The sequence below is a fragment of the Phasianus colchicus genome, chromosome 15 (genome assembly GCF_987193195.1).
Source record: "Phasianus colchicus chromosome 15, bPhaCol1.hap1.1, whole genome shotgun sequence".
Taxonomy (NCBI): domain Eukaryota; kingdom Metazoa; phylum Chordata; class Aves; order Galliformes; family Phasianidae; genus Phasianus; species Phasianus colchicus.
Genome location: NC_143450.1, coordinates 16,241,344 through 16,311,198, shown reverse-complemented (window position 1 = coordinate 16,311,198; position 69,855 = coordinate 16,241,344). Strand labels below are relative to the sequence as shown.

The 69,855-nt window shown below is 51.5% G+C and overlaps 1 protein-coding gene across 3 annotated transcripts; it reads left to right on the top strand.

Moving 5' to 3' along the window:
• The first annotated feature begins 14,205 nt into the window (after positions 1-14,205).
• On the top strand, positions 14,206-68,504 carry JADE2 (jade family PHD finger 2). 3 transcript variants are annotated; one of them, XM_031598408.2, is made up of 12 exons: positions 14,206-14,582; positions 20,143-20,200; positions 21,930-22,015; positions 30,119-30,276; positions 41,907-42,076; positions 49,349-49,560; positions 52,180-52,347; positions 53,252-53,368; positions 58,591-59,052; positions 61,101-61,218; positions 64,793-64,921; positions 66,506-68,504. In XM_031598408.2, exons 2-12 carry the CDS (start codon positions 20,143-20,145, stop codon positions 67,348-67,350), a joined length of 2,523 nt encoding a protein of 840 aa, XP_031454268.2. In that variant the 5' UTR covers positions 14,206-14,582; the 3' UTR covers positions 67,351-68,504. The 3 variants fall into 3 exon arrangements, with proteins under 3 accessions (XP_031454268.2, XP_031454267.2, XP_031454269.2); XM_031598407.2 differs by lacking the exon at positions 14,206-14,582 and adding an exon at positions 14,729-14,873; XM_031598409.2 differs by lacking the exons at positions 14,206-14,582; positions 64,793-64,921 and adding an exon at positions 14,730-14,873.
• The last annotated feature ends 1,351 nt before the right edge of the window (positions 68,505-69,855 follow it).

Sequence of the window (69,855 nt, the reverse complement as noted above, 5' to 3'; positions counted from 1 at the left end):
CTGCTGAGAGCAGTTGGAAATAACGGATTAGTTCTTCTCTCCTGACTCAACGCCTTTATTCTTTCAGACATGATTTTTTATTGCCCGCGCTCCTGTAATGTGTTGTGGTGACTCAGTGAAAGGTCTGCAATAATGTTTCATTGCTGGGAAGTCACCAGATAGCCACAATTCATCGCCCAGGCTCACACGGTTACAAGTGCTTAGAATACAGCCAGAAACGGGCCGTAATCGATAGAGGAGGATAAAATAAGAGCTGGGAAAAGCATTGCAGAGCATGTATTGAGGAATTACACACTCAGAAAGCAATGTTCTGGACACGTTCTGGGAATGACATGAGTTATCTGATGCTGTACCTGATGGGACAGCTGTGTTGCTGCAGTGTACTTTCACCTTTCTGTTCCAGCAGACCACCCCAGGCCCTGCCTGCTCTGTATGACAGCAGGGCTGTCTGTGTGCTTCCTGTCGAGCCCCCCTTCCTGGGGAGCTGATTCAGTGTGCTGTGTCTGCAGGGCCATCTGAGAGCCACGAGTGAAGCTTGGCTTTGTAACAAACCTGTCGACTTAAGGCGTTTGGGGGCATAAATCCCATAGATCCGCGTTTTGTGTAACGTGCTGTCAGCCAAGTGCCTTTTGCTAAAAGGAATTATGTTCTAAAGCAAACACAAAACACAGCAAAACTGGGAGAATATAAAAATTGAGTGTTGGCTGTGCAGCATCGTACGGCCCTGTCCCGGTTTGGATCCATTTCTCAACTATTGTCTGCTTTCAGCCCAATAGTAAAGTCATATTTATTTACTTGGCTCCGCTGCGTTAATGAAAAAGCCACTTAACAAAACAAATAGAAGGAAGGACATTTGCAACCAATTATGGTACTGCTGATCAGTCAAATTGTGCTGGAAATTACATGTTGGAGTTCATTCGAGGCAGCTGATCAATTACCTGGTAGCTTGGCATCAGCGCGCGATATCAACTTAATAAATCAATTTAATTTCAGCCTCTGTGCCAGAATATATATATGTATATTCAATATGACATCAATATTATATAATGATGGTTAAAACTAATTGGCCGAGGGCTGCGCTTTCTTATCTGCTTTGCAGCCCCGCCGCAGCCCAGCGGCGTTCCAGCAGCCCAAAGCAGTGTGGAATTTGGCTAGCTATTCTTTAAATATACCCCTGGGCACCATTTAAAATGGTGTTTTTAAAGCCTTTCTTTTTTGTGTGACCACAAGGGAAGTTCTCACTCCAGCATGTAATTCAGGGCTGGCCCAACTGCCGGCGCGCTGCAATGGGAACGCATTGCTGCTTTCCTGCAGCAGCAGATGCACACCTTCGTGGCTCTGTGCACAGGTTCCTCCTCTAACTTAGCCGGGACATTTTGGCTGCCGTAACGCAGGCTTGGTTTAGAGGTGAAGGCTGAAAGGAGCAGTTTCTGCTGAAAACAAAGTTTGCTTGAAGTACAGGGAGAGATTTCTGAGATGCCAGGGCCCGGAGCTCAGTGGTGTGCAGGCATGAGAGGGTCTCTCTCAGAGCTGAGCTGCAGGTGCTCACCCAAAGCAGACAGGCCAGCCATGCAGTTTGCAGGCACTCGTACCCGTGGGGATGGGGATATAAAGGGATGGAGTCCAAGGACCTTCCTTGGGTTGTGGTGGGTAATGCTTTGCCAAGAGCAGAGAGAGAGAACAAGGAGAGCAGGAAGGAGAGGATCAGCCCATCCATTGCTCAAAGGAAGGGCAGTGCTGTGTAGCTTTGGGGGCACAGAAACCCCAAATGCTGCGGGCTCTCTGCAGACAGGGGTGGCTGGTCCATATCCCTGTGCTGCTCTTCCAAACAGCCCCAGAGCATCACTGGGCCCAGTGCTGGGAGACACTGCAACAGCAATGAGGGAAGGGTAGGAGCAGGGATTTGGGTTGCTCTGCTCTGTAGCTCTGGTGCAGTCTTTGGGGGATATTGGAGTATTTTTCCAATTTATATTTTGATTACTGTGTATTTACTTTGATGTCATTACCAATTGGCATCACAGAGCGTGGGTGGCACCCTGGCTTTTTGCTCTGCCAAATGCTTTATCATCTGACAGCAGCTTCGCACAGATGAGGCTTCTCCTGAGAGTTCCAGAACTTCCTAGCAGAAAAACACGATGAGAAAGTCTGGTCTTGTGGTGGTTTATCCTTTCTGACTCTGCCCATCACTCAAATCAGAAATGGCAGTGGTCTGTGGAAAAAAGAGTAATAATTAAAAAATAGATGCTTACTTGTATTTTTCCAAACCACCAAGCCAGTCTGCCCATTCCTGAGAAAAGACGCAATCAAATAACGTTGTCCTTAATGCCAGAACGCAGAATAATGCCTAGATGGGGTTTCCAAAGATTGTTATGCTTGTCCTGTCAAATGCAGATGATTATCAGCTGGCCTTTCCTCCGCCCCAAATCTAGAAATGTTAAGAACTCTCATCTGCATTCATTTCTTTGCGTGGTTTGAGAACATTTTCCTTTTATATCAATTTCTTTCACACGAGGGTTCAAAGATGCGATGTAAAAGCGTTGGATTCGGATGGGGGAGTTGGATCTGTGTACGCACACAGTTGGACTGGGAGAGCATCCCATCCCAGCGTGGTGGGATGTGCAGGAGGTGTGAGATCCTGAGTGCAGAGCAGCAGCACTTCCTTAAGGTTTCATTCGATGTGAGTAATAGAATAACTCAGATTCTTTCAGGAGCAAATGCAGACGTCTACAAAGCAGCTCCTTCTTTCTGATTCTCTTCAAATTGAAAGCCACCATCACAATGTCTTAACTCTCATCCGCCACAGTAGCAAACACCTTTCTCTCTGCAGAGAGCTCTTTATCACAGCTTTGGGTTTGGGTTGGTGTGTTTCCATGCAGGTGGGACAGACACTGAGGAGCGATGCACTTTCTCCTCCCACCTGGAGTGGGGAGCATTTGCCAGAAGTGCACGTGTTGCTCAGGTTTGGGACTCGGGGTCCCATAGGGTGCTCTGCTGTCATGGCTGTTAGCAGGGAGCAGTGGGTCTGTGCACTCACTGCATCTCCTCCTGACACTTCTCTCCCAGGCAGCACTGCAGGTATGCCTGGAGCTCTGCCAATTCTTACCTTGCAGCTGTGTACAGAATCACAGAATGGCCAGGGTTGGAAGGGACCTCAAGGATCACGAATCTCCAACCCCTCTGCCACATGCAGGGCCACCAACCTCCCCATTTAATACTAGACCAGGCTGCCCAGGGCCCCATCCAACCTGGCCTTGAACACCTCCAGGGACGGGGCATCCACAGCCTCTCTGGGCAGCTGTTCCAGCACCTCACCACTCTCTCTGTAAAGAACTTGTGTACGTGTGTGTGCTCCCACATGCTGTCACAGCTGCTGCCACTCAGCACACGGCTGAGGCTGAGGTGAGGATGATGAAGGTGAAGGGACTCGCTGAAGCACGCAGCTCCCGGTGCTCCAACAGGGCACATCTGCAGGACAGCGTCTGCCCAGACACAGCACCGGAGCCCCGAGGCAGCTCTTTGCAGCGGACTGCAGGTGCCACAGAGGGATGGGTATCTCCAGCAGCACCGCATTCATATGGCTCATCCCCCGATCCCACTGTGGGCACGTTTGCATAAGAAAGCAACTGGGTGAGTAATACCTGCTCTGCAGACGAGAGCTGGAAGGATTCTGCGGTAAACCTGTTGCTGGGAGGACGTGCTTTACTCAGAAAACCAACGATGAAAGCCTGTGTGGCAACATCTGTCCTTTGAAAGTGACGGAGCCCAATCTCCTGTACAAGCAACTGTGTGATTATCAGAATAACTGATCTCACCGGTGCCTGCACGAAGCGGAGCGGGCGCAGCCTGCAGCCTTACTGCCTCGTGCTTGTGCTGCTCCGACAGCACACTGCTGCTAATTGTGGTGTGTTTCTTATGTGGAGATAACCAGGCTGGTCCTGAAAAGTGTTATTAAAGAGCCGTGCCGTGCTGAAGGTGGTTGTTGTGCAGGCTGAGCAGCATGCAGGGCTGGCGGTGCGTGTGCTGAACTTCCCCGAGGAAGGTGTGCGACTGCACAAGGGAAAAACAAACTGCAGGAGGATTTTCTCATTTGTAAGCTGAGAAAATAAGTCATCTGCGAAACAGCCAACAGCTTTCAGTTACTGTGAAGATCGGAATCTCACTCCCAATTTCACATCATGATAAAATCCAGGCATTTCGTTAACTTAATGCTCCCGAGGTTTAATTACCGCCGCTCTGTAATCAGAATCAAATGCAATCCACAGCTCTGAGCTTCAAGGAGAAATGCAGCTCTGCACAAAGCAGTCAGTAAAAGGAAGGTGCATGCGTGGCACCTGCTCAGGTTTTGTGCTCCCTTCCACAGCTGGACCCACAGCTCTGCTATTGCTGAGCATCCCGCCAGGCCTTGAGGTCACTCCAGCAGTCACTGAGCTCCTGGTTACTACATTTTAACTTTGTCTGAAATTTCTATCTATGTGTCTCCTCCTCTGGAGACCTCAGGACTCCCACACCACACCTCAGTCCAGACTAGTCTCACCCTAGGTGCTGTCCTCCCTCTACAAGTTATCTCCTCTTTTGCAGTGCACTTTCTGAGCCCAGAGCTCTGCCTTCATCCTCTGGTGAGAGCTGTGATGCTCTGTGTTTTACTCATCATTTTGCACATGGGGTTTTAGTGAGCAAAGCCGTTATCCCCAGCACAGCCCTTCCCACAAGAAGCAGCACACTTTGCAGGCAGCCCCTCCCGGCTCGGGGAAGCAGGAGATGCCCTATTAACAGTCCTCACACAAACACAGTGCTAGCCTGGCCACTGCCAGCACTTTCCATCCAGGAGCAGTATTTGTTTTTCCATCCTCTTAATCTTATAAATTGAATGGAAGCTGATAAAAGGGACTTCCTGAATATTACGAAACGTTTGGTGTCTGTCGGGATGGAAGACAAACAAACCCGACCTTGAACTTGGAAGGTCTCCCCATGGCAGGTAGCACTTCCAAAAGTCCCTGTGAGCAGCAGCTTCTCTCAGGAGCAGCCTCAGCCCCCCCAGCCCCGTGCTGCAGCCGGAGCAGCACATCCCTGTACCAGGGGAGGAATCCTGTCCATATCTGGCATCATTTAGCCTCCGGGGATTAATTAAAGGCTTTTTCAGTTTTTCTTTCAACCCCCACAACATTCGTCTCTGCCTCACTGAATAGGGAAAAGGAGAGGCATTTTCTCTGGTGAATCACCAGGCTGTTTCAATTTTCGGTTTTACATTGCAGTAATATTTTGCTCCTAGGGGAATCCCACAGGAAGGCCCAGCTCCAGCCTCTCAGCATCAGTGTTATGTCACTAACCCAAGCTGCAGATCTGCAAAGGAAACATTCCCCGCACTTGGCAGTAGTGCCCTCCTTTCCTTCCTGCTCCTTTCCCCTCTCCTTGAGGTGGATTTGGGGCTGCAGATAGCCCCATGGGCTGGGGTCTGGAGCCCTGTGTGCAGTGATGTTGCAAAAGCAGGAGGGTTTCCTGCATCCCAGAGCTGCTGGGACTGAGCCCTGAGAGCAGCAGAGCTCTGGGGCAGAAGGATCCTGCCCAGCTCAGGCTGCTGCTGCTGGATGCAATAGGGAGAGAAGAAGCAACCCAGCCCTGGGGGCTCCCTGGCTTGGTGTGTGTTGTCTTCCACTCTGCCTTCTTCCTTTTAGGTCTTTCCAAGAGCAAGGCCCTGGGACATGTGGAGTCTTTCATGCAGGTTTCCAGTTGCCCAGTGCTGGAGGAGCAGGGTGCTGAGCTCCTGGCTCATGCTGTGCCCCTCCTGGTGCCCCACAGCTCCTCTGGCTGCACCACTTGTCTTCTGACCCCATTACCTATTCCAATGTGGATTTCAGCTGCTTAGACACGATTATTTTAAACCCCTTCTATCTGATTACCAGCAGCCCAGCCAGGGCAGGGATGCTGCTTCCTGTGGGATCCCCAGCAGCATTGCAGGAGGATTTGCCTCAGCTGTGGGGACTATGCGAGCCTCGGGGGGACCCCGCTGTGCTCCTCGTGCTGCATCCTCACAAGGCAAAGGGTTTCCTCCTCGTTGCCACGGATGACACTGCTTACCCCGGCGTGCATCAGCACAGGGATGCTTCTGGGAGCGGGATAATGGCCAAGCCGGGCTGCAGTGGGTCAGTAAGGAAGCGATGCAGCCCCCTGCAGCCTTCCCAGCTCTGCGCCTCACTCCTGCTTTTAGGTTCCCTATTGTCATCCTAAAGCTGTCCTCCTCCTCCTCCCCCTTCAGCGGGCTGCGAGAGCCTCCAGCTGGCCCGGGAGCTTATCAGCTCTGTCTGGCTGAGTGTTAACAGCTATTTGCATAAGTACCTGTCCTCATCATATGCTGCTCTGTTTCGTGGCTCGCTGCATTTGTTTATTTTTGCTTGGCAGTGAGGCACTGTGCACCCGAGGTGTGCCCAGCAGATGCCAACACCCCAAGGGCACACGCTGTCCCCCTGATCACCCTCTTCCATGCGCCCAGGGAATCTGCTTGAAAATGAAACATGAAACTTCTTGGGTGCTGGTTTTGCCTGGGCTGTCCCCCTCTTTCACACCTTGACAGCTGTCCCTGTCTGGATGCTGCTCCCACGAAGGTTTATTGCAGGAGGGGCATTGCACCTGGCAGGTGGCTGCGGGATGGGCTCCTGGCTGCCTTCTTTCCGAGATCCTTGTAGCCCTTTCTGCACTCAAGTGCACCCAGCCCTGCTCCCAGCACCAGCGGTGACCTCCCCAGGTAGGAGCAAAGTGCTCCTGTTTCTGCTCGTTAGCTCTGAAAGGTTTTTCCATCCATAATAAGAAAGTCATTAATGTTAAACTTCCATTGCCGGCTCCAACCGATTCAAAGATTATAACCACTGTAAAAAGGGAATGCATTGCACATGCAATTGTTGAAGTCCTGGCATGCAGTTGTTGCCTTGATGGTTGTCCATCATCCCTGGAGCTCACCAGAAAAGGGCTCAGCAGCCCAGCAGTGCTGGCTAGAGACTTATTTCCAAAGAGCAAAGGTAAATTTAAATCAATGGCTGCAAAGGGGCTGAAATCCTATCCTACAGGACAGCTGACTTAATGAGTTTTCGTCCTGTCCTCGCTGTGCTATTTTACAATCTGAAGTCCTCTATGCTTGCAGGACGGCAGTGCTCAGGATGAGATCCTTCCCAGCAGTACTGAGGGAGAAATTCTTTCCCCAGCAACGGTGAGGTGCTGGCATTGCTGCCCAGAGCTGTGCGTGCCCCATCCCTGGTGGTGTCTGAGGCCATGGATGGGGCTGTGGCCCAGTGGTCTGGTGGGGATATCCCTGCCCATGGGTTGGGACTGGATGGGCTATCAGGTCCATTCCAACTCAACCATTCCGTGATTCTACGATTCTGAATGCAGCCATGGAAGCAGTCCTGCCTGTTTGTTCAGCCACCCAGACGCTCCTTGTAGGTAGAAGTCGTTTATTTTAGACGCCGCACCTGCAGAACCGTGTGTTCCCAGTGTGGCTCACATTCGTCATCTAAAACGCTTTTGGCAAAAGCTCCCCTGAGCAGCACTTGGTGTGCATCGCTGCTCTGACAGCAGCAGCGGACAGAGAGAACTCTGAGGAGAAAAACGAATAATTCAGCTCAGCTCGGCACATCCAGCGTGAGGTTCTGACGTGCTGCCTGGGATGTGATGTGACAGGGGCAGGCTGCAGTGTGCTTTTCAATGCAGGGAGGTGAGTGGAGGAAATAAACAGCAATTTGCTGTGAATGCGGCTGCTGCAGAGGACCAGCGGGTTAGATTGTCCAAAAGAAAATGCAGTGAGCAGCAGAGGGAGAAAACAGAGAAGGGAGAGAAGTGAGCAGACAATGCACCACAGACCATAGCTGGAACAGGAGCAGAGCCTTGGAAGGATGCATTTATGAAGCCAGGAGAGCAAGACAGGAATCTCACTCCTTCTTTTGGAAGAGCAATGCCTGAGCTCAGCTCAGTGACAGCTCTGGGGTGGGCACAAGCTAAGCAGACAGGATCAGCAGTTTCATGTTTCAGAGGAGCCTGAGGTGGAGATCCCACATCTGAGACCTTACTGACCACCCCTTTCTGACAGCCCCTTGTACCCTGTCCTCATAAGCAACACTGCACATGCACACCTGAATCCAGGCCCTGCAGAGATCATTGGGCTTCAAGAGCCAGCTGGCAGGCACGTTATGCCAGCACATCCTACCACGTCCTGCCTATAGCCAGACCTGATCGGTTTTCTCCAAAATGAATATTGTATGAAGTTGTAAGTCCCAAGAACCATCTCGCTTCTCATCCCTTCCTTTCCTGCCCAGTACTGCCCCAGCATAATGCTGAACCATGCATGCACAACGTGCTCGCAGCCAGCCCCATGAGCAGCCCCTCAGCTTCTTATTTATGAACTTGGGATGAGATAATGGTTTTCCACTTTGAAAAGAAAGCTCTCTCCTTCAACATTTATTTTCTATAAGTGCCTTGGCATTTATATTGCAACAGGAGACTCTTCGGTGACATTACCTGATAAATATCACATTATGCAGCTGCAATTTACAATGCATATATTTTTTACGGCTCTTCTAAGCTAAATTAAATGCTGCTAAAATACAGTACTTATGGAAAACAAATGTTAGTTGGAACGGTTCTGTTTTTCAGGGTACACGATTTTTTTAAGAACCAGATACCATCTTTATCCTGTCAGGCAGTAAATTATGCACTTGCACTTTCATAAACTCCCCCCTTGGGAACTTAGTCAATGAAATGGAAATGTCTTTTTCACACCCTCCGAGTGCAGAGGCATACAGTCAAACAGCTAACTTGGTTAAAGCCGAGCGTCTGGAGGGAATCCGCAGCACGCGTGGATTAATTGTGGCCTCGCTGTGTGTATTGTTCAGCATGTGCTCACATGGTGCATTGAACCGTGAATCAGATCTTTCATCTTTTCTGGTTTGTTGTTGTTTGCTTTTGTTTTTAACTGGGGGGTAATTGTGGGGTGGTGGGACCTGCAGGTAGGGGCTGCTGCTGCACTCAGCGTGGGATGGGACAGGATAACCTGGGGGGGGTTGGGCAGTGCTGAGCAGTGTGGAGCAGGGGAAGGAAGGGCCAGGTGACAGGACGGGGGGCACAGCCTGGGATGTGAGGGGAGCTGCTGTGCTGTGAGGGTGGCAGAGCCCTGCCACAGCTGCCCATGCAGGCAGGGAATCTCCTTCCATGGAGACACTTCAAACCCTCCTGGGTGTCTTCCAGCATAGAGCAGCTGCTTTGGGTGCTCTGGAGGATCTCCAGAGGTCCCATCCAACCCAACTGTTCTGTGTTGCTGTGCTGTCTCTCCAAACATACTCTGCCCTCAAGGGCCCTCTGTAAGCCACGCTTCTCCCAGCCTGGGGTCTGTGGGAAGAGTGTGCCATACTTCTTGTGCTTCCAGACAGAACAGAACCCACAGAAAGCAGAGAAACCAACCAGAAGGGAATCCTGCTATCTGGCAGAAGTTCAGCACACAAGAACATGAGCATCCTTACACAAAACCACTTACGGAGGCATTCCTTAAAGACAGTCCCTCTGGGCAGAGGGAGCCTGCCATTTCCCTGGAAGATATTAAAGCAGCTGTTGCTAGAACATAGCGAATTTTGAGCTATCCATCAAGAGATGGACTTTGTAATGTTGTATCTGTTTGAGTTTTTTTGTTTGTTTGTTTACAGTTTATTTTGATGCCAGATTTCCAGCTAGTGGAGGTAATTGAGACTGCAAACCAAATCTCTCTATCCACTGATCTGCCAAATCCAATTCTCTTCTCCTGTAAGAACAGCATTTTTCCTTAGCTTCAGAGAGGAAAAGAATTATGCAGAATGACTGACAAAGCAAAAGGATTCGTTTGTGTAATGACCATAGCAGCCATCTCGCCCTTGATCTTTCTGTAGGAGTTCGTTCTCGAAGATGGGAGTGATAATTATTATAATTTAGAACAGAGCTTGCTCTTTTTCCTTCTACTGCATCTGCTTGCTATTCTCCAAATTAACACGTTTTAATCAAAACTAGATATCCCAATTACAGCTGGGGTATTGGAGAGCCCCACCTGCAGTATGGATGCAGTGAGATACGTGCATCTCTCTGCTCCCTCCAGAACAGCCACGTGCTGCCCTGCTCCTTGGCAGGAGCTGAAGTGGCCAAGGGGTCACTTTGCATTCTCCTGGCTACTGGGAGAGGATATCTAGGGGAGTAAGTGAGCAGCCATGTGCTTCTGAGGGTCTCAGTGAGCTCTTTGTCACCAGAGCTGGTCCTCCAGTGTGCCAGCTGGATGCAGCAGCTGAGGAGCAGAGCTTTCCCAGCACTTTCTTACTAACTAACATAGGGGTAAATGGATCGTTAGCAGAGGTCTCCAAAATAACACTGAGTTTTCATTGTATCTGGGGACCTCTCACACTCCCTTGGACCTGGCTGCCATAGCAGATACTGCAGAAACGCAGCGTGATGGCTGCAAGGCACTCCTCTTTTCAGAGCTCTCAAATCCTCTAGACAAGTTTTACCAAACACAAGTGTTCTGAGATGAACTCTTACATGAGATGCCCCATCCCTGGAGGTGCTCAAGACCATGGATGTGGAGCTGGGCAGCCTGAGCTTTGGGGGTACCCAGCTCAGGGCAGCACATTGGGGATCAGTAGGGTCTCTTTGTGCCAAGCCATTCTATGATTCCATGGCACGCTCATTCTTCAGAAGTTTGAGCAGCTCTGTAATCACAGCTGTATGGTGAGCCCACTCACCCATGAAATCAATGTATTTCCTGCAGGTTGTGCCACACTCTGCTCTCTCCACATCCCAGCAGCAGCCCCGAGGCGATGGAAGCATCGTGGTGCTTCGGGGGACTCTTGTAGGTACGGCACTGAGCCCTGCGGGCTCCCTCACTTAAACATCTCATCATTCAACATAGGTGCTCACTGTCGAAAGGCTGTCTATATTTTTCTCTTAGGTATGCAAAAATAAGCACCAGTGAGTGAAGATGAAAGGAAAAGGTTGCTGGCTCCTTCCCCAGAGATCGTATTTCTTACTTGTTGCATAACTGCTTATTTTAGCATCCATCAGCTGAGCCTTTGTTGTGTAGACAATTCTGTCCTTTTAGAGGATTTGTGCAGTATTATTTCTCCCCAAATGCTTTTTTTGTTGCTTTTATTATTAGATTTATCTCTTCTCTGACAACACCGTGTCAGAGCTCTCTGTAACGCATGCCGTACATGCTATGAAACAGAGCATCATATATATCATATGCTTGTGACCTTCCTGTAGTAAAACCACCCACCATGTATAAGCTCTGTGTATACTCTATGTATGTGTTACATATATGGGCTCATATACAAATTTGGGATCAATGGACATATATGGTAAGCAAAATCTGGTCGGTGATCAAATGCTCAAAAATGAGAAGCATGAGAATTCTTGGTGCCGGTGCAGCTCCATGGATGTTCATTCACTGAAGCAGAGAACTCTTTCACTGCAGGTTTCCTTCTGTGCCACTGGGTCATGCAGCGTGCAGGATGGGCATTGAGGGGCTCAGCACTTTGGGTGCATTGCAATTGCTCTGCATACAGTCCTAGGCCTTAGCTCAGCATGTTACAGCGCTCACAGCAACAGAAAATGCAGTTCTAGCATCTCAGTGGGCAGTTTTAGAGCCAAAACAAGGCACTCATCTTTTGGACAGAGAGGTGGCTTAGTGGGCATGGGGGTCAGCAGTTGGACGAGGTGATCTCAATGGTCTTTTCCAACCTTGATGATTCTGTGCTTCTGTGGTTTGCACTGAGGCTGTGTCTAGGGGCACGCCAGACCCAGGGTTCTCAACCAGTCTGCACTGCTTTGTAGCTCTGCATTTTGACATAATGGGACGTCCTTTAGTGGTTTTGCCCCAAAACGCTACAGAAATGGCCAGCAGGGGGGCTATGGGGCTATAGGTCTGCATGGGGAAGCCAGCAGGCTGCCCTGAAGATAGAATTATTAATTTTCCAATGGTGCTTTCCACTGCACTGCATCAGTGTTGCATCCTCCCCAGGCACCCACTATGGAGATGGGTAGGGATGACACGTGGATGGATTAAGGTCAGTTTTGACTAATTCAGGGCACTCCTGAGCAGCAGTGTCTGCATTCCCAGAGCGCTGAGCGTGCTCCAGCACTTCAGACATGCAAGCACAGCACCCACTGCTTCCAGCTGCACCACAGTGGGTGTCAGCAGTTCAGTTTCAAGCTACACAACCCTCAGCACTTCCACGTTTGTTTTAATGACTTTGTTAGCACTGCCCCTGTGGCAAGGGCAAGGAGAGTCCTGTTCTTTGGGACAGTCCCTGCAGCTCTTGTTGCTGGGGCAGCTTTTGGCTCAGCAGATAAGGTGGGACCTAGTGGCTATAGGTCTCCTTCCTGATTTACCTACAGAGCAGGTCCAGCATGTGCAGGCGTTGTACGGAAGAACATGACAATATAATTCAGAACTGCATTAGGATCATGAGAAGTAAATAAAACAACCAAAAAACTCTGTACAGAATGCCTGAGTTTGGGCATTCCCAGCGTTCTGGCTGTGTGGCACAGTGACTTCACACTTCCCAAGGGCAGCAGTGGGGTGCAGGGGGTGCTGGGAGCCTGCTGAGGTCCCACTGCTCCCTGCTGCTAGGAAAAGCTTTTCCTAACCAGTGCCTGATGGTCCCTATTCTTCTCTGGGGCCACATCCCAGCAAGCAGGCTCCCCAGAGAAGATGACAACATCTTATTTCCAAACCAGAAATAAGCAGAATGCTGCTCCATCTATGGGGAACTGGGAAACATCCCTTGTTCCCCCAATCTCCCCACATTGTGCCCTGTGGCCATCCCAGCACCTCCAGGCCCATCTGCTACCCACTGACCCCCAGCCTCCCCCCAGGCCTCATTCTCCCCCCCTTTTGCCATTCGCTCTCTCCTTTCCATCCACCCTCTGCTCCTCATCCCAATCCGGGGTGCCTGGGGCTGCAGGTGCCCCCAGAGCAGCTTTTAGGAGATCCCAGCAGCTAGGATCAGGCATGTTCATACCATGCATTGTGAGCTGCTTTTTTGAGAGACCTCCAAAACCACCAGTTCAGGCACCTTTATCTAAAAGCTCATATAAAGCTGCCTCATGGTTCAATTCAGAGCTGTATTTCCAGAGCTACAATCCTTAAAAGCTGATAATTAAACGCAGCAATCCCAGCTGTGACCGAAGCAGTGCTCTTCTCCTCCTCATTCTTCATCCTCAGAAGAGCCAATGGACTTTAAACCATCAGGAAATGCCCAGCGCAGGTTCCCGAGAGAGAAAACCGCAGCCCAATTCATGGAAGTTTGGGAAATTCGGGCACCGGGAGCAATGATGCTCGGCGCGGTGATCCCAGCAGGCGGCTCGGGGTTGCGCAGCTGCCCGCTAAAGGTGCCCGTGGATGGAGAGCCGAATTTTCACCTCCTGCTGGAGAGCATTGCCGGACCCCTCCCGCACTGTGCGCGCACAGCACGGACCGCTCCATCCCGACTCCCCGTTTCCATCTCTAAACAACCCCCCTCCCCGCACTACGGGGGCAGCCCAAACCCCCCGCGCTTCACCGCTCTGCACCTCTGGGGGCAAGGCGCAACGCAGCGCTGCTCCCCCCAGGGGGGCCGTGCCCCGCTCCGCACCCGCGGAACTCGGCCGCGCATTGCGAAGTGTTGCGTTGCGTTGTGTTGTGTTGGGGGGGGGGGGGGAGAACAGCTCCGCGCTGCCGCCCCCGCCCGCTCCGCGCCGGGCAAGAACCGTCTTTTTGACGCAGGAGAAATGGCAAATTTTAAGTACGTCATTAATATGGCGCCAAAAGGGTTTTTTTTTTTTTTTTTTTTAAGTATAAGCCTTTTTTTTTTTTTTTTTTTTTTTTTTTAAGGTTGCAGCAGCAGCCCCGTGTGTACGCCTGTGCGTAACCGGGAGAGGGGGAGTGGAGCGGGGAAGGAAGGGGGAGGAGGAGGAGGAGGAGGGGGGGGAAGAGGAGGTAAAGAGTGAGCGGGGGGTGTGTGCGGGGCGGCCGCGAACGGGACGCGGGGCGGTGCGGGGCGGTGCGGGCAGCGCGGGGCTCCGGCCGCAGCCATGGGGCCCCCGCGGCCCGGCGGGGGCTGAGCGGGGAGCGGAGACACCTGGCCCCGCGCGGAGCCCCGGAGAGCGGGGGGGGGGGAAGAAATTAAGGGGGAAGATTTGGGGCGGGAGGGAGGGGAGGGTGGGGGGTTGGGGGGGGGTAGGGGGGAGCGGCAGCACCATTATCCGGCCCCGCTCCGAAAGTGGCTTCTCCGCCTCCCTCCTCCCGGAGCCCGAGCGGCGGGGCGAGGAGATCCTGAGGAAGTGCGGGGTGAAAAAAAACCCAACAGAGAGCACCCGCGGCGGGCGGGCAGGGCTCGGCGGGCCGCGCTGCGAGCGGCCATCTCGGCTGGGAGCAGCCATGGAGTTCCCGGGCGGCCGCCCCTAAGCAGGGCCGGGACGGCGGCGATGACAGCGGCGTGAGGGGCTCTGCGCATCCCCATCCCGTCCCCATCCCACCCGCCCCGCCCCTCCCCACCGCCCCCCGCTGCCAGGCGCAACTCTCCGCGGACGCTGCTCCGGCAAAGGTGAGGCTGCGCGGGGGGAGGCGGATGGGAAGGGATGGGGAGGAGGGGGGGGGGGGGGAGAGGGTGGTATTGGGGGGGGCATTTCGCAGCGCTTTGCTTGCTTTTTTTTTTTTTTTTTTTAATTATTTATTTTGCTATCTCCTCTATTTATTTATTTATTTACTCGTCTCTCTCCTCCCGGCTGGGGGATGTGCGGCATTTCCAGGGGGCGGATTGCGCATGTTGGTCCCTTCCCCGGTTTTAAAGTGCGCGAGGCGAGAGCGGCGGGGATGTAAACACGAACTTTTCCAGGTTCGCCCCGCAGCTTTTTCTTCCCTTTTTTTTTTTTTTTTTTTCCTTCCCCCCTCCCCCGCCACCCCTCCCCTTGTATTCCCCCGAAATTAATGACTGCGGCAACGGCTGTGCGGACGGACCGCGCTCCGCGTTTCTAGGGGGCTCTGCGCGTTACCGGGGGCGGGGGGGGAGAAGCTCCGGGGGGGGGCCGCAGGGGCTGTGCCCGGCGGCGCGGGGATCGGGGGCGTGGCGGCCGCCTCCTGCCCCCCCCCCCCTCTCCTTCCCCCGCCCGCCCCAACTCTCCGCCACCCCCGGGGCCGCCCGGCCCCTTCCCCACCTGCCGCCATCGGGGGGGTGGGGAGGGAATAACCCTCATAGCTGTGAACCCCGAGCGAGGGCGAGGAAGGGGCTGAAGGCATCTGGAGGAAAAACCCTCAATTCGTGCCCCCCCCAACCCGGTTCCCCCCCGCCTCTCCCGCCCCGCGATGAGCGGTGTTGAGTTAGGGGCGCTGGGACGGTCGGGAGGGAGGGGTTTGCTTGGGAAAAATCAGCGAGCTCCGGCTTTCCCCCGGGGTGAGAGGAGATCGTAGGAACGGGGTTTGACCTTTAAGCGTTTATTGGCTACCGAGGTTAAAATAAGCTCGAGATAGGAGCAAAAATAGCTCGCAGAAAGGTTACATCAAAGGTTACGTTTGTTTTCCTTAGGAAAATTGAGGCTGATCTCTAAAAATGAAGCCTCGGAGCATAGAGTGGGAAGGGGACGTGCGAGATTTCTAAGCGGGGAGATGAAATTCATGTGGCTGCTGATGGGGTTTGGGCACCGAGTTCGGAAAGTCGGGCAGGTGGCCCCGCACAGAGGCAGGCACAGGGCCGGCGCGGGGCACTGAGTGCGGGGTTTGGTGCGGGGGGCTCCGGTGCGGCTCAGCCCCGTGCGGTGCGGAGAAGCGGGATGGGGATGGCCCCGGGATGGCCCGGCTGATTGCCGGTGCTGTGTCGGGACACGCTGCAGGCAGAATGGGTAATGAGAGGGTAACAAGTCAGGAAAGGAAAGTTAGAAATGTGAGTAATAAAGTTAGAAAAAAAGAAAATCCCCTGCTAGATTTGGGGCAAAAAATGGCAAAGCACAGGAAGTAAACGAGGGCTTGTTTTCATTTAAATTTAAATGAGATTAAATGGTGCCCCTAGGAACCGAGACAGCGGCGCAGCTGGAGCGAGGGGCGGCTCCACCTGGGCGCGGGGCTGTGCCGGCAGCCTTTAACCCGCACCCCTCCATCCGCCGCTGCCGGCTTCGGGCTGCCCGGGGCTGCGCTGCTTTGCGCTCCCCGGAGGGTTCGGGACGGATCAGCGCTGCTCCCCCCGCCCCAGGCGCGGGGCTGCGAGCCCACACGTCCTGCTGGGCTGTGGGCACGCTGCGGGGGCATCCCCGCTCGGAAAGTACGTCGTGCCGTCGGGGAAGTGGGGCCGTCCGGAGCTTCCCGGTCTGTGATGAGAAAAGGCAGCGCCGCCAGGACAGCGGTGTGGGGCTGGGAGCTTCCCACCGCGCCCCCCCACACTCCTCCGTGAGCAGCTTTCTAACAACGCGCTGCTTTCCTAGATAGAGCCGGGAAATGGTTAACACGGGGGGAGCGCCGGGGGCCGCCCCGTGGCTCTGTGCCCCAACCCCCCCCCCCCCCAACGCCGGGACACGCCGGGGCGCACCGGGATGCGCCGGGACGCGGCGGTCCGGAGCCGGGCGGGTGCGCGTGCCGCTGGGGGCACTATTTTCTGTTTGTGTTCCTATTTCTGTGCCGGAGGAACAAACAGGGAAGTGGTTTTCTGCAGTCTCATTGCAGCTCACAAACACAGCGCATATCTCAGCCGCTGTTGTTGCTCAACTGTCACCGAACGGAGGTCGCGGTGCGGGGAGTGCGGCGCATCCCGGAGCGCTGCCACGAGCCGATGGCCGAGCCCTGCTTTTCCTGCCGTTTCTGCGGATTTCTGTGCTGCGTTCCCTGTAGAAGCGGCAAACCTGCGCGAATATCTCTTGTCCCACTTCAGAACCGTTCCCTCGGTGACCCAAAGGGCCGCCGCACGCGGTGCCACCGGGAATCCCCGAACGCACGTGTGATGCACAGGGAGAGGAGCTCGCAGGGAGCTGGGAAACCTCCGCGGTTCCCCTGTGCGAAGGGGCTGGGAAGGAGCTGGCAGAGGGCGAGGAAACGGCCTGAGCCCTTTCCTGGTTACATGGGACCTGGGGAATGGCTGGACAGGAGCTCAGGGTTGGAGCAGGTGCTTCTGAGTCTTCCTCCACTTCTCTGCTCCTCTACTTCTTCCCGTGGGCCGGGCAAAACCGCATCCTCGGGAGCTCGCCCTCGTCCCATAGCGGCGATGGGGATGCTTCACACCTGGCTTCCTCCGGCAAGGATGCTCGATGCAGCGGCACGGGGTACGGCAGCCCCATCCCCATCCGCCGCCCACCCCCACTCCGCTGCCCATCCCGCGGCTGTTTCGCCCCAGGTCCTGGGATTTAAATTTGTTTAGGCTGATGGCTGGCCATCGCGTTCCTCGGTTTTGCATTTATTTGCCTTTTTCATCTGGAACAAAGGCGATGCTGAGCATGTGTTAGTTCGCAATCAGTCCGGTTTTCGGGTTTGCAGGCATTGGCGCAGTCCAGTCGAGTTGCAGACACTTCAGGGGGATGTTCATTTGTTTATAAAAGAAACCCACATCTGTTTCTATTTGAATCTTTTAAGCGAGCATACATAGAAACCTTTCTCCTGGTTTCTGGCTCTGTAAAAGCCAGAGTTTGGGCCAAGTTTGACCTAAGAGCGACCTTTTCAAAGTATTACAAATTTTTTTGGTATTTGTTTATGACTTTAATAATGATGCCATGTGGGGAACGGGTCAGTTAAAGGTGAAATTAGCTCCTAATGTAAACGGAGGATTAATTTTGAAGCAATGCACTGCGTTTTGTGGAGACTTTGAACGGCTCTGTAACACACCGGCTGGGCTGAGCCCAGAGTTGGAGGCTGGTGGGGGGAGGAATGGGCAGAGAGAGCTCCGGGGGTGCGAGGGCTGGGATGCGAGGATGCTGGGGTGCCGGGATGCGAGCAGCAGGGATGGAGGGATGCCAGCAGGGTGCTCAGCCACCATCAGACTTTATAGCCCTGAGCTCCAGGTGGGGAAATTGCCCAATTACCCTTTTTCTACAGTAAATTCCTCTGTTAAGTACCGCAGTTTACTACTGTTTGGTGGACTCTGGAAGATGAGTTCTTCAGGAAACTGCGTCCTGGAAGTTACTTTTCTGAAAGGTCTGCCCGAGCTTTGTGTTTCATCCCTTGTTTCTCTTCCTGCAGGCGGTTGGTGCTGCTGTGTGCTGTCCCCTGCCCGGGCTGGGGATGCCTTTTGGTGCCGCTGTGTTCAGAGAAGCCCATTCTTGGCTCAGTCAGGGGTTTCATTCAGAGCAACTGAAATGCAGTTTAGTTCAGAGGATGCTCTCTTGGTTCCTGTCACACTGGGGCAAAAATAATTTCTTGAAATAGAGCCGCAATTTAACCTGTGGTGTTGAGCCACTTCCGTGTGTGAATACAAACTCATCCCACAAATACCCCATAACCACAGGCAGCCCCAGCCCTGACCCCTGTGCTAGGCACTGAAGATGCACGGCAGGGCAGTGATGCCAATAGTGCTGTCTTGCTATAAAACCAAAGATGGGAGAAGTGGAAATGTCTTTGGGCCTCAGTAGCATTCCTGTGCTCCAGCTCAGGTGATTCTTTTCCTTGTTGGTGTTGGTTTGTGGGCTGTCAGTGTTGGGCAGCTCCATGGATCAGTGAGCACAGCTCCATCACTGTGCTCCAAGAGCCATCCAGTGGGAGCCAAGCACTCAGGTAGGATTTCCACTGAAGGAAAGCAAACTGCAGGTAAATCTGCCTTCAATACCATCTTTCCCAAGCAAAACCTAACGGCTGCTTGGAACACAGCTGGTTTAATAACAGCTGCTTCCCTGGGAATCGCTGGAGGAATGTATCAGCATTGCCATATTCTCAAGGAACGATTTTAATGGCATTTTTTGACAGGGCAATGCCTTACAACAGCCCCAGTAGTTAAAATGTTTATGGTGGTGCTTTGTGTGGTATTATCCCTTCTATTGGTATGGTGAAACACAGTGTGCAGATCGTTGGGTACAGGTGCTGGGAGGGCTTTGTTGTGTGAGCAGTGGGGAACTGTGCCCAAATGGAACTCCTGGTGTGTGTGCTGTGCTGCTGCTGAACCACACAGGACAGTTGTGTCCTTCCTCTGGAGCACAGAGTCTCTATGCCTCAGGTTCTTGCAGAATGTTCTTACAGAAGGCACCAGGGAGGATGTTGGTTGGTGCCTGCAGATGCTGGTGGCTGTCAGCAGGGTGGTCCTTGCGTAGTGCTCCATTAGAGCCCTGGAGGTGGGGCCATGCTGAACACCGCCTGCTGAACCCTGAGAAACCAAGCTCTTCACAAGTGAAAACCTTTGCTTTCATTTTCTTTTTCTCCTCCTTTTTTTTTTTTTTTCTTTTCCCTTTTTCCTTTTTTCCAAGCACCTGCTAACACAGGTGCTAACACAGGTGCTTCCCCTTCAGCTCTGCTTGCTCAGTTCCCAGGTAGAGGGAGTGCTGCTCGCAGGTACCCTTGCCTTGTTCTGAGCCCCCTGCAGCACTGCCCTGCACTTGATGCCTTGTGCCCATCTCATCCAGGAGGTGCAGTGGCAGCAGCTGGGGGCTGCTCGGCAGTGCTGGAGGAGGGCTGGGCTGCGGGAAACATGCTTCAGGCTGCAGATACATCACAGCTCTTAAAAGAAGTCAGTGCAGCCCGAGTGGGAAGATGACTCAGAGGGTAAAACCCCAGGCTCATTGCACACAGGGGTCCTCTTGAACTCAGTGCTGCATGGACTTCCCCAGCAGAAATACGAAGAATGCACAGAGTTTCCATTCCTGTAGCTGTGCACTTCCCACAAGCACAGCCCGGTAGTTCTGGGCACAGCCTCCAACCCTGCAGCCTCATGGGGCATCACACGGCGTGGAGCTGCACGGGGCCCTGGGGCTGTGTGTGCTGCAGAGCAGTGCTCTGAGCAGTCAGTGTGTGTTCACTGCACTGCCTGGGAGCAGGGAGAGCTGGGGAAGAAGCACAGCCACGTGCTGAAAAATAAAAACCCAGTGGGGATTTTGCATGTCGTTTTTGGAGCTCTGGGTGGGTGGGTGGCACCCAGGGAGGGCAGGCAGGGGTGCAGAGAGAAGGTCTGGGCATGGGCTGTAATGTGCTGTTCTTTTTTGTTGCAGATGGAAGAAAAACGACGGAAGTACTCGATCAGCAGTGATAACTCAGACACCACTGACAGTAAGACCTTTAATTTGAGACTTTGGGCGAGATAACTGAAGTAGTTCACCTCCAGGAGGGAAAGCGTTGGAATAATTACTTTGTAAAGAACTGAGGAAGCTGTGTTTGCTGCATTTGCTGGAGATTTGCTTCACAATGAATTGCACGTGGGTTTGGGTTTGTCAGAAATGCAGCACTGATGTACAGCAGAAGCTGATAGCAATGGAGATGTCAGGCTGCGGGCTCCTTGTTCTGCTGGAAGTTCCCCACTCGTGCGGGGAGCTGTGCCATGAGCCCCATCAGCCCCCAGCTGAGCTGTGCTGGGAAGCTTCTGCTGGGGTCAGGGTGAAGCCCAAGCCTTCCTGTTCCCTTCCTGTGAGCTGAGGAGGGATGTGGGAAAAGGGACAGGGCTCAAGCCAGCAAAGCTTGCAAGCCCACGCTCGCTGTCAAGCACATACCTCACTTCATCCTCATTCGGCGGAGCGCAGAAGCATGTGCTCAACAATAAACATGTGCAAATGTGCTGAATTTTGGCTATAAATAGAGTGCTTTCCTCTCCCACTTATTGCAGGGCTTTGCCCGCTGTAGCAGCACCGCTGAACCACGTTGGGGGTTGAGGCATCTTTAGTCGTGGCATAAAACATCGTGCCATTATCTCTGTTGGACTTTGATACTTGTGCTGCAGGTGATAGTGAAGCTGTTGACAAATGCTCTCCTGCAGGATAACTGTAAACAGAAGGATGACCTGTTTGCTGTGCCTTTGCCCAGGAGACGTGGTGGTAGTGGTGATCTAAACCTGCGTAATTGCAGTGCCACGTGGCACTGGTTTGGCATTGGCTTATAGGCACGGTGTGGTTTAGCCCTCCAGTGGTAAAAGCAGTGCTCAGTAGACCTATTGACAGCCAATTTGGTGTGCTCCCAAAATACTGGTATGCATCTGGAGGGATCCAGTTGTACAGAAGAGGCCACCAGCAATTAGTTTATCATTTACTATCACCAAATGCTTTTTTTCTTGATGCTGGCAATAGTAGTAATAGTAACACAGGTGAGCTGGAAATAGTAATTAATAACAGAGCTCCCATTGCTTCAGCAGCCATTGCCTCACGGAGGTGGTAGCAGCAGTGGTAGTGCTGCACGAGTCAGGACAATGAGAGTCCATTCATAATAATCCCAGAGTAAAGCAATCCCAAATCCCACAGCAAATACTCTCCTACTACTGATGTGTGCTGCTGTGTGCAGAGGGGGCTGCTGAGCTGCACGCAGTATGGAAGTTACTGATGCTGCTGCTGGCGAGGAGGTTTTATACTTGTGGTCCATATTTTTTTTGCCAGAGTCTGAAGTCCTTGAGTGGTTCAGGGCCTTCACTTGGAGCATCCATGCTGGAACAGTTCAATCTCACCTCCCTGAGTGGTGATTCCAGGAGATCCCTGATTTCAGGAGCGTTAATCCCTGGCTTATTCCCTGATGGAAGCCATTTGTTCTTATGGCTTTGGGCAGTTCTGATGTCTTCTCTTGAGAACGGTTTTATTAAGTTCAAGGGGCTCTGTTTCATCATCTGCAGCATCAGGAAAGCGATGCTGATCTGTTCTGGTGAAGCACCCTGAGATGTGCACAGCTGTAATGCAACACTGGGGTTTATCACCTCCTACCATTGTCTTGGCTTGGGACTGTAGGTGCAGCAGTGACACAGACAGTGACACAGACAGAACTTGGTCTCTTGTTGGGTAACATCTCTTCTGCCTTCTTGCAGGTCACACCACGTCCGCGTCCAGATGCTCCAAAATCCCCAACACCAAATCCAGCTGGTCCCGGCAGAAGGAGAAGAAGCCCTCTGAGGTATGTGGTGTGAGGTGCTGCCCAGGACCTGATCTCCTGGTTCTCAGAGGGGCCCTGTTCAAGCATATGGGGTTTGGAGGTGACCCTATGCTGACGTCCTAAACTCGGCGCCCACCAGGTGCCCTTTGGCTGTGCCTTGCTGCCCTTGCATGGCTCCCAGGTCCATTTCCAATAGACATAGAAACTATACTGAGCACGAGCTGTTGTTGTAGCAACTGCTCTGCTTAGTGGCAGTCATCTTAATTCCCAGAGCAGTGTGAGCAAAGCCAGAGTGACATTGCTCACACGTTTCCATCCAGACCAGTGTCCAAACAGAGCTAAGTTTAGCTGAAGGTGGAGCTGGCAGGGCCACAGTCTCCTTGAATGCAGGCTGTAAATCCTGCCCCAGGCTGCTGCACTGTGCTGCTCCTGGGGCTGTGCCCGGTGAGCACAGACCTTTGTAACATCCCCCCTTTGCTTTGAGCTGAGCAGAGATTTTGAGGTTTTCCTGTGGTCACTGCCTGAGTTACAGCTGCACTTAGTTTTTATCGCTGTGGCAGATTTACACTGATGTATCTAATGTGTTGGCAGTGGACGGGGGCTTAAAAAGCCCAGGTTGCTTGTGCCTTAAGGGCTGAGGAGCTGCTGTGACTGCTGAGGTACTTGGGAACTCTCCAGGGAACAAAGAGCCCATGTACAGGTGTCACTGCCTGCTGACAGCTGGGAATGTTGCTTTGTGGTTATCAACGTGTCTCTCAGAATGAGTGATGGGGGTTCTGTGAGCTGAGCCCCAGGTACAGAGACAACGTCTGGGGCATCTCCTCCTGCTGAGACACCATCACCCCTCCATGAGATGATATTAAGGATGGGGGTGAGTCAGTGTGCACCCTGGGGATGTTACTGGGCTGTGTCCAAGGCACCCAGCAGGGCATTAGGGCCTGTGAGGACCAGGTTTAGACCGTGCAGCCCTGGAGCAAGCAGAGAGGAGCAAAGCTTGGCAGTGCAAGTGTTCTGGGTTCATGTAACAGTTGGGACAGAGTGATCTGCAGCAGCACTTTAGCACTGGAACTGCAGGGACCTGGGGAAGGCAACACGCAGTGCCTCATGCTGGAGATGGGCCAGGGCACTCAAGCTGACAAACCAACTATAAAAGTTCAGTGGGAACCTGAGCAGATGTGAGCTGTCTGGATCTCAGCTGGAGTTCCCCATCTTGCATCTTCCCTGTGGTTGCTGGGTGCAGTGCCAGCTGGGTTCAGCTCTGGGTGGAAGCCAAGAGCTTGGCTGGGCATCATCGGCATGGCCCAGGGCACACAGCAGTGGTGTGGAGGTCTCTTCAGTGAGGTTTGTGGATTTCCCCTACAACAGCATCTTCCAAACCATCCCCAGCTGCCTCATCTCCTGCTGTGGCATCTTGGACATGCTCTGCCTGGTGCTGAGTTGCAGCAGTGCCCGCATCTGTCCATTGGAAGTGCTGCAGGGCCTCGTGCAGGAAGATTTTTGGGCACAGAGCCGGGTGGGCATCCTGTCCTGGGATGGCACATGTGGAGAAGAGCAAAACCCTCAACATGCTGCTGTCAAGCCTGCTTCACATGAAATAGCCAGGTGCCTTGATCATCTTATTGAGGATGGAGAAGGTAACAAGGAAAGCACAGTGAAGCTATTGGACATCACACCCTGCCATACAGCCTGCCTCAGTCATTTTGGGGTGGTGCAGCTGTTTCAAACACCAGTCTAGACTCAGATTTGCACGTGGTTTCTGGCTTTGCAAGGATCCAAGCAGCACTCTGTGCACTGCCAGCTCTCCTGCACAGGCAGCTCAGGCACAGCTTGGGATGCAGTGACAGTGGTGTTGGGGGACAGCCTGGGGACCACCCCCAACTTCTGCTGTCCCTCCCAAAGTTGTGTCCCAATTTCCCTGCAAGAGGGCTGGAGGCTGAGCTGCCATTTGCATTCCCCTGGCAACGTGCACAGGAGATAAAAAATCAGAAGCATTAGTGTTACATAGTTATTAGCTGGGTCAGGGGGTGATGTTTATTATGAAAGACTCTGTGAGAAGGGATTAACTATGCACATTAAAAACCACCCGATACGAGGCATGTGGAAAAACAAGCTTCTTAACATGGAAAAGTACTGAGCTGTTTGTAAACATCCGCGATGGTGGCCATTGCCAGGGAGGGTGATTATATTTATCTGTGCATGTCACAGGGCTCTGCCTGGGCTCTCTCACGATGTGTCCCAGACATTGGGCTCTGTGAAAGCTCACAAAGGTGGCAGCCGTTCCCATGCCCACCAGGCTGCTGGCAGGGAAGCCTCAGGGCTGAGGATGGAGTGAGGCAGCTCCTTGCATCAGCAGTGCCTGATTGCATTAATCTCCTGATTGCATTTATCTCATTAGGGCTCATTCATCTCTGGACATGGGCTGGAGGGAGCAGGGGTTCCTGCAACCCCAAGTGCTGCTGCGCCAAGCAGTTCTGTGGGGTGCAGGGATGCTGCGCTCAGCTCCTCCTGGTTCTTGATGCTGAATCCGTAGCAGGGATGAGATGTGCCTGAAGTATGGATTTTTGCTTCCCGTGCAATCCTGCCCCAGCTATAGGGCTGCGGGGACGCGACTATAAGCCTCGCTGGGTTTGATGGCAGCCATCAGCCCTCTATCCTGTTTCTGACAGGGAACAGTTGTCAGTGTCTAAGCAGAGGATATAAGAACAAGGCGAGTGTGTGATGATGCTCACCGGTTACATCCTGCAGCTCCCAGCCGTCAGCGGCCTGGGGACACTGTTGGATGCTAGATCTGAGTCACTGCGTTAGCCAGGATGTTAGTCATTAGCTTCTGAACTATTTGTGATCCAGAGCGCTGCCACGAGCTGCACTGCTGGAATGCTTTGTGAGGGCAGAGGTACCTGCTGCCCCGGGTCGCCCTGCTGCCTGGCACAGCTCTGCTGTCAGCTCTCCCCGTGCAGCTGCTGCTCATCTCACCCAGTGTCAGCACTGCCCCTCTCGCTCAGACCCATCCTGTTGGGGATCTCAGGACTGCAGCTGCATGCCGTCTTCAGGATGAGGGGGAAACTGTGGATTTATACAATTTACATTATTTTCTGCTTTCCTCCTTTTAGATATGACTTCCGTGTTGGGAAAGATGTCTTTTTCCATCTCTTTTACAAGCACTTAACCCTTTTGAAACGCCCTCATTTTTATGTCGTTTACCTTTTAGAAAGCAATTATTATTATACCGGTTCTCTCTGTGTTCATATCTTTTCCCATTGCAGTAGGTACATGCTGCTACAGGGCGCTGTGAATTTAGTCTCTGGGCTCTCCGTGCTTTCAGAAAGACTTTTGTAAGAGGCCATATGGCCAGGCAGGGCTGGATATACTTCTACTGTGCTGAATTAAGAGAAAATATGCCACTGCTGAAAGGTTGGACTGCGGTGCCTTTGTTGCTTTTCCCAAGCCAGCGTGGTTCTAACAGATTAATGCCATTGTCTTTTGAATGCTGAGAAGGGCAGGATGAAAATGCTTCTAGTTCCTATTTTAAATTCTCTTGTTCGTTGGGTCTTTAACATTCAGCATTTCAAGAGGAAACAAGAATAGATTAAGAGATAGCGGCCTGGATCCCAAATGAACATGAGAGTAAGTATTTTTCTCCCCACAGGCAGATAATATCACGGCTTACAGACACGCACCAGGCACTGCCACGTTTCTGAGCCCTGCTACTGCACATTGCTGCTCTGCTCCTTTTGGAACGGGCCAGAAGAGTGTGACAGAATGCCTGGGAAATGAGATGGGGAGGGAGCCGGGTGGGCAGCCAAGGGCTGGACCCGCAGAGGTGCCAGCTCCAGCTGATACGAAGACAGTTTGTCCAACCAAAAGATATTCCCAGGGCTCCCATTGTTCTCATTGTTTTCTCTTTCTCTCAAAATCCTTGTGACTCATGAGCTACAGCAAACAATTTTCTGCTTGAGAGAATGAAGGGCTCATCGCATCGCTGAAGGGAGGAGAGAGCCCTGCGAGGAGAGACCTGCGGGGATGGGTGAGACCTTGTGGAATGGGTGGTGATGGAGGAGTGGTGTCAAACCAGAACCCGAAGAAAACCTTTTGTCTGAGCTTCCAGAACTGCTTCATGCTGAGAACCATCGCTGCACAAGCACAGAAGAAATGGTGCTCAATGCTCCTGGTGCTGCTCTGGAGCCTGCAGGGATGCTGCTGCACGTGCTGGGTGTTGGAGAGGGCTGCCCTCTGCAGCGTGGAGCACTTGGGAGAGGTTCATTTTTGCAGTATCTTTGGAAGATACAAACACCAATGTGCACAAACAAGAACCTGTACAAGGATTGCCACCACTGCTCAGAACCCGGCGTGGTCCCTGGACTCGCTGCACTTCTCAGAGCTAATTAAAAGCAGCGCTAGACGAGTGTTTCTTTAGATTTAAAGACCAAAACAGATTCAGCTTCTTGGCTCTCGCCCAGCAGCTGATCTCATATAAGTGAAAAGCAGTTAGTAAAGGATGTGAATCTGATGTTCTCGGGTCAGTATGTGGGGCTGGTGGGGTAAGTGGCAGCTTTGGCCCCGCTGTGTGCTCCCTCTAAAAGCACAGTCCTTGCGTTAAGTGGAGCTGAGCAGTGACGAGCTTGGCGCATTGCTGTGTTGAGGAGGTTTGTAGGTGAGTGTAAGGACCTTGATATTGGTATGGGGATCTCAGAGAGGCTGTGAAAAGGTGAGAAGACCAGGCTGATGGGCAGAGATGAAATGCAGAACTGGAGGAGGATGCTTTTTGTGCGGTGCAGCCCCACATTGAGCTCAGCCCTGGCTGCATCCCCAGGTCACAGGAGGGGACATTTGGGTTGCTGGCACAGCCACAAGAATACCCTTCTGGAGCCAGGCGAAGTGAGAAATTAGGATGTCAGAATCAGAAGTTATGTTGTTTCTCATTAATGTAGTCTTTGGTTTTAGTTGAGAGAGATCAATATGGTTTTTGCTTCACAACGGCGAACTACAGAAATAATAACAGAGATGGATATATCCTTGGGTAATACGATGGCTCTTGTATTGCATTGACTTCTCATGTTTCTGGACCTCTGGGATGGGCTGCCAGCCCAGCATCGTGTGTTGAAGGGATGAGGAAGTGACAGTAGCAGGTGATAAGGGGCCAGTGGGCAGCAAGTGACCTGATGGCCCTGTCACCCTGTGGGAAGTCACCACTGCCCTGTGTGCCAGCGGTGTGGTTGGTGCCCTGTAGGTCAGCTGGAACCCAGTGGTTCAGGAACATGGCAGAGGACAGATGAAGGTCTCTATGATGGGATTATTTCCTGGAGAAGCTGTTGTGCTGCTCGGGCAGCACGTGGAAGGAGGTGGGTGCAGATGTGGCTTCTTCACATTGTTCAGAGGAGCATCATCCAGAGGTACCTGGTGCTCCCAAAGATCTGGGTGGTTCGTCCATGGGATGTGTATGGCAGGACTTGACTTAGCTAACCAGAGCTGCAGGAGCCTGTAACCCAATGGTCATGTTGGCTGGGTGTTTCTGGATGTAAGAGCTCTGCTGGCCATTGGAATCATATAGTACCATGAAAGCAAAGGGAAATAATTCACATCTGTAATTTTTGACTGCTGGTTCCATATGGTGTATGACACTTGGGCTGCTCGGTCCCTCTTGGTGCTGCCATTGGCTCCAGGTGCCACCAAGGTGAGCACCCACGGTCCCTGCAGCATGGCTGTGGCACAGGGCAGGTGGCAGCCGGGCTGCTGAGACAAATTGTGGGTTCCTGCGGGAGGGAGGAAACAGTAAACAGTGCTATTGAGGGAAAATTGCTTGTTTTCTGGTACACAACTTTCTCTTCACCGCCAGGTCCTCAGTTCATCAGTGCCCAATTTGCCCTTTATTTAGTTTTCATAAATAATTCAGAAGAGTTTGAGTAGAATAATTGAGTCTTTTCCCAACCCTAATCCCAGACAATTCAAAACAAAAAGACATTTAGATTACAATTTGTGCGTATTAGCTGTTGGGAGATTTCCAGACAACTGATCTGCTTTCCTTTACAATTTCTCTGGCGTTCTATCATTTCTAAAGTGTTCTGCTTTGATAGTTAATAATTTGAGCGTTTCCAGTTCTTCATGAAGAGACAGAGGCATCGCTGTGATAAAGTGCTGGTGTGCTCGCTGCCTTTGGAAGTGCGAGCTTATCTGTTTTCCAAGAAGGACTAAATAAATGAAGTGGTAAGATTGCACATCCAGCCCGCGATGCGCCTTATCATCTTTGGGGAAATAGATACAATCGCGCTTATTTGGCTTAAAATTAAAACTCTGCTTCTTCGGGGATGCGAGCTGAAGAATCAGAAGGGGTGGATTTGGGGAAGAGCCTGTGCTGTGCGGGGGGCAGGAGCTGTAGGGAGGGCTGTGCAGTGGTGAAGTGAGCGTGCAGTGTCCTGACCGGAGCGTGGCCGTGTAGCAGGGAGCTGCAGCAGGCTGACCTTGTTTTCTTCTTGCTGCCTTGCACACCAACACACAGCTCTGTGAGGATTATGACTTCTTGCATACTCCTCGTGCTTAATTAGTGTTGATCTTAATCTTTTTTTTTTTAATGCACTGACAGCATAGCAAAACGTTACCGTGGTGCTTGTAGCAAGGAATTTGGTGCAGTGAGAGGCTTAGAGGAATTTGATCTTTCTGACGTGGAGCCCCTGTGTGACTGCAATATGGAGGCTGTTGGTTGTGTTCATTGAGGGATGTGCTGGAGCTGTGCCTGGGTGTCTCTGATCTGCTTTGCAGGGATGTTGGCAGCGATGGGATGGAGGTACCTGCACAGTTCCAGGAGGTCCCAACATAGAAAATGTTGTTTATTGTATTTAACTCTAATTGGGTTATCAGCTGAGGCCCTGGGGATTAAACAAACTGACCTAAATCCCAGTCTCAGTGGTCTTAGTTAATGTCTGGTTTCCTGCATCTTAGCTGATTTAGTTTCCAAAACACTCCAAAGAGTGTTATCATTGAATTGAAAATGTAAAACCATCCTGTGGCATCAACTGTGGCTCTCACAAAGCAGTCCTCGATCTGAGGCCGACACTGCAAACAGGCAAAGCAGCACTGAAGGAAACACCTGGTCCGTCCCAGCTCTGCAGAAGGAGCAGTGCTTGGAGCTCCGTAGTGTCCCAGTCTGGCTGCTGGCATCATTGACATCATTGCAGCTAATAGCAGATGGCAGAAAGGAGAAACCATCCATTTTCATTTATGATTTATTTTTACCCTGCAAGAGACAGGATTGCTCGTGCCGTTGCTGTCAGGCAGTCCCCTGGAAGGAAAGCCTTATTTACCGCAGTGGGTTATTTTGGAATGCTTTTCTCATTGCAGTGCACTGGGGGAAGGCTCTGCAGGGCCAAATGAGAGGTGGGAGAGAGCCCGTTCCCTGCTGTGTCTGTCCCCAAGCGGGTTTAGTGGGTCAGGAAAAATCTCTGCGTGTCTGGCTGTGGGCATGGACACAGGCATCTATATCACCATTTAGCCAGAGATTTTCCTGTTCACTAAGCAAACAATTTTTTTCCAAGACTGTAAACTCAGCTTCGCCCTGGGGTATGAGGGAGACAATGAGCAAGTGAAATGGCGTTACAGCTCAGCGATGCCTTTGTGTTTCCACCGACCCATCAGGCGGCTGGGAGCCCATCTTAACAGACCAGCTCCAAAGTCCTCACCCAGCCCCAGGGTGGTTTTCCATAGCCGTGGCTCCAGCTGTGGCCGGAGCAGCAGAGCTGCAGGTTTGTAGTGGGGATGCTCTGATGCTCTCCACTGAAGCACTTCTGGAGACGGAGTTGCTGTCAGCTATTCCCATATAAATCTCTCCAAATGCCTTCTGTTGATTCCAGTAACATCTGGAGTTACCTGCAGGTGTGCAGTGCCAAAACTGGGGCAGGGTCACCCAGTGAGGTGGGCTGTGGTTGTGCAAAAGCTGCTCATCTCCTTTTGTGTCAAGAATAAGGGGAGCATCTCCTGCCCCAGTGAAAGTGGTAGAAAGCCCATTGCTGTGAGCACCTGGGAGAATGCAGCCCATCACGGCGTCAGGCCAACGTGGCACATCTGTCGCACTGTTGCCCACGGCAATGCCCCAGTTCCTGCCCTCCACCCACTGTTGGTGTTTTCCCTTTTCAGGTTTTCCGCACGGACCTGATAACGGCCATGAAGATCCCCGACTCCTTCCAGCTCAGCCCTGAGGAATACTATGTGCTGGCAGACCCCTGGCGCCAGGAGTGGGAGAAGGGTGTGCAGGTCCCAGCCAGCGCCGAGGCCATCCCTCAGCCCGTGGTCAGGTAAGCAGCATCCCTGAGCCTTGTGTGCTCGTGGCTGGGGGGGTTCTGAGCTGGGAAAACCAGAGGGAGGCTGTGAAGATGATATTAGGTTGGATATTAGGAATGATTTCTTCTCAGGAAGAGTGGTCTGGCATTGGAATTGGTTGGGGTGTTCCAGAAACATGGAGATGTGGCACCTGGGGATGTGGTCAGTGGGTGTGGTGGGATGAGTTTTGTTGGACCTGGGAATCTTAGAGGTCTTTCCCAACCATAATGGTTCTGTGATTCAGTGCTCAGAGATGTGGAGCACCTGTCCTATGGAGAAGAGCTGGGGCGGTTTGGCCTAGAGAAGAGGGGAGACCTCACTGCAGCCTTCAGAACTTGCGGGGTGCTTGTGGACAGAGGGAGGGTGACTTTTTGCATGGACAGTTAGCAATAGGACAAGTGGGGATGGCTTTAAATTAAAAGAGAGGAGATTTAGATTGGATATTAGGAGAATATTCTTTACCCAGTGTTGGAGAGTCACTGGCACTCCTGTGCAGAGCTGTGGATGCCCCATCCCGGGGCAGTCTGGGCTGGGGGGCAGCCAGCACGTGCAGGTGGGACTGGGGGGTTGTGTGGTCCCTTCCAATCCAGCCCCATTCTATGGCTATGATGGAGCTGTATATCACGATGTGGGGGTGCAGGAGCTGGCCCCTAAATTAAAAACTTCTGTGAGCTGTTCTTATGTGTTGCAAATGTGATGGGGATGCAGAGATTGGAGGGCTGGGGAGCCCAGCATTAGCCAGGCATCTGCGGGACTTTGTGCTGGCCTAGATCGGTGCCTCATTAGCTATTTTAAAATGGGGAAGTTTAAAGGAGGCAGTAAAACAGCTGCTGAGGCACAAAAGAAACGTGAGCAAGCCACTGCCCCATCACAGTGATGGCTGAGGATGCTGTGGGGGGAGCATGGGGAGCCATGGCACAGGCATTGTGCTGCTGTAGGGTGGGTTGGGGCCGTACGCTGCTTACCATGAGGGATTTGGGGCAGCACTGGTCCCGTTGAGGCTCCATTTGTCCACAGCTGCTCTTGCAGCTGCCAGCCCCGGGTCTGATGCAAAGTTTTGTGTATGCCCCCCATCCCCCCCAGCTCTCCCCAAGGGAAAACAGACAAAGAAATGAAACTTTAATGAGTCTGAACACATCAAAAGGGAAGTTGTAAAGGGGGATGTTGAGTTGATTTAATCCTTAAGAAAAGGGGGGGGGGGGAAGGAAAAACAAAAAAAGAAGCAGCAAGTGGAGTATCTTTTTAAAGTTGTCTTTGATAGCTAACCGCAGTCTCTGCTCACTGAGTGCTCTGCTCCCCAGCTGAGGATCGTGCTGGGGCTATTTCCAGCTGAGAAGTGATAGCTTGGCAGTGCCCGGCTGGAGGTGCCCTTCTGCAGCTGACCCCAGCAGCATCTGCATGGCGATGTTGTGTCTGCTCCTGGGTAGCCAGCTGTGAGTTCTGTGGGCAGATCACACCTCTGTCTGCTCCCCTCTCCTTGTTTCCAGGGCTCCTGAGCACTGGCAGCTCCATCCTGCTTCCTGTAGGGTTTCTTTGCAGACCAGAACCAAATCACAGAGGCCTTCTGCTCACGTTGCTCTGTCTCTGTGTGGGTCTCTGGCCAGAGGACAGCTGCCTATTTCCCACCGCAGCAAGATGAGCTCATGGCTGTGCAGGTGCCTTTTGTGATGCATCCGTCCCTTTTCTGGCAAGGCAGCACACATGGTGTGGGGGACTCTGTCCCTCTGATGGCATCACTGCCCTAAATCCTACATCAGTTAGTGCTGTGGGCTGGTGATGCATATAGCTTTTTGCAGGCTGGAAGCTCAGAGCCCAATGGTTGCTGCTCCTTCAGGGCAAGATCTGGCACAGCCCCGAGTGCAGCACTGCCAGGGGCAGCATTTTGCTTTGTACCACATCTCAAAGTGGTGTAACAGAGCATTGCCCATAGAAGTGGGGGGAAATGCAATGAAAGGGGCATTGCACAGAGCAGCTGCTCTTTTAATCTCTTGCCTGGGTGCTCAGAAGTGCACTCTTCCTCCTCGCGCCTCGCCTCTAGGTTGTGCAAATCCAAAGCTGAAAATGAGATTTTGAAACGTTTTATTTTGCTGGAGCTCTAAAATGTCAAAGCTGTGGGTGAAGCAGGAGGGGAAAGCGCTTTCTTTTAAGGCATGCTTTCCTCAGAAAGCAGTTGCCTGGAAATGCCTTTGCTGAGAACCACCTTAACACGGGGTCCATTGCAGACTGGTGTGAGCCACAGAGGAAGAGCATCCTTTGGCCCCGTGTCACTGTGCTCTGGTGCCCAGGGCTGGATGCCATCAGCCATGTGGGTGCTGCCTGCACAGCAGGGCTGCTGGGCAATGTGGAACATTGCATGCTTCCTCACCACAAACCTGACTCATCAGTGCTTAAAAGGAGGTTCATTTTATGCAGCGGCTTGCTTGGGAATTGCCCACAGCCTGAAGGGCAAAGATTGGCTCTAAAAGCCATTGAAAGGCAAATGAGAGCAGGGAAAATGAGGAGTTAGTTTCTCCCAAGAGTGGTGTTTCCCATTCCTCTGGGTCCCATAGCCAGAAGGTGCCCTGGGCTGCCCAGTAGCAGGGCTGAGCCATGTAGCCCCAAGGGTGGGTTCACAGATGGGGGAACCCCAGCACAGACATTTCCAAGGTGCTGGATGCAGAGTGGGGCCATCGCAGCTTGAGGTTAAGGGTAAGCAAGTAAGGAAACAGCACTGAATGCAGTTATCCTGGTGGTCTTGGAGTGTTGGAGTGTGGTCATCAGCTGGGAACAAGAACCTCTGGGGCAACCAAAGTTGCTCTAGGGAAGGTTCAGGTTGGGTATTAGGAAAAATTTCTTCTCTGAGCAGTCAGGCCTGGACACAGACTGACCAGGGAGTGGGGGAGTAACTGTTCCTGGAGGTGTTCCAGAGCTGTGGAGATGTGGCACTTAGGGACATGGTCGTTGGCCATGGTGGGGATGGTCTGGGTTTGACTTGGGGATTTGAGAGATCTTTTCCAACCTCAGTGATTCTATGGTTTTATGAGCTCTCCCTTTCCACAGCTATGCCACGATGAGCTCCAGAGGAAGATGCTCTTTGCTTTCTGCATAGTTTCTTATATGGGGGTGCAGAGCCTGACCCCAGCTCATCCTGGTGCACTGGGAGCATCGTTCCATGCAGCACTGGCACCTATCCCTGGTGCTGTGCACCTGTAAGCCTTTAGTTCCTTATTTACTGAATCGTTTAACATCTCCCTTCCCTGAGCTGACAGGGATGTGGGCAGGACCTCGAGGCGGCTCTGGGAGCTCACATTAAGCTCCATCAGTATGTGCTGTATACTCCGCTTCCTGTGAATGTGCGCACAGCGGGAGGACGAGCAGGAAGGCTGCTTCTTGCTGGCAGGGTTCCCAGATATTCTTGGCGTCGCAGATCTCTCCTTGCATCGTTGCTGTGGCCCTGTTTGAACAGAAAACAGAAAGTGCTGTGGCAACAGGAAGGCACAAACGCTGGTGGGGGGTCAATGGGAGAGAGGATGAACAGCTGCTACACCATCCGGGCGGTGATGTGACCGTCCCCTTTGGTTCCCTCTGTCCCATATCCTCCAGAAGCACAGCTGCAGGTGGAGTTGAGCTCTGGCTGTACTGCGTGGTGCTGCTGTGGGAGCCCTGGGCAAGATGTGGGGCTGCCTGGTGTTGAACCCAGGAGGTGCCCCAGCATCTCCTGCAGTTCTGTTGGAGTGTGGAGCCTGCACACTGCGCCCCACACTGCGCTTCCTTCCCTCCTTCCTCCCATCCCTCTCTCCCTCCCTCCCTCCCTCCCTCCCTCCCTCCCGCAGCCGGCTGCCTGCTGCCTGTTGACTCATCAGCAGCTTCCCTCGGGCTTTGCTGCAGAAGGGGCAGGCAAGATTCTGCAGCACTCTGTGTATCTCTTGGAGCTGTGCTGTTGTTTTAACATGAGATGCCTGGGTTGTATTTTTTTGTTTGTTTGTTTGTTTTCCCACCTACTTCTAGCCTGTGGTGAAATTGTGTGAGCTCACGGCTCCATCAGGTCCATGTGAGCGGGTTCCTGTCTCAGGAGCTGCAGCCCCAGTGGGGTTGTCAGGTTTTGGGGTCCCCACTATGGGAGAAAAGCACAGAAGCATCATCATGGGCTGGGGCACATCGCTGATTTTGTATCCAGTGCTTGGAGAGGGGATGAACATGATTGCCTGCCTTTGTTACTTCTAATAATTTCTGCTTTACAATTGCCTGCTTGACAAATCCTCAGGTATGCTTTCAGCGAGTTCTCACCTTTATCAGTTTGCTATGGGAAATGTGCTAATCCAGCGTGTTCTTACCTAGTGCTGAGCCACTTGGACTTCTGTTCAAAATGTTTGCTTGTTCTCCCTGTGGATGTCTGCTTCTTGCTGGATGTGGCACATGGCATATCCCAGCAGTAGATGTATGGAAGGAGAGGGCTGGTTTCCACCACCCTTGAGGAGCTCCGTGGAGTCTCCGCATCTCACTCCATCACCTCCCATCTCCATCCTCTGCCTCATCCCTTCCCCACCCAGAAGTGGATCTGAGCTCTGCTGCACTAATTACAGCCCCATCCCCTCGTTATTGATTAGTGCATCTTGCAACCCTGCTGAGTAAGTTGAGAAGCTCTCAAGAGCCCCTCAGAGATGTGAGAGGGCCGGGACGGTCCAGCAGCAGTGATGATGGGATCAGCTGTTCTGTGCCCAGAGCTGTTGTTGGTAATCCCACGGAACTGAGGTGAGAGCTGCATTTCTGTGAGCTGAGCTGAGCCTGCAGGACTGTGTCCACTGCACCTGGCTGAGCTGAGGGAGAGCTGGTGGTAGATTGGAGTTTCTGCAGTGCATTTGAAGAGGATCTGGAGGATGCACCGAGGCACATCAGTGTTGCTTTGCAGCAGTGTGGTGGTGGGAAGGCAGAGGGCTCCTCCTGGCCTCCCTCCTCCTCTGGTGACTCAGAGCTGGAACTGTCCTCCTGTGTTTCAGGGTTCAGTGTTAAAGCAGTGATTCAGAGTGCATTGCAGAGTCTGGCTGCTGCCCATTCAGATTGCTCGCAGCCTTCCACTCGGGTGGGTTTGTGCACAGAGGAGACCTGTGTGCCTGCACTGTGCTAACCATGGGAACACACATCCCTGCACCCCAGCTTAGGTCTGAGCTTCAGCTGCACTGCCTTGGTGGTTACATGGGGTGGGTTTAGGATTTGGGATTTGGGACTGGGAAGCTTCTGCTTGCAGAACAGCAGATGCAGGACTGCTGCTGTTGCTCACACCTCCTCTGCTCCCCATTAGTAGGTGTGTAGAAATAAAAGTTGGGTATTTGTGTTATTGAAATAATTGTGGAAGCATTATCTACCTGAGACAGCTAATTCCAGATGCTTTAATGTTAGTAGCATGGCTAAAGTTACATGAAGAAGCATTATTTTTTGTCTTTTTATATTCAGCAAACATACATATAAGTCTTCCTGCCTTCACTGGTAGCAGCCCTGAGCTGTGTTACTGTGCTTCCCACCCAGACGCTGCCATGCTCTGGTCAAGCAGAAAAACAGCTGCATTCTGTTGCTGGAATCAGAGCTGAGACCTGAATAATTCATCTGTTGAGCTGAATCTCAGGGAGATTTGGCTTGGAATAGAACTGTGAGAGAGACAGGAACATCAGCACTCTAGTCTTCATCTTGTCTGCTGGGTATCAGGCTTTTATATGGTGATAAACAGCTCCAGAACAAAACTGGAAGAGCTGTCTGGGCTTAACAAGATGGCTGTTTGGTGCCTCCTGCTTGCTTGTTTTCCTCTTTTTAATACATCAAAGAGGGGTGAATGGCTTTCTCCTTAGAGAACTGCGTGACTCCAGAGGGCTGGAGGGACCTACTCTGCTCACAGGCTGCTACCATAGGAGATTTGAGATGCAGAAGGCAAAAGGGAGCATTTTCCTGATGGTCCCTGTTAACATGGAGATGGTCCCTGTGGCACAGAGATTCCAGAGCAAGTTACAGAACCTGTGTGCAGTGTCTGCATCATAAGGGCCACCCAACCACCTCCCTGCTGTTTGTAACAAAACGGGCTTCTCAGAAGGGGATTTGCAAACCTGAGCAGCCCAACTTTGGCCAGAGCCACAGAGCCAAAACAAGGATTTTTGCAGCCAGGACATGCACTGTGCCAAGCAGCTGCAAGAGGAGCTGTGCAGGGTGCACCACAGAGCTGCACGGTGGCAATCGCTGTAAACTTGTAAATGCTTTCAGAGCCTGTAATGCTTATTTATTATAGCAACCTCTGCTTGGGCAACTCTGGGAGATCAGCTGGGAAAAACCTGGGCTGGTCCCTGCCTGGTTGGGGACACTGAGGTGCCTGGCTGCCCCCCAGCAGGATGGGATGCAGGACATGATGCCATGATGCAGGATGGGATGCAGGACACGATGCGCATCCTGCAGCCAGCCGGGCATTACGTCACCTGCAGCCTCGCTCACTGGCTGCTGTGCTGGAGGGCAGGCCAATGCTGCAGGCAGTGTTAACCCTTCGTGAGCAGCCTGGGCAGCACAAAGGGACCGTGGCTGTGCTGAGAGATAGCCACTGGTGTTTGTGCAGTCGTGAAGGGGGGGCTTCTGGGCACAGAGCTGCTGTTCCAGGAGCTTGGTGCATCCACCCGGGGCTAAATCCAGCTGCTTTGTTCCCCTGAAACAGCAGCAAGAAGCCAGGCAGGAGCTTCAGTGCTGAGCCGTGCATGTAACCGTGCCCAGGTGTTTAGAATGAGTGCTTTACTGAAGGTTTGGGTTATACCAAGCAAGAGGGAGGCTAAAAGGAAAAATACCGCAGTCCTCAGTTGCAGTGCAGATTTTGGTCAGCTGGGGACTGCAGGGCTGGAACTGAAGGTACACAGCAGTGCAGCCCAGCAGCAGCAGTGACAAACCATACAGTTACGGGGGGCTGCTCACTGCCATGTAGATGTACCAGGCAGGTCTCTGTGGAAGGGATTTTTTTTGCTAGTAATGTGTTTGGTAAGGTGCTGGCAGCAGGCTGGCCACAGCTGAGGGTTTGCATTCTCCATCTTTGCCCCCTGAGCTGATCCTGATTCTTTCTGTTACGTGTTTGTGTGTTTGCAAAGACTGTCAAATCTTGAGTCCCCTGGTGTGGGAGTTGGGTGGGAGCACTTCTCACACTGTGCTGCTGCTGGGGCAGCATCCTCAGCCACCTGCTGGGACCTGCACTCACATCCCAGAGATGTTCCTTCATCTGCTCCCCCCCCCCCAACCTGTGTGCTGCTTTCAACATCAGGCCAGTTCACGTAGAGCCTGACTGCTATAACATCTCCTTGGATTTCCCTTTTTCTTCTTTGCACTGAGCTTTTGGATTGACGTTTTTGGCTTGTGGTTTTACAGACTTTCATAGGAGCCATAGAGGCATAACAACCATCAGTAAATCAGGGCTTGGGCACATGAGGGTCACAGAGTGCTGTTTGTGGTGTAGTCCCCAGCCCTGCCACCCATTCACCGTTGTGCTCCTTTTCTCACACCTTTCGCTCTGCCCCGCTATTCGGAAGCAATAGTGCTTATACAATCCATGAGCTTAAGTTGCTAAGAAGCTTGGGCGTCTGGTCTGACTGCCTTCTGGATACTATTTTAATAAACAGCAAATGAAAATCATCCCTTTAAATTGTAGAATGCCTTTTTAAAGTTGGAGTGTGCTGCAGGAGAATTCCCCCGTGAGCAGAGCTGGCAGCATAGCAGGATCAGCATCCTCTGAAGGTTGCTGGCAGAATTATCTTTCCACTGACTTTCCTAAGCTGATTTATTTATGGACACTGGACAGGACTAATTTAGACTGGAATGTAGGTAGCGAGAAGATGAGTGGCTGAAGCCTTCATTGTCATAAAGCAAAGTATTTTAGGAAGGGAAGTGCTGTGCGGGGTTATTTATTATTTCTATCTGGTATATTAAAAGGGAGAATATAGGGGGGAAAAAAAGCCTTCTCCCTTCAGCCAAACTGAAGCATTCCGTTTACAGAGATGATTAACCATGGGAATTGGCTGAGTGTGTTTTATTACCACATAATCTTCTCCCAGGATAGATGTGATCCTCGAGAGTGTTGGGGTCCACTTACTTCTTTCCCTCAAGTGCCCTTGAGACCTACTTGCAGACTAATGGCCTCAGGTTTGTTGTGCTTTCCTAGCTGATCCCAATTTTCAGCCCTTCGTTTAAATAAGCTCTTGATTGATACAAATACTTTTAAATTGCTAAATAAAGGCATAAACTCATGCTTGCTTTCGTTTTTGTTTCCTGCTTTGCTATCATGCACCTCCTGCCCATCTTCCCATTTTGGTGCACTCTGCAGCTCTGGCTGTGATTCGTGGGGCCCCGTGGTACTTCCCATCTCCAGCCTGGGGTCACGCTCCACTCTCTTCTCACAGCATCCTCTGCTCATCACAGTGCCTCTGCACCTCTTGCTGTGTCCAGACTGTGTCCATGTGCTTCATGAAGCATCTTACTCTGCTGGGTGCCTCAGTAAGAGCAGTGAGGTACTGGCACGGGTTGCCCAGAGAGGTGGTGGGACCTGTTTGAGCTGTGGGTGTCCCTGTTCGTTGCAGGGGAGTGAGACAAGGTGACCTTTCAGAGTCCCTTCCAAATCAAGTGATTCTATGACTCTGAATAACAAGAAGCTCTTTGCCATGTATGTTAGTGTATCAGGAGGGAATGTGCTGCTTCTTAGGAGTGCTGTTTCACCTGCTGAAACTGTATGTAAGAGATGTTCCATATCAGTGCTCGCTCCTATGGGACCAATGAGTGATGCATGCAGTCTTTGACTCCAAGCTCCCCAGGACCTGTTCTTCAGGTTTAGGAGGTGCTTGGAGGTATGTTTCAGATGCTGCTGCTGAGCAAGCGTGTGGGGCACCGTTAGGTTTTTGTGTCTTCATTAACTTGGTCTCAATAACAAGAAGCAAAGAGCAGCTCTGTAAGTTGTAACGCACAGTGAGAAGAGCCTTTTCACTTTGCAATGTGGGGAGAAGCCACGCTCCAGACATACTTGGCAGCAGCGCTGTTAGCATCAATCCCCACGTGAAGCTTTGTGATGGCATCACTGAGCTCTGTGCAAAGCCAGGCAACCCGCCTCGAGTACCTGCTGCAGGGCTGTGCCCCAGGCTGCTTGTGTAACGGGGATTAAGGAGGTCAGGAGGCACAGCTCTGAAGGAATGCCCAGTGTTCCTGGGTGCTTTTCTCCCACTGCTCAGAGCTCCAAGCCCCCATGCTGAGCCTGCTGCTGCTCAGCCCAGGGTCTGGTGCTCTGCAAACCACCCTGATCATGGCTCATGGGACAGAGGGTTTCAGTTCTGCTGGGAGCATGCTGCTCCAGGGTATTTACTGGGGCTGGGAGCTCCTTGGAAGAGAGTCCTGAAGCTCATTGGGAGCACGCATAGTTTCAGTGTTATTACTGCTGTCTGCATTAAATACATTAAATACAGACTTTACTGAATCCCCAAGCCCTGTCCTAGATTACAGTGAGCTCATTTTAAAATCTGGAGCCTCACAGAGCTGTGCTTTCATGGCTTTACTTTCAGATCCTCAGCTGAGATTTGGAGGAGCTGTCCTCGGAGTGTTGAGGAGTATGGTTATTTTCAATCCACTGATGGGGAAAGGAAGGCAGAAGAGGCTGGGTGCTTTGCTGAGGATCTCAACAAGTCGTGAAAAGTTGCAGAACCTGATGGTGGTGGTGCAGGAGGGTCGGAACCCAGGCTCTGCACAGCCATTGCTCCAGGCAGAGCAGCGGCTGGGAAGGGACGGCCGTGCTGTTCTCTGTGTTTCTTTGCAGCATTTCTCTGTGTTGATGTCTGGCTGTTAGGTGATATTTTGGGGCAGAAACGTGAGCTGTGCAAATACTGCAGCAAGCTCCAGCTCCCAGAGATCTGTCATCTGGCACCGCAGGCTGCTTCTTATTTCCAGCTCGTCCTCTGCTTGCATGTCATTACGCGTGACACTGTTGACGTGTGCATGGCAAGTGTCATCCATGTTGCTGCTGACTTGCCAAGAAGCGCAGGCGAAGTGACAGCGAGTGCTGGGCAGGAAGCCTGCAGTCAGTGCTGCTGCAGTGTGCTTGCTCTGAGCAGCATGGGATGTGGGACATGCTGCTGGGACATGGAATGTGGGACGTGGGATGTGGGACATCTCCATGGGCAGGCATGGGGCTGCAGGCATCGTAAACCAGGGCAGAAACGGGAGCTGGAGGCCTGCATGGAGCAATCAGGGCTGCCCTTCAGCATCTCACCCCTGCAGCCCAGCACCCATTTAATTGTGCTCCAGTCAGTGAGCAGTAACAGGAAAACTATTGCCATGAGGAAAGCTGCTCATCATGGATATAATTTGGAAGGGCAGAGGGAAATGACCTTTCAGGGCACTTCTCCCGTGGCTGGCTGAGTTGTGCTCTCAGTGCTGTGTTGTGCAGATGCTGTTGGTGCTGTATGAGCACCAGGACTGGCTCTCTGGGAAGGCAGCTGATTGACATTGGCATTTCCAGCCCAGCCCCAGCTGCCTGCATGGTGCTGAGGAGGGGGCAGAGCAAACCCCCAGCTCAGAGGGACGGGCGTGCCGCTCACTTGGCACTGGAGCACACACGTGGGAGGCTGCTGGCAGCAGGCGTGCAGCAGTGCTTGTGAGGCAGAGAGGGAGCAAGGATCCCTGCAAAGTGTAAAAGTGGCTTAATTTCTCACAGCGTGAAGGGAAATCATGTAACTCCTGCAAAGTGAGAGGGTTCCTGCAGAGACCCCAACACAAAGCCCCCTGGCCGCTGATCCTGGCTGTGATCCGTGGGGCTGTGCTGAGCATGGGGGAGTGGGAGAGGTTGGTTCTCATTGAAAAGCATCCAAGGGGCTTTAGGAGGAGTGGGGCGTGATGTTAAAGCCTGAATGTGGCATCAGTGCCAGCGTTACTTCTGTAGTGATCAATGTGATGAGGCTGATTGATAGAGGCTGAGGGGTATGGAGGCATGAGCCAGCAGAACGAGCCTCATTCCAGATCAGTAAAAGCCAATCCTCTGTATGAGCTGTGCTTATTTAAGTCTATACTGGGGCACTTTTTGTGTTTGTCTCCCATGGTCAGCGTGGCTGGCATGGCGTTGTGTGGGCAGAGCAGGCAGGCAAAGTGCAAACTCCCTGCCCATGGGAACAGACTGTTTATCAAAGTCAAAAGTGGATATTTTTCTGGTTTTACATGTGTTTTTTTTTTCTCCTTGATGACATCAAAACTGTTCATGAAAAAATGAGCCTGAGCCGTTTGTTTTGGTGCTGTGTCCAGTTTACCCTGGCACGCAGCAAACCCTCCTCTTTCTGATGTGATGGCAGCTGCACAGCCCCATTCCCGGCAGCCAGGGCTGTTTTCTTGCTGGTTGAAGCAGCCTCAACCCTTCAGGTCCCCTCCTCCTTCCTCAGGAGCTAGCAATGAATGCTTTAAGTTACTCACTGCTGATTCCTTTCTCCTTTTCAGCAGTGCTTCATCTCCCTCCTGCCTCGAGCTGTGCTCTCATTCCTAGAGTCAGACTATCAGTGCCATAAGTGCACCCTCATGGCCAAGCATGGCCTCTGGGCTCCCAGCAGGATGCTTTGTAACTGTCTCTCAAACTCTCATTCCTCTCTTCCAGAATCATACCCCAGCTGGAGAACCTGCCTTCCCCAGTGTCCCCCAGCAGCCTGCCGGGCTCTGAGATTTCAGAAGCCACGAGGACGTACCTGCAGGGCGTGAGCCGTTATGACCTGGATGAGCTGGATGCCTGCTGGTTGGAGCTCGTGAACATGGAGCTGAAGGAGATGGGTGAGTCCTGCAGGGCTGCCCACTGAGCAGGAGTTATGTCTTTTAAAGTAATTGTCAGCACGTTTTGGTTGAGTGCAAGTAACTGGGCTGGGAATTTGACCGCTGGCACTTTGCTGTGCGTGGTTCGTTGGGCACATCTGTTGGCACAGGCTTTGGGTGTGTAGTCCTACCTGGGGTTGGAGGGATTTTCCAGTCTTTGTGGTGTGGTTGCTGCCACACACAGGTAAGAATAACGAAACAATAAAACATTCACCTTTTGGGTGCAATGAAGGCTGTAATGTGCCTGCCCATTGCTCCCAGTTGCAACAGTCTTCAAGGGTGGGACAGGCACATTATCAAGTGCTTGAACAGACCAGATGCACTGCTGAAGAGGACAGATCTGGTGTGGTGGAGCTTGTGTAACTGGCAGGTCACAATCAGCATTGTCCTCATTAACTGGGATTCTATTAGCAGCCTTATATCTGTCACTACACACCTCAGTTTTGGTTCGCTGCAGCTCAGGCTGAGCCCTGAGCAATTGGTGCTCCCTGGTAAAGCCAAGTGTCCCCATACCACTCCAGTGTCCCAGTGGTGTTTTTGTGGGTCCCCCTCCCACTGAAGCTGGCTGGCTGTCAGGGGCATCTCTGGGCTCCAGCACAGGGCTCTGTATCTATTCCACTTCCCCTTGCACACACTCCTTTAGCCTGTAGGAAGGCAGTGGGCAGAGAACCCGGTTGGGTTAAACTTGGCTCACTTTATTTCTTCAAAGTATTTGGTTACAAACACAATGCTTGAAATGGTTTTCAGATGTGGGGCTCCCTGGCTGATGGATCACTTGAAGGCTGAGCTGGGGCCGGGGCTGCGGAAGCGGGTTGGGGATGCTCCAGCAGAGCCAGATGTGTGCTGGCTGCATCCTTCCCATTTATGCAACGTGGGGCTGATGGGTACCAACCCAGAGCAGCTCCCGTTCTGTACCTGGCTCTGTGCAGGCTGCGTGCTGGGCTGGCACTGCGTTGTGTATGGACGCACAGCACCCAGACAGATGCACTCGGATCTGATGTCAGGATGCAGCCAGTGCGTTGCCAGTGATGCTCTCTGCAGTTCTGAGCTAGCTGCATTTTGTTCCTGCAGCTCTGTCATTCATCAGGCACTGAGCTTTCACAAGAGCAGTCCTGTGGGGGTATCCATACAGAACAGGGACTGCAGTGTCTAGCGAGCCCTCTGTAATAACAATATGGATGGTAATAATGAGCCCGGGGGATTGCAGCAGTGGTAATGTGAAGAGACTCACTGCCCATCAGCTGATTCCTCAGTCCGTTCCTGTTGCTAAAAGAGCTCTGTAATTACTGTGTGAGCCTGAAATATGCTGGCAGCTTGGGAAAACAGTGTTTGCTGTGTGAAATCTACTGCAAACGTGGCTGCAGCCCAAAGCTGTGTATGATTTCTCCCCATCCCCAGCCCTCCCACGTGCACATCAAGGCTGGCTCTGGTGCAGTTCTTGCAGTGCCCTGAGCACGTGAGGCACAGGTCTGTGGCCCTCCAGGGCTCAGCCTCTACTTCTTTCAGGGCAGGGGCCATCGGGTGCTCAGCCAGGTGGGAAATGGAGCTTTTGTGCCCTTCATCACCTCACCCAGAGGGCAGCAACGTGCTTAGGGTGGTCTGGAGGTGATCCGTAAATAGAGCTTTCTCCCGGAAGCCCTCAACATTAATGACATGCTGAGATTTCCAAACCAACTTTGCTAATCTCTGAGATCATTGACATGACTTAACTGGAGAGTTGCAGCCTCTCCCCCAATTCAGAGAAGTCAGAAGTTATCTCCCAGCCTGAAGAGATACGCAGAAGTTGAAATTCCTCCTGGGTGTTTAGCTGAGCTGCTGTCATTGGGCAGTTCGTGGGCACAGTGTGTCATCCACAAAGTATTCAATGACAAAGAAGGAGCGTGATCTCTGACTGGCTCCTGAGCAGCGGTGGGGAGGAGAGCTGGAAAACACCTATTAGCTCATCCCAGTGCAGCGCTGATCGCTGAGCACAGCACATGCCTTTTCCAGTCCTTTTTAGGTCACCTCTGAGATGGAATTTTATCACTGGGATCAGATAAACCTGCAGATAGCTGCAGCTATCTGCCGCCGCTGCTCCACTCTGCGCTAGGTGGGCAGCCTTTCTGAAAAGAGAAAGTCTTTTTTCACATAAAATGGTTTTAAATACTTCTAAACCACCCCCACCAGTGTTTCATGTGTTTCAGTAGCTGGGACTGTACTTGATGGAAATGCACTGTTTAAAGGACTTCTGAGTGCTAGAGGTAAAATCAATATTTAAGCGAGCCTGAATGTTTTATTTGTTGCTGCTGCAATAGGAGACAGCGCAAGAAGTGGGTCTTGAGGTTGTGTGAATGAAACCCTGAACCAATTTATGCACACGCCACTGCTGGCGGCACAGGGCTGTCCTTTCTGGGTGAAACCATGCCCTGAGCCTTTGTTTTTTTCATTAAGATTTTATGCTATACGTTGTGATCTCTGTTAAATACAAAGCTGTTGTAAGAGTGGGGCTAGAGAGACTTCAAAGACCTGGGCTGAAAGATCCTTTTGCAGTGATCAGCACTTCATAAAAACATGTGGAAAATCCTAAAGAAATTGCTAAAAACGTTGCCGGAATCAATTTTGCTGAAAGCAGAATAGAAGTTTCTAAGTATTCCCTTGACTTAATCCATATGGTGTATGCTGCTCACATATGCCCACCACAGTTTCTATCTTGGGAGCTGGAGGTGTTCCTGTTATTTTATGGCAGGAACATGCAAAGGTCACATTTATTGCTTTTGAAGCTCCAGGGGGAATTCATCACTGCATACTTGAGATATGTCTGTGTACTAATTAGATCATGCCTCCCTCAGCGGAGGTGAAGTTGGTCAAGTAGATGTGCAATAAACCCAGGTCGGCAGAGGAGCCGTGGGGAAGACAAGCTCAATTGAGCAGAGGCTGCTGCTAAATGTACTACAGGAGAGCAGGGATGCCCTGCCCAGGGCTGTCCCATCAGGATGTGGTACCCATTTTCCTGAGGCGTTATATTGGATCCCTATGGCAGGGCTGCAGCTTGGACATCTCCAATAACACCGCAGCTCAGCTGTGCCCAGCTGGTGCCACCCGCCTGCAGGTGCCCATCGCTGTGCTCCTTGCACAGCCACTGCAATATCTGTCATGTGAAGCTGGTTTGGTATTTTTAAGATTTGGGGCACGATTCCCTGCCGTGCTGTGGCTGTAGAGAAGTAACCCAATGCTATACTGGTGCAGCCAGGCAGAGAATACTGCAATGGGACTGCTGCCATGATGGGACCGCTGTGATGGGGCTGCTGTGATGGGGCTTCTGGAGCATCAAGGGGCTGCCTGTTCCCGGGAGGCATTTCCCAAGGCTGTCACACAGGAGGATGTGCACAGCCCTGTCCCTTTTGTAGTGGGTTCCGTTTCCTTTACTCAGCAGCCCAGCTTTCCCCTTTCAAGTGTCTCCCCACATCCCACAAACAGGAGGGGCAGCTGATGTACAAAGGCTTCACCGAGCCCTCCACCACTCGTGTTGCCTTCATGTTCCTCAGCCCAATCAGTTTCTATGTCAAGCCGTTGTTCTGCTATTTCCATAAATTCCTTGCAGTAATTGCAGCAGTTCCCAGCAATCCTCGGCATGCTGCTGCTGGGTGGAGTGGAGAGGCTTTAATCAGAGTGCTCCAGGACAGCTCTGTCAGTGCGCAGCGTTAGAGGAGAGAGACAGCAGATTATGAAGTGGCTTCTAAAACATTTTGTCATCGTCTTAAATTTGAGCAATAATTGATGTCGGTGGGTGGCATAAAGGGTGATAATTGGTTCCTGTAAATCTCTTAAGTGCATTAGCAGGCTGTGTTTGTAACAAAATATCTCCAAGTTTCACTGCCTGTGTTCAGCTCACGCGGGCTGCGTGGTGCCGTGCGCTTCGGCGCTCCCCTCCACGTTTTGGGTCTGTTTGTAAATAAGATCAATACGAGGTGAACGTCAAATGGACCCATCTTCCAAATTCAGTGTGGGCTGAGGGAGGCTGTTGGGCTGCAGATGTGGGGGCAGGAAGGCGCAGCGGGGCTGCAGATGGTTCACCAGCAGCAACTGAAAGGCTGGGGAGCACCGAGGAGTGAACATTGGGTTGTGCATCACCGCCTGACCTTGTGGTGCTCCCTGGGACACAGCCCTGGGGGTGAGCAGGAGCTGCATCCTTTTACTCCTGCTGTTTCAAAGGCATCATCTCACAAGTGCTTTTTTTGTTTTGTTTTGTTTCTTGAAAACGGAGCAGTAGTTTTGTTTACTCAGTTTTTTGTGCTGAAAAAGAGACTCCGAGGTTTATGGCTTGTGGATCGACTAATGGCCCAGCCTGCAGCCCTGATGAGTCTTTGTTCGTGAGATGTTTCATCTCCAGGTACACTACACAGGCTAAAAGGATTTATTGTTTCGGCAAATTGATTTCAGCAGAGTGCAGTTTAGTCAGAAATAGGTCTCTGTTCTGTGAGAGGTGGCTCTCCAGCTATTTTTCCTCCCTGCGCAATGAATAGGCTCAAACCAGGATAAGGAGTAGCTGAGAATTCATTTAGCAGAATATTGCTCCTTCATGCCACATAAATTATGGTGTTGCAGAAATAATGATAACGGAGGCTGGGAGCATGCAAAGGAAGTGTTGGAATGCTCAGGGTGGCTGCCCACGAACACCCGGCTCTGGGGCAGGGATGGAGGAGGCTTTGTCCCAGTGGGGATCCCGTGGTGGCTGCGTTGGTACTGGTGTTCCCTGCGGGTGTGGGAGCTCCTCCTGGGGCTGATGTTGAGTCCCCAGAAACGTGGGAGGCAGCAGGAGCCAGAAGGGAGCATCGCTTTCTAGGGAAAAGGATAGGAAAGCCTCATTTCTGAGTATATGGGATAATGAGTAAATTCTCATTTCAGTGCCTCATGCCCTGCAGAGCCTCAGAGCCACATCTCCCTATGAAGGACCTTCCAGGAGCTTCATCTCCTGCTGTTAACCCGCCTGAGCTTCATCTCCTGCTGCCACCTGAGCTGGGAGCATTTCAGTGGGGCGTTCTGTCCCTCTGAGCCACTCATGGCTGGGAGTGAGGGGAGCCCAGAAGACCTGCAGGTTTGGTGAGGTTCACAGCCATGTCCAAAAATGATTGTTGTTTCTTTGAAACATGTTGGACCACAGTGATGGGCATGAGGATGCTGCAAGTCTGCGGTCTTGGTTACAGCTCAAGCCATGCTTGTGAGCTGAGGTTTATTCCTTGCACTTGTTCACCTGGAGTCACCCAGTGTTTATCCAAGTGGATCTGAGTCTGGTTCTTGGCACTTCATGCCCTGGAGCAGGTAACAGTGATATTGCATACTGCACAGGGAGTGTTTTGGTGGAGTGTTTTTTGGTTTTGCTTTTTGATGGGCCGTGATCAATACAGATAGTGTTTTCTCAGCCAAAAAAATGACAATTTTATGAATGGAGTTTAATAGCGGAGGCTTTATATGATGCAGAAGGAGATAAATGGAGCGCAAATGGAAAAGGAACTTCACCCTCAGGCCCCATTGTTTAGTGTTTCATAAGCGATTAATCGCTTCATCCCCATCAAGTGCAATTGTCAATTCAATAAGCTCTGAGGTATTCTGAATGGCGCTTGGCAAACGGGTTCCTAATGTAATTACATCTAAACGGAGTGTGAGAGCGCCTGTGTGCAGGAGGGAGGGAGAGATCTATATTTTTTGGCGTGACGACGTAACGAATACGTTGCTGTAAGCCGATGAGAAAAGCCCTTCTGTTGCAGGTGATGATTTTTCTTGTGGCACTGGGATGCAGCCTTTCCGCTCAGTGTGGAATGGGAGCTGAGCAGGGGCATGGTGGACACCAACCTCCTTCTCTTGTTTTCTAGTGATGCTTGAAATATGGCAAGGAATGGGATTTAGAGTAGTAAACGTGATATATCTGTGTGGTGCAGGCTGCCCAGAGAGCTGTGGGTGCCCCATGCCTGGAGATGCCATAGGCAATGGTTGGGACCCTGGGCAGCCTGAGCTGGTTGGGGGGCTGCCAGCCCATGGCAGGGTCCCTAGATGGTCTTTTAGATCCCTTCCAAAACATCCTATGATTCTATGGAAATGACAGCTTGTGTTTCTTCCTCCAGCAAGGGCATTGGGGTGGTGTGTTTATGAGGGCCACTGTTGAGGGAAAAAGTTGCTGGGCTGGGGCTCCTCGGGCCCCACAAAGCCCATTGGTGAGGCTCGTGGCTCCCAGAACAGGTCCAACCGGCTGTGTGTTGCAGCAGGGCTCTGAGCACTTGGCAGGGAGCGATGGGGAGCAGCGCTGTCTGCAGCGATGGGATCCCTGCCTCCACACAGATGTGTGCAGTGCCAGGCTGGGTGTTTGCAGAGACTTGTCAAGCCAGGGGAAACCGTGCCAAGGAGAAACATTGGGGAAGATCTTGAAAAGGCAGACAATGGTGCGTTTGCTTGCTGGTCTTGCCTGCGGGTCTCCTTTGCCCCTTGACTCAGATTTTTTGGCAGATTGGTGGGGGAAAGGAACAGATCAGCAGCCTTGTCCCGCTGCAGAGCTTGTCCCAGCACATGGACTGCACCCTGCAGCCCAGCAGAAGCCCAGCGAGGTGAATATTTCCTTGAACTCTCAATAAATAACCACACATCAGTACTTCCTCAATCCTTCTTCTCCTCTGCTTATAAAGGAGATATTGTCTCCTGTTGCCCTGTAGCAAGAAAGGTCCTCGTGTCCACCACTGGTTTCCATTAAAGGTACTGGTACGGCAGGGATAACAGGCAGCACAACCAGTCTGAGCTCCCACCCCAGGTCTGATCCTGTGCCCCAGGACCCCGCCAGTTAAAAACACTTTTTGTTCTCAATTCCAACCTTTGGCTTCCGTTTTACAGTTCCATTTAATTGGCCTTAAAAGGGTCAATTTTCACAGTCTTAGCAATTAAAGCATTGACTTTGTGTTGCCAAAGCTTGTCTGAGCCCTCACTGCAGAAAGCATCTTTGCAGAACTTGTCTCCTTGAACGTTTAAGCTGTCAGACCTAATTATCCGCATTGGTTCAGCTGAATGGATTTCTCTCCTCTCAGCCAGCAGCAATATTTTGTTACTGTCTATGAAACATGAACTGTATCCCGTTTTCTGAATCGCAGATCTTCCCACCGCGGCGGATTTGAAGTTTTGATTTGAGCTGAAGTCTCAAGTGCCCCCCGCCTTGCATGACGCTGCGGACGCTCACAGGGTGCCATGTCCCCATCTCTGCTTTGTGCCTTGCAGAAAAGCCCGAGCTGGATGAGATCACCTTGGAGAGAGTGCTGGAGGAGCTGGAGACGATGTGCTACGAGAACATGAACATTGCCATTGAAACAGAGGAGGGCCTGGGCATCGAGTACGATGAGGACGTGGTGTGTGACGTCTGCCGCTCACCAGAGGGGGAGGATGGCAACGAGATGGTGTTCTGTGACAAGTGCAACGTCTGCGTGCACCAGGTGAGCAGCAGCCCGAGAACCACTTCCCTGAGCGTGCTGTGCTCCTGCTCCTCTTTCCTTCAGCCCTTTGACCTTTTATTCCTCCTCTTCCATGAATGTGCTCATTGTTCCTTGTCCTTGCCAAGCTGTGGGATCCTTAGCACCTAGGGGACAAGCAGCATGGCTGCTGGCTTCCCTTCAGTCTGCACGTTTTGTAGGGCTGTTAGGACCTTCCAGCTCCACCAGCTTTGTCACACATCACAGGGCTTCTGTCCCAGCTTCCCTACTCTTTGAGTGTATGATTTCATTTTATTTCACTGCCTGGAGGAAAGCGTTTTATATTTTGAGAATTGAGTGTAAAGGCTTCAAGCCTTTGCTGGTGGGAAGAAGGAAGAGCAGCAGTATCTGTGGGCTCCTGTGCATACATGCTGGCAGTGGGGAAGTGCTCGGCTGTGTGCTGCTGCTGAGCATCCATCCCTGCTGTGGGGGCTCCAGGGACACTTGGCTGGGTGGGCTGCAATGGGAAGTGCAGAAGTGGGGCCCTTAGATGTCAGCATCAGCCCCAAGGCATGGAGAGTCCAAAGCAGAGCCCCTTTTCGGTCTCCTTTCTGAGAAGGGTGATTTGTTGGCTTTTTTTTTTTTCCTCCATTTTCTCATCTTTTGGGCAGCTTTTCCATCAGCATTTCCTGGAGGTGGGAGAGTGCTGGAGATATGTATAGTTGAGAGAGGTGGGTGTTTTGAATGGTTTCCATCAGTGAATCAGATTCCACAAAATACCAGGATGATCTGGGGATGGTTTGGGATTGGTTTCTTCTTCTTTTTTTTTTGTTTGGTGTTTCTTTTTTAGTGAACCCAAGTAGAAATTTCTGGCCATGGGCTGACGTGTACCCATTGTGCAGCAGTGTGGGGGCCAGGCTCCAGCAGGACAGACAGACGGACCCGGCAGCAGCCTCAGTGCTGAGAGCAGCATGATGCTGCAAGAAGGAGATGCTGCGGGTTGGATTTAAAGGCTTTTGAAAGAAATGGCTGATTTTATCTTATTTTTGGGGCACATACTCGGGTCTGAACCCCAGCACCCACTTGCAAGCTTTTAGAGATCCCATCTCTTTCCCCATTCACATAGCAACAAAGCCCAGAGCCTCCAAGCAGAGGAGGAGCCATGCTCAGATATGCATGCTGGGGTTGTTTGGTTGGTTTTGCCTGATACCAAATCAGGTACTTTATAAAAATCTCTTACAGAAACGATCTGTCTGTCCAATTTGCAGGTGCTTTGAAACACATTTAAGTCTCTGTGAACCACGTAGACCTGCAGCAATCATACTACCTCCTTTAATACTTTATTTTCCCAATAGTATGTTCAAGAGGTGACTTTTTCTCCATGGAAGTTACTACTGTCAGAGTCCATTTATGGTTTGGGGCAACTTAAAATTGTGCTACAAAGTCTCTCCATGGCTGTGAGGGCTGAGCATCCCCTTTTTCCCATGCTACTGTACCATACTCATGTAATTACCTGTTATTAATCGTCTCTCCTAACATAATGGCACAAGCACGAGCTTCTCCACTGCTCTCAGAAACCCTCAGTGCTGTGAGACTTACTGCAGCCTGTGGGCAAGGCAGTTGTCTGCTACTCTTTAAAACTCCTTAAGTACAAGTTATAGGCACCTGCTGGTTAAAGACTGTCCAGCTTTAGTGGTATGTAACTTACAATCATGAGTTACTGCTGAAGTGGAAAGTATTTTATCATTATCATTATGTGATACAGCTTATCATTTGGCTCTTCCCCAAGTACGGAAGAGAAATATTTATTGAGCCCTTTGGCTTGTCTGTGCCGTGTGTTATCGCAGCAGGTCTGCTGGCTCTGCAGGCAGCAGAGTCCTTTTGTTCTCTTCTGCTTCCCACTGTCTTGGCCACAGATATGTCCTTGTGTCCTTTGGGTTTATCACTCTTCCTGATTGGGGCTCCTCCCTTCTGATTTATATTCATTACTGTCAGTTTCCCCTTTTTACTTTTATGCAGTTATTTTCACTTCCCCCTTTGGTCTGTGCTGGGTGTTTAACCAGTGTGGCCATCTTTCCCAATTGTAGGGTTGTGGCTTCACAGCCCTCATCTACCCTCGAGGTAGATTCACCACCCCATGCCTCATGGGATGGGTCAGCTCAAGGTGTGTTTGTGCTTCTCTCATGCTGGTTTTACATTCTCATTGCCCATCCTTTGCACACAGAGAGCTGTTGATGCAAACCCCCTGTCCCTGGGTCACTGGACCAGGTCACACCCAAGCTGGCAGTACTGTGAGCCACTGCGATTTTGGAGTTGTTCAGAAGTGCATGTGTAATAAGTGGGCAGATGTCTGTATTGCAGAGCTGCTCTCATTGCTTTTGCTCCCGTTTGCAGGATATAAAGCACATTTGTACACTCAGCTTTTAATTAAAACCCAGGACATATTGATACAGCATGAGTATCCATGTGAAAATAAGGAAGGTGACAAGGAAGGAAGAACTTAAACTGGCTGCTTTGATTGCAGCTTTGGGTCTGCTGTTCTTTACCAGGACACCCAGATGCTGTGGCAATAAGCATGCCATGCTGCGGGAGGATGCTCACTGCAGGATGCCCAGGTTAACTAATCTTCCTCCTGTCTCACAGGCATGCTATGGCATCCTGAAGGTCCCCATTGGCAGCTGGCTGTGCCGGACCTGCGCCCTCGGTGTCCAGCCCAAGTGTTTGCTGTGCCCGAAGAGAGGAGGAGCACTGAAGCCCACTCGGAGCGGGACGAAATGGGTCCACGTTAGCTGTGCCTTATGGATACCTGAAGTAAGTAAGATGCTTTCCAGCCTTCTCTTGAAATACAGTACAGACATGATTTCCAGGTGTAGCGAAAATGCAAAGTCACAGCTTGAAGTAGTGATGGAGCACCTGTTGGGAAGGCAGGGCCAACCCAGGGGAGCTCAGGTGCATGCAATGCAGCTGAGTGAGTGGAAGGGCTGGAGCCAGGATCCACCCCTTCCCAGACCTCATTTAAAGGTTGGCAGTGGAGGCAAGGGGATCCCTGCCTGTGTGAGGCCTTCCACAGGTAAGCAGGTTTTCATCCTTTGTTTCTGTATTCGTGGCTGCTGCATTTGGGTTTGTCCTCATTTGCTGCAGCCCAGAACTTTGCTACTCCACTATTATTGCTGTACTTTCCATCACGTTATAGCATTACCCCTGGTCTGAGCTTAGATATCCATCAACAGCAATTCCAGTTGGGCTCATTGAGCCCTGCTGAGGTTGGAGCTGCAATGCCCATCAGGCACCAAGCTGAGTGTTTAATTAGCAGCCAAGCAGCTCCCCATGAAGGAGGACACTGGAGGGTGCAAGGCCCTGCTCATGGGAAGCACCCACGCTCCCCGAGGAGGGGTGATGTTGAAACAGTTTGTAAAGTGTCACTTTGTCCTACCTTGATGTGAAGTGCAAAGAGGAGTGCCAGAGAGACAAGGACATACCAGCATTCAGAACAATAAGGGCAAGCACTAGTTCAAATTGGCAGGCAGATGAAAGAAAAGTCCAGAGCATCATCTGTATTTCTTTCTGGTTTGTGTGTTGGCTTTTTACCCAAGTTATGAGTGACTTGAAAAATAAGAAACAAAATATCCTCCCCTCATTCTGACTGCCTCAGGTATCCCTGTAGGAGATTTGGGATAGTAACAGGTATTGACGATGTCTTCTATTTTGTGACCAGGTTAGCATTGGATGTCCTGAAAAAATGGAACCCATTACTAAGATCTCACATATCCCAGCAAGCAGATGGGCTTTGTCCTGCAGCCTCTGCAAGGAGTGCACTGGGACCTGCATTCAGGTACGTGAATCAGCAGCAAGGAAACTCAGACCCCATGGTTGTGCCTGTAGTAGCCACGAGAGATTCTTGAGCTGTTGGTGGATGAGATCCAGGCTGGGCTCATTCCTGGCCCGAGTCCCAAGATCGCACCTAACAAGGAGCATGAGCACCAATCAGACATCATCAGCTGTTGTTGTTTGCAATCTCTTAATGTATTGAGTGCTAGGAATCTAGATGAACTTTCTTGTGCGTAATGCAGTGATGTTGCTGTGGTGACACTAATTACCCAGGCTGCAGATGACCTTAGTTGGAGATCAGGAACCCCCAGCGGAAGGGCTTGGTGTGGCTGCCAGGAAGTCCATTTCCCATGGGATTTGAAGCCTGAGCGTTTCACAAGCTGTGGGGTTGGATGTGAAACCTTTCTCGAGGGGGACAGCAGGAAGCCTCAGGATCAGGCAGCGCTGCCCCCCCCCCCCCCAAAAGCCTGCTGGCTTGCAAAATAGAGTATTTACTGCGTATTACATTCCCAGATGTTCTCCTGTTTTGCTGCACCTAAGCTGAGCACCGCAGACATCCGATTTCCTGCTCTTCCCACAGCAGCAGCATGCTGACGAGGTGGTGAGGCATTCAGCTAAAAGCAGGAGCTCAGGACTCTTCTCTTACAAAAGTGGGACAGAGCTTCAGGGCTACGCTCTCAGTGCAGGAGCTTTGCTGGGTCACTTGCATCAAGCTTCACCCTGGCGGTCCCTGGGGATGGGCTGGGATCTGCAGCTGTGCAGTGCCGGTGCTCGTGCTTTCCTTGGCAGACCAGACGTGGAAGCAGTCTTGGCATGCAGTAGGGACATGGAATAGCCATTAAGCTTTGAAAAATAGGGAGAAAGGTTTGGATGCATCCCAATCCCAGCTAATCAGCTCCTGTACAGCACTGGGAGCCGCACCACGGGGGTGGATGCGTGCGGCAGTGAGTACTGGAGAGCAGAGCAGCTGGCTGGTGGCAGGAGGGTGATGGAACAGGGCTGCGTTGGTGTGACTGCCTCAGGTTTAATACTCTAAAGGGAGCTATTTAAAAGCAATCCCTTTAGCTTGAAATGAAACCTCACAATACTTCTTTAAATCTCTAGTGTTGACTCACTACTTTTTTTTTTTTTTTTATGGTTCTGGGTGGATCTGCTTATTCACCCTGCCAGATGGAGATACTGTGTCATAGCGGCAACTGCTTTCAAAGAACGGAAGGGCAGGGAGAGGAGGCAAACAGGCTTGGCAGCATCAAAGAAAATTCAGCTCCTCTGGGGCTTCATCCTCTCAGCACCGGCATTACGTGTTAGCAGTGCAGTCCCTGGGACTGCATGGATTTGCATGAAATGTCACTTGAAATGGAACAGGAGCTTTACTGTCCGATATGACTTCATGAGGCTGTCGCTGGAGTGTCTGCTGATGCTACCTGAATGCTTTCAGGGTGATTTTGTTTCAAGGAAAAGGAGGAAAAAGAAGCAAGCAGTGCCTTTGTTTGAGGATTTGTGGAGTAAATCAGCAAGCTTACTTGTAGATAAATAATCGGGTTCCATACGCATCAGAGGTAGAGAGCTGTGTTTTCAGAGCTGATGTTTATGGAGCATATTTTTGATTAGTGCCTGTTTATACAGGTGTAATCTAACTACCTTTGTCAGCGTTTTAGGTTTATGACACAGCTCTGAAAGGAGAGGGTTGTTTGCTGTTAAAGCACTCAGCTTTCACTCCTGGCAGCAGGAGCTGATGCTCCAGGTGCCCGCAGGCTGCAGAATGTCCTCGCTGCTTCCAGGGCAGGTTTATCTGAGTGACTGGAACCAGGCTGAGCCAGGACAAGAGGCAGTAACCCTGGAAGGGAGCTGGGGAGCAGGAGCCTGCCACCCCAACAGGCACGTGGGTGCCCACAGACAGAGCTGCGGCTTCAGAAACCTCCACTCTGTCAGAGACCAATGTGAGGCATCTCTGTGTGTTGAGGTATTTCTTCCCATCCAGATTTGACCACCAGAAGGGAAGCATACCTTCTGCCCTTTCCACCTCTCTGTGCCTCTGATGTTGCTGCTTGCACATCATTACTTCTCTTGTTTTTCTGATAGAAAGCTGTAAACCTGCTGTAGTTGATCCAGTGCTCCCTTGTACTGGACATAAGTAATACAGCCCTGAAAACACACTTTTCCCATCCTCTCTTAAGGGGAAGTCATGACTTTATGTGGTGGTTCTTGTGGTCAGACATCAGGATATGCCGAGGAGCACTGAGTATCCAGCAAGAATTTTCTTGTTTGCTTTGCTGAACTACAAGAGAGAGTGCCAGGAGCCAGGATGTGTGCAGCCCACGTCCTGACACACTGTGGACAGAGAAACCCAATGCCCTCCTCGCTGGAAACAACAACTGTCTCTCTAGAAGAACTTACCTTTTAGGGCAGCCTGAAGAGCTGCATCTCTGTTAGCTGGTGGCAGCCTTCTGCAAAGGACATCATCTTTTGCTGACATCATCCAGAAACTTGAGAATTGTGAGTGGGGAAGAGCGGTGTGGGTGCTCACCAACATCCTGAGCCCCAGCATGAAGTGGGGCCCTGTCATCCTCCAAGGATTTCAGCGGGGCTGAAATTGCATGTTCTGTCTGAAAAGTGCCACCAGGAACCAACCCATCTGTGGTCACTAAAAATCACGTGGTATTTCTTTGTGACGATGCAGAAGTGTCATATCTGATGGCTTGGCTGGGGTTCAGCACTGGTAATTGGTTTTTCCTTCCTAAATTTCCCTTGCAGTTCTGTTGGAGTAGCCACTTCCTTCCACTTCTGCCCCAGAACTGCAGCATAGCACCACTGTAAGCTGTTAAACATCTGCTGGGTTTCATGGTTAGCAGTATTTGAATTTCATGGGCAGATAAAGTCATCCCTCTACTTCTTCCCACCAAGGTTTGTTTGAGGATTGATTAACAGCCCACATCGATCTGTGGTGCAGCCTTCACCATCTCAGAATTTTGTTTGGGAATGGATTTGCTTCTACCTGGTGCAGCAGATGTTCTGAAATCCTGGAGCTAAAGGAACTGTGGGACAAGGAGCAGGATTGGATGCAGAGCGGGTCAGGGAGTGCCCACTCTGTGCACCCAGGCTGTTCCACTGGCAGCACCCACACAGATGAGTCCATCCCAGCACCACTCTGCTCACCAGGGCTGGGACGGATCGATGTGTGCCTGCTTCTGGCTCAGACAAGGTCACTGAGAGTGCTGACTGGGTATGTTCCTTTGTTGCCCTGTCATTGGAGCAGCCTCATTGTTTTGTTTGCATTTTGGGCACAGTTTCTGACAACTGCTGCTTGCCATCTGCTGGAAGAGGAATCCAGGGTGTACGTCATTCACTTTGCTTTATTCCTGAGGTGTGATCGCCCCTGCTGCTGGTGCTGTCCCAGTGAGCCCTGGATGTGCTGACAATGCCATCACGCTGCTGTGGGTTGTCCCCAGCACAGGCTGCCGTGTCCCTGTCTCTGTAGGTATTTATTTGCATTGCAACACAAAAGGATCTTCCCGATGATTTAATTTGAAGCACCCCCAGCTGTTACACCAAAATAGACACAACGGAGTATTCCGTGGCTATATATCTCTGTGCTGTAAGATTACCATCTTGGCTACCAGACAAGAAAACTCAATCAAGGGAACTTACAGCTGGCAAAGGCTTCCAACCTTAATGTGCCATTAAAGTGAGGAAGAGGGACTCCATCAAATGACATTGCGTCTCTTCCTCGTAGTAAATCTCTCTCTGTGACTGCAGAAGTGAGTGTATGCACTTTAAAAGCCAGCACATGATATATTAACTCCTCCAAAAGCTGGCAGCCACCTTCACAAGCAGTTCCGGGCTGAAATTAGGAATAAGAGGATGTATTTGAATAGAGTGAGTTGAGCTGCTTATATTCCATGTCAGCAACTGGAGATGTGAGTATGGGTGGACATGGCAAGTATGGTGGATGCCAACGCCCAGCCCTGGTGGCAGCCATGTGCCACCACCTGCTCCACCAGCAGCATATCACTGCTGGGAGAACTGGTGCCCAGCATCCACCCCTGGGGCATACTAATGTTTGGCAATCCAAGCATTTGTCCTCAGATACTACCAGCATTTCTTTTCTGTTCATTTTGAAAATTAGACCTCAGCACAGCAGAGCCCTGGTGCAACCCTACAGCATCCTGGTGGTTTGTGTTCCATGTGCAGGGAGGTTCGTGGCCAGGCTGGTGCTGCACCCCGCTGCCCTGCCAGAGCAGTCCCTGCATAATGCTGAAATGCTGTGCCTACAGTAATAGTTCACTTAAAATGCCTCATTATTGCAGTTTAACTGGCCATTAGCAGCTGGAGGAGACTGATTTCTTATGGGTTATGGCTGAAGCAATTACCTGACATTCTGAGCCATTAAAAAACAGTTAATGAACAGAGGGGGAGAATGTGCTGATGTGAGTATTGGTGCTGTACTGGTGGTGGGTTGCTTTTTGTCTGTAGGAAACCAGGTTTGGGGTTCATCTGTTTTGCTGTCTGTGAGATTCAAGTAATGGAAGCATAAGGTAAGTTAGGGAAATGGTTAAAACTTTCATCTGGTGCACATCTGGTAAGTCTAGTCACTGAACCAATTCTCAAATCTTATTTCATGAACGTAAATAGCATCTTTGCTCTGTATATGGTGAATTTCTTTTTTCTTTCCTAATTTTTTTTTTAATGGAGCTAATTGAAGTCTGTATAATTTCCAGAAGTATAAGGCATCGTAATCTGGAGCACTGGTTGCTTCTTACGTACTCTGCTCACTCCTGAACCTTAACACCTGTAGGCTGTCATTAACAATGGCATAGGAATGGAGTAGGGTAGGGAACAGGATGAAATAAAGATGGAAATTTTTCAGGATAAATCAGCTTTTGATCTCTGGGCGTCCCACTGGCCACGTGTTGTTGACGTGTAGCTGGAAGAACTGTCAGAGTCTCGTTTTTATGGTAGGTGAAAGGCATCAGGGCTTGTCACAGAGAACACAAGCAGGTTAGGTGAGGAGGTGCCTGGTGAGCCCTGGGTTTCTTCTGCAGGGGATTTTGGTGCCCACCCTCACTGGTGTGTAGGACTCGGGCAATATAGCCTGAGCAGTGCATGTTACAGAGCATCCGTGGCTTGGGGATGGGTGCTGTCACTGTGAGGGCGTCGCTCCTTTAGTGAAGCTGTGTCTTGTGGTCCCATTGTGCTTCACCACCAGCCCTGTCCTTCTCCCCACAGTGCTCCATGCCTGCCTGTATCACCGCATTCCACGTCACCTGCGCCTTTGACCACAACCTCGACATGCGGACTATTTTAGCAGACAATGATGAAGTGAAGTTCAAGTCCTTCTGCCTGGAGCACAGCACTGGTGCCACCAAACTACCTGAGGAGACACGGACAGAGCCTGACCAAGCCCAGCTGGACCTGGAGAAGGTGACACTGAGGAAGCAAAAGCTCCAGCAGCTGGAGGAGGACTTCTATGAACTCGTGAAGCCTTCCGAGGTGGCAGAAAACCTCGATTTAAGTGAGTCGCTGGTGGATTTTGTCTATCAGTACTGGAAGCTGAAGAGGAAAGCAAACTCCAACAAACCGCTGCTGACACCAAAAACGGATGAAGTGGACAACTTGGCTCAGCAGGAGCAGGATGTTCTCTACCGGCGCTTGAAGCTTTTCACACACCTCAGGCAAGACCTGGAGAGGGTGAGTGTGGCTTTCCCTGTAATGGCAAACCCATGTGCTCCATCAGGGCTGTTGTTGCTGGAGTGTATCCCTGTACAGAGCGCTGTGCTGAGCTGTCCCAGGAGGCTCTCACCTGGCCAGTGTGGATTTGGGGTGATGGCAGCCCCCAGCAGCTCTCCAGGCAATATTTAGAAGTGAACCGAGGGTTGAGGTCTGCAAATGTGCCGGTCCCATTTCCTGGGTGTCCTGATGTGGTCCTCCCCGCTTTTCCTCCTTTTCTTCTTGGCTCTTTTTGCTTTAAAGCCTTTACCAAGAGCTGGCTGTTTAAATTAGCTGTAACAAAAAGCTGTATGGTTCTCAGGCTTTCTTCCCAGCATCTCAGCTTGGCTGGGGGAAGCAGTGCGGGTGGTGTTTTACTGTCTAAGTGTGTGTAAATACCAGCAGTCTCTAAGCAGAGTGCAAGTGATGCTTTCTTCCAGGAGTATAAAATTGCAGAGAGGAGATATTGCCAAACACTTTGATATACTGCTTGCCAGAGGCAGTTGTTTTCCTCATAAAGAAATTTCAGTTTGATGTTTTCTTCCATCCAGAACAAAAAAAGAGAACGTAGTAAAATATGAAAAAGCAAGCTATGTGCTGTATATTTACAGCCAGGAGATGGGAGGAAAAAAAAAAAAAGAAAAAAACCCTTTTCTCTCCTTGTACACCTGAGTGCTCCCTAACTGTCCCCAGGCAGCAGTGAGGTCCCAGGCTGCTTGCTGTATCCATGTGTGGGTTCACAGCTCAGCTAACCCAACTGAAACCAGCCGTGTCCTGGGGAAGCACTGCATGGCTGCAGCTGTGGTGACAGAGCTGGGCTGCCCCCAGTTATGCTGCACACAGTGGCACTGAGCTGTGGCACTGAGATGGCACTGGAGCTGTCTGCAGCTGCATGCATGTGAGGAGTAACTGTGATGCCACTGGTTTGCATGAGAACTGCAGGCACTGGGGGATGCATCCTGCCCCCGATGGATGTGCTGGTAGGGGTTTGTCCTGGGTGGGCTGGGGATGGAGAAGGAAGCATTAAATGCACTTTGCTAGGGAAAAGTTTATTTCTTGTGCTTGGTTGCTTGCGCTTAGAGCTTCCCTCTCGGTTGATAAAATGTCATGAGCTGTAGTACAAAACAAAGTGAGAATGCAGGTACTTGTGGGGCAAACGTGAATCAGTGTGTGGAGGGGAAGGTGCTGGCCAGCTATGGGTCAGGACAGCCACACCTGCACATGGCTACTGGCACAGTCTGATGTCAGCTGAGTGTTCTGCTGTATTTGTACATGATCAGCACCTGCTGTAGGGCAGTGGGCAGTTCTGCATGGCTCATGCAGGCAGCACAGCTATGCTGCTGCCCACACTGCTGAGCCTGGCTCTGCCCTCCTTGCCCACCTTCATGCTGGATGCAAAAGGAGAATTCATGGATAAAAATGGAAATAGTTCTCCAATAGCCCCACAACTTCTGGTGCAAGTCCCAGTGTGAGGGGGCCCATGATAGGAGGAGATGCCCCAGACCCCAACTGCATTACAGTACTGCTCCCACAGCATCCCAACCTCTGAGACTTACAGAATCCTTTAGAAACGTTAACTGTATCATTAGGCCTGTGGGCAATTGATGGGAGATTACAACAGCTTGTGCATCCACACTGTTGCTGCGTGATTTCTGGTAAGGTACCTGGGTTTCTCTTGGCTCCATTCCCTTTTGGTGAGTATTGCTCTCTTTATGCACTGATGTTCAGCAGCAGCACAGGTTGAACAATGCACTGCAGGTTAATCCTGACTGCTCAGGGCAGTGCCCTGGCCCTGTTTTCCTGCCCGAGAGCTGTGTTAGAAAGCATGGGTGCAGGAGTGTGAATCCTGCTTGTGAGCTCAGCCTGTGAAGGAGAGGTTACAGACTAACGTGGGTGTTTGTGCACAACCTGGGTGAGGCTGGGGATGGACGCCGGGCACAGAGCTGACCCCAGGCAGCAGAACAGTGATGCAGCTTGGGGATTCACTTCCAGCCCTGCTAAACCAGATGCTGTTTCTTGTGTTTCTGTAGGTTAGAAATCTCTGTTACATGGTGACGAGACGGGAGAAAATGAAACACACCATCTGTAAACTCCAGGAGCAGATCTTCCACCTGCAGATGATACTCATTGAGAAGGATCTTTACCCAGGTCAGTACTGCTTGCAGAAGCTGTTCAGTGCCCTCTTCTGAACCTCAGTCCCCCAGCAGAGGAAGGCAGAGCAACCCCTGCCCTGCTGGGTGCTTCCAGCACAGTTCCTGTGTTGACTCATCAAACGTTTACAGCTTTGTTCTGAAGTGTGCAATAATGCCTTACCGTGGGTGACTGAGGTGCCAGCAGTCCTTGCTGTCACACATCCCTCCCAATCCTTGCTCAGATGAATGCTGTTAGGTGCTGGTGCTAAAACAGAATCCCAGGGTTCACATGAAGGTGCTGCTGCAGGAGCACTTGGTTCTGTTCATTGTTTTGAAAGCATGCCCTGAGCACAGAGCTGCTCCTCAGCACTGCCTGGCTCCATGAAACAGCTCTGGGGTCTGTTTGGCTCCCTCTGGTTGTGTCAGAAGTTAAGCTGTGGATGGGATGGCTTTTACCTCCTGTACTTCTTCCTGCTCCTCATTCTGGTTAGTGAGAATGACACACGTACTTCCTGCAAAGCTCTGGCACCTCTTCATTAAGAAACTGAAATAAAGTTGCTTTCCTTCTGTCTTTTTTTTTTTTTTTTTCCCTTTTAAACAAACAGTGCCCAAACCCACAGCCCTGCATCCCTCCTCCTTTTTTCAGTGGCAGCACAGCACCAGGCTCTGTGGCTGCAGAACGGTTTTTCCAGAAGCAGCATCTGGAGCTTTGGCAAACACATCCGACTCTTGTTGTGTTTGTGGCTTGGAGATGCATTTGAAGCCATCACATGTTTGGGGTTTCTTCAGGAACTGTCTGGGCTGAGCTTTCCTTTACAAAAGTTTCCTTTGACTGAAGTTTTGGAGGCCGAGACATGCGCGTGTTGAGACGTGTGGGGCTTGGATCCTCTGCAGATTGCCCTGCATGGCCAGAGCTGGGCAGCACAGGGCCCAAGGTGTGCAGTGAGGATGTGGGCTGATGGCAGGGGCAGGTTGCTGCTCCCCTGGTTATCAGGTTTCACTGGAAGAGCTGCTTCAGGAGCACAGCCTGCTGTCACGTTGGCTGTTTGGGAAAGGTGGCTGAACCCAGTTCTTCAGCTGGGTCCTTTTCCAGGAAGTCTTTTAACAAGGTGGGAATTCGCCTTCTAGCACAGGACTGAATGGAGCTGGAGCAAAATGGAGTGGCATTAGGGGTGCACTGGTGGGAACTGGAGTACTGTGAGTGTTTGGCCTGCCTGGAGGACTGTAGTGATTCTTACAGCAGATAGGTATGCAGGCTTTGTAATTGCGTTTTGGTGCAAGTGGTATTCTCATGTAGCCCCAAACACTTTGCATTTACCCGTGAGCTTTATGCTCTGAACTGGCTGAGCCAAGCTGCTGTTCACCTGCTGCGTGCCTCCCTGGTGCTCTTTCCATGGGTCAAAGAGCATTTTGCTGTTTTATTTTCTGTTGGCAGCACAGCTCCCCACTGTGGGGTGGCACATCCCACCTCTCAGGCCATCCTTCCTCCAACTCTATACACTGCTCCCATCCTCAGTGCCCACTTCCCACCTCTGCCACCCTCATCGTGCACAGTGCTCTCAATGCCCACATTTTTTGCTGGGCCTCCTCGCTTCAGGTGACTTAGAGCTAAGGGTCCTTAGCAGCTCACAGCACCAAACCTATGGATACCAGGCTGCTGTGTTCTGCATCGTTAGTGACTGGAAAGTGGCTTGGTGGCTGAGTGAGTTGCAGTCAATGGGAATGGTCCCTGTAGCAATCCCTCTGTGCTGCTCCTGACTGGATTGCTCTGCATGCCCGCAGTTTCTCAAAGAAGGAAGAAAATCCACATTGTTTTGCCCAGACAAAGCTGGTTTTTAACTGCTTTCATTGTAGCTATAACCAAAGTCTTCTGGGCTTATCCCAGAGATGGTTTTAGCTCAGGTTGGTTTTGGAATGGCTCCCATATGAAGCGCCATTCGTGAGGGGTTTATTTTTCTCACTGATAGATGATGATTTCAGCAGGAGATTTTTAATAAAATCAGCGAGGACTGCCCATGTAAGATGAACCCATCTCTCTCTCTCCCTTATTTTTATTGCATGAAGCAGATAGAAAACGCTGTCTGGCTTTGAAATATGGTTGCTATTTTGACAGGTCCCTCTTCAAAAAGTAATGTTCACGTTTTTCTTTAGATCCATTGTGCTGTCCAAACAAAGATATGTTTTCATTTTGCAAGCAAAGTGAAAAATGTGTCTGTTCCTCCTGTTATTTGGCAGGAATGCAGCAAATACCCATTTTGCTTTTGCTTTTCTTTCTTGTGGTGAGCCCTGTGCTTGTGAGGAGTTCTGGCAACCCTGGGACTGTAAATCCCCTGTGCATGCAGGTGCTGTGAGATGCCCTCCTCTGCTTGCCCCATGCATTTCCAGCCCAGCTGAAAGGAGAGGGGCTGTTCTCTGGGCTGCCCCCATCCAACACAGCAAGTTGATGCACTTGCATCAGGAACAGTGTCCAGTTCTTAACATCGTTGCTTTGGCAGCTGCTTGGCTTGTGCAGGTCTGAGCTGACAACCTGCATGGCTCATCTCCATCAGCTGCCCAAGTGCTGGTGTGAGAGCAGTGTCCTTCCCCCTTCAAAAATCAATGTGGATGTTTCAGCACGGAATTCTCTGGGCCTGAGAGAGTAACTAAAAACCTTTGGAGTGCAGCGCTTGGCAATACAAGTTGTACTTTTATAGGGTATGTATTTGTCCTGTTTACCCAAGAGGAATAAATCCAGTAGAAATTCAAAACCATTTAGGAAACACTGATTTTTTTTTAGCTGAACGGCTGCATAGCTTGCAGTTACATTCCTGGCTTTCCATAGGCAATGTTGCTCATCTTTCCTCCTCCTTTTAGCTGTGTTCAATACACCGGTTTTATAGCTTTGTTTTTTTCCACCACTGCCTGGTATGAGTGTAAACAGTTACCACAGCTGAAAGGTAAAATCACACCAAGGTCTGCTATAAAATGCTGCCAATGCTACATGCTTTGCAGCTCAGTCCCTCCTGCAGCTGTGTCCACAGCTAGCCTGGGATGTGCACAGGCAGTTTCCATGATGTGCCAGCAGGTTCGGAGGCTCCCTGATCTCCTGGAGGGCTTCAGAACAGTTTGGGTGCGTTCCTGCTCTTCTGGTTGGTTTCTGAATGGAGTTTGGGGTTCTCTCTCATCTCCTGGTGGGTTTCATAGTAAGGTTTGGGCTTGTTCCTGATGTCTGTGAAGCTTCCAGAGCAGGGTTTGGGATTGCTTCTCATTTTCTGGAAGGTTTCAGATCAAAGTTTGGGGGTGTCCCCCTTGCTTCTCCCTGCATCCCCCAAATCCCATTCCAGGAGGGTGCCTTGGTGGCTGCACAATTTCTTGTGAGTCTGCTGCCTTCAGTGGCGCTGCTCCTGCAGCCACGCCAAGCTCACAGCCACAGCCCAAACCTCTTTTATGTAGCCTACAGGATTCACATTTCCTTAACCTATAGAGACGTGAGCCTACTTTTGGCTAAGAAGTAGCACAGCCTTCATCCCTAGAGGGTGTGCCCTGTGGAGCTGGCTCATCCTGGTGCCTCGTCTCACACACAGTTTTCCTTTTTCTCTAAAAACTGCCAGAACAAACTGGGAAGAAGACAAAGGGTAAGAAAAGTGATCCGAGAAGGAAAGGAAGAGATGGTAGAAAAAATAGCCCTGAGAAGAAAGAAAAAAGGAAATCAGTCAACGAAACTGTGTTGGGACAACTGGGTAAGTCTGATTTTATAGGCACAGAGCTTCTCGTGGGCTGGCGGCTCTCCAGAGGCTCCTGCTTTTGGGGAGCAGCGTTGAGGAGCGCGGTGCAGCCCCCAGCCCATCCCATGTGGGATCAGCCCCAGCATGCCATGGCCACAGTGCTGCAGCAGAGACCTCACCCTGCTGGGTCCAGGCTGTAAAACAGCCTAGGGGTTGCACAGAGTGCAAGAACAGCTGCAATTGCACTTGGTGATAAAATCAGACTTACCCACTTCAAAGCAGGGCGGATCCTGTACATCTTCTGTGCCATTTTGCTTGCATGTACCTCCAGCACCATCAGTGTCATTCCAGCAGATGCTTCTCCCACCTCCTGCTCTGCTCCATCAGCTGCATCCCCACCAGCAGAACAAGGGGAGTTTTCTGGGGCAAGCTCTGTCATATTGAATGGGGGCCTACAGGGCTGTGGAAAGAAACTGCCCTTCAGTCAGTCTGGAAAACCAGGCAGCAGAGAAGAGAAACGAGGTCTTGCAGTGTGCTGGATTTTACAAATTGCTTCAGGCATCGCTTGGGGCTGCTGTGATGGGGGAGGAATCTTGGGGTGCCCTGAGCTCATCATCCCTGTGCTGTTTGCCCTGCCCTGTGGCACCATCAGGATTGTTCTGGAGAAGGACCACAGGGGCAGATGGGAACTTCCTCGGGGTGACAGTCCCTAAGCTGGGCTTGCTGAAGCTTCATAGCAACGGTTAACCCCTGGGGTGCTTACCCATGCAGAAAGGCTGCACTGGGTCATGCATCATTCGGGGGATGTGTTCTCCATGCTGTGAGTCAGAGCACCACCACTCCATCTCTGCATTGCTACTTTGACAGGCAAGCACTCACAGCAAACATCACATCTCATCTTCCCCCCAGCCCTGAAGGAAACTGTGATGTCAGACCGATGGGTTTCTGTTGCAGGGATTGAAGCTGGTTGTGCCTGTGTGCCTTTGGCATTGCTTCTCGGTCTGCTGATTCGGCACGTCCCAGCCCATCATGCTCACTCTTGCTCTCAGACAGAATTATTAGGATGCTTTTCAGCTTTTTCCATTCCAGCCTGTCATCTCTGCTGCTGCTCTTTGATTCTCATGCTTCCAAGTGCTCGGAGAGAACTCCCAGGCCCTCCTCCCATCTCACCCAAGCCGTGCTGCGTTAGGGTTCACTGCCTGTTCAGGAGTGTGCTGGGAACTGGGTTAGCACAGTGCTGCGGGCAGTGGGGCAGCAGCGGGGGTCAGACAGGACGTGTCCCTGTTCAGGACTGTGCAGCAGCTCCTGGGAGGGGATGCTGAGCCCTCCTTGTCCTGCTGCCCCTGCACTGCACTGCGGGTTCAGGCTGCTTTTCAGTGCTTCAGGAAGATGCTCTGCTCAGATCTGTATGTTGTGTGACTCTAGGGTCAAATTCACCACTAACACTGCAGCAAACCCCCTCCTGGTTCCTTACGTGGCACGCTGAGTCGTTTTGAGTTTATCCAGCATCAGGGAGTTTTGCTGAGCGCTGTGCATTCTTATTCAAAGGGAAGAGCTGCTTCTGGTTCCTGAGCCAGTTCTCCACCTTTGTTTTCCCAGGCTTGTCGACTTCCTTCCCCATCGATGGGACCTTCTTCAACAGCTGGCTGGCACAGTCGGTGCAGATCACAGCTGAGAACATGGCCATGAGCGAGTGGTCCCTGAACAACGCGCACCACGAGGACAGCACGCCCGGCCTGTCCGAGGAGCTGCTCCAGGACGAGGAGACGCTGCTCAGCTTCATGATGGACCACTCCCTGAGGTCCCCCTTCAAACAGAGCGAGGCCGCCAAGAAGGTGAAAAGCAAAACGAGAACGAACACTAAGAAAAAGCTGCCCCGGAGCGGCCTGACCGCTGTCTTCAGGAGCCAGCAGGAAGGCTCGGAGCGGTGGACTAACCACACCAGCGACCTGTCAGACGATGCTGCCAAGCCCTGTGCCCAGGAATCGCGGCCCGGCAGGTCGGAGAAAGGGGCGGCGAGGCCCGCGGACCGCAGGGGATCGGGCGAGGCAAAAAGGGCGGCGAGGAAGGGGCCCGGCCCCAAAGGCAGCGACCCGCCGGCCCCGAGGGGCTGTGCTGGAGAGGAGGAGGCGGTGGTGGCGGCCAACGGCGCTCGGCCCGAGCCCAACCCCACGGCTCAAGTGCCTGACCCCGTAGGTAGCCCGAAAACCGTCGTGCGGTTCAAATTACCAAAGGAGAGCCGAGGGACTCGGCGCTCGCAGCCCCCCAAGACCGATGGCCCCGGAGGGCCCCCCCTGCACCGCTTCGAGGCCGAGACGGATGGCTACTTCTCTGACGCCGAGATGAGCGACTCGGACGGGGAGCCGCGAGGTGGCCGGGCGCAGCGGGGCCAGCTGGAGCCGGGCGGCGAGGAGATCGTGCGGATGAGCATCCTGGCTTCCTAACGGCACGCGGCCGCCCTGCTCCTCCCATCACAACTGCCATGGCCAATTTCTGCCTAGTATCACAGCGAGAGGGGGATTTTTAATCTGTATATATAGTTGGAAATTCGGCACCGTTGTCTTTCTCTTCTCTTTTTGCCTGAGATACAGCTTCAGCTTCACCGACGTAGATTGCCGTGACAGTAGTTGTCCCCTCCGGCTGCCCCGCTCCCTGCGGAGGTGGCCACGCAATGGGCATTATTCCAGAGGGGCAGATCTCCCTCCTGTATCGGGGTAAAGGCAGGGGCTGGGAGCCGAGCAGGGAAGCCAGCCATGGGCGCGTGCATTGACAAGGGAGGGAAGTAGACGATGCTAAAATAAATAACGACAAAAGCACAACGAGTTTGGTGGGGGGAGCGCTCGGGGCGGGAGAGAGCCACGTTTGTGTTTGTAGAAAAACCTCAGTCATTGCTTTTTTCCCTTCTGATTGGAAACCATCCCAGGTTGTTCCTGTCCCTGAGGTGGCATCTCGGCCACGGCCCTCAGAAGCAGTTTGGTTGGGTTCGTGGGTTAGCGCTCAGCAAGCTGGAATAGAGGCGAGGGGAGGGACAGAGAGGGAAAAGTCCTTTAGGAGCACTGGGGGGACTGGGCAGCCTGCACCCACCTGAGCCTCCCCTGCACAGCAGCATGCTCAGCCCCAGGCACTGCAGCCGGGGGGAAGGAGCGCGCTCAGCCCTCTGATTTTCCGACGAAACGCTACAATGGAAATGGTGAATTTATTCCTCCCCGTCCTTTATCCTTTTTTTTTTTTTTAAAAAAATTCCTTAAATCCTGGTTACGAGCTGTTGACTCCTTGTGGGAGGGTGATTCACAGAAGCTGACATTATAAATATGACAATAATTTAATGCATAAAATGTCCCCAATAAGCCTTAAATGTTGTTCAAAGCCCATGTTACCGACGAGTCAGGCGAATTTCCGTGTTTGCACTTAATTGCACCATTACTTCAGTTTTGGCTTCAAAGGTCACAGTGAAGTCGCGCTACGTGTTTTATTGGAGTGACCCCAGTGTGAGCTCAGGGAACAAAAAAAAAAGGAATTCACTGAAACTTTTGTTGTTGTTGTTTTTTAAAAATAATAATAAAAAATGTTTAAAAAAGGAAAAAAAAAAAAAAAGAAACTAACTAACCTGGGACACTTCTGCAACTGGTTAAACCCATCACTTCAAACAGAAAACCTTACAGTTGTCCAACAGAACAGTCAAATCTTTTTTTGTGGATGCCAAAGAATACGTTGACAGTCAAGCAGCACAGCCAGAAACTGGAAACTTGTCACTAGGAACAATTGGGAGTTATTTAGCAACCAAGGACTAAAGACACACTCATGCACACTGCTGCGGCGTTAGGTTCCAAGCTTGCTGAAGGGGTGCTGAGCCTGCGCCCCTCCGTTTTGATTTCCAGTGCTTTTTGCTCATTTCACTGTGAGCTTTCTTCTGATACTCTGAGACTCCTTTAACCGACTGTCCCGGTGTTTTAGAGTAGATCAGCTTTATCAGCCTTTAGAGAGTCCTTATTAGCGGTCAGATTGCAGCCCGGCTGACCCCAGGCAGCACGCAGCCCTTGGTGCCCCCCGAGCTGGGATGGAGCATCCAGAGCACGGCTGCGTCGCGGGGAGCAGAACCATGGATCGGTCAAACGGGAACCACCTCCCATAGAAATTCATCCATCGAGGTTGGAAATGAAAATCTGCTCATTAAATAAGGCTCGGTATGTTCAGATAATGTTAAATACAGTAAATAGGACTTAGTTTATCTTATCAGGCTTGCTAGCTTTAGCTACAGTATCCTAGTATAAGAGTCATACCAATAATCAATATGCTGCCTTTTAATGAATCTTGCTTCCGTGTGCTTCACTCAGTTATGGTTAAACAAAAGCAATCCACAACTTCTCACTGTACACAGCTCCACTCATCGGCTTTTGCACTCCTCGTCTTCTCAGTACAGGAAAGCAAACGGGGGGACCCTGTGGAACAGCCCCAGCACGGCCGTGTGGTTTGGCACTGGGTCGGGAGGAGCCGGGGGCTGCGTGATGAGAGCGATGCACAAGGGCCGTATTTTTTTTTTTTTTTTGATGATGCTGTAAAATGTATTTTGAGATGAAGAGAAATCTAAGGGGTTTATTTTGCTAGAGAAAAAATATTGTCTTTTCAGATGTATAAACTGCAGTTTGCACTGTAAGAGCGCCCGTCGCCTCGGCAGCGGGGCAGCCCCATCCAGCAGCCCCGGCACCAGCACAGTGCTGGCTCAGCCCCGCTCACAGCACCGCTCCCCAAACCCATCCATCCTTCTTCTCCCCTCTTGCCATGGCTGGTGCTCTTTGTTCCTCCGGGTCGCCCCGTTTGCTCCATCCGCACACAGCCCAGACCCACCCCACGTCAGTCACAGGAAACGATATGAATGTCGCAGGAGGAGGAAACCCTTCTGTTTTCTTTGTTTCAAAGAACGTGATGTGCCATTTGTTAATAGAAAAGAG

What these genes read in the sequence shown, in the direction of transcription:
- JADE2 (XM_031598407.2), top strand. Translation starts at nt 14,802, where the DNA reads ATGTTGGTCCCTTCCCCGGTTTTAAAGTGCGCGAGGCGAGAGCGGCGG. An exon ending in TAACTCAGACACCACTGACA is followed by an intron (nt 20,201 to 21,929) that starts GTAAGACCTTTA and finishes GCCTTCTTGCAG; the next exon opens with GTCACACCACGTCCGCGTCC. An exon ending in GCAACGTCTGCGTGCACCAG is followed by an intron (nt 49,561 to 52,179) that starts GTGAGCAGCAGC and finishes CCTGTCTCACAG; the next exon opens with GCATGCTATGGCATCCTGAA.